The sequence below is a fragment of the Mesoplodon mirus genome, assembly GCF_964341445.2.
Source record: "Mesoplodon mirus genome assembly, chromosome: 18".
Lineage (NCBI taxonomy): Eukaryota > Metazoa > Chordata > Mammalia > Artiodactyla > Ziphiidae > Mesoplodon > Mesoplodon mirus.
Genome location: NC_138994.1, coordinates 6,827,516 through 6,897,197, shown reverse-complemented (window position 1 = coordinate 6,897,197; position 69,682 = coordinate 6,827,516). Strand labels below are relative to the sequence as shown.

The 69,682-nt window shown below is 49.4% G+C and overlaps 4 protein-coding genes across 4 annotated transcripts in view; 3 read left to right on the top strand and 1 right to left on the bottom strand.

Annotated features, from left to right (window-relative positions):
* Nucleotides 1-21,803, top strand: part of MPP3 (MAGUK p55 scaffold protein 3) — a 26,159-nt gene extending 4,356 nt beyond the window's left edge. The window contains exons 6-18 of the mRNA XM_082603431.1: nucleotides 2,391-2,472; nucleotides 4,036-4,121; nucleotides 5,508-5,582; nucleotides 8,619-8,815; nucleotides 10,660-10,724; nucleotides 12,129-12,149; nucleotides 12,710-12,751; nucleotides 13,905-14,069; nucleotides 14,166-14,246; nucleotides 17,246-17,339; nucleotides 17,556-17,664; nucleotides 19,048-19,170; nucleotides 21,206-21,803. Coding sequence (XP_082459557.1) covers nucleotides 2,391-2,472; nucleotides 4,036-4,121; nucleotides 5,508-5,582; nucleotides 8,619-8,815; nucleotides 10,660-10,724; nucleotides 12,129-12,149; nucleotides 12,710-12,751; nucleotides 13,905-14,069; nucleotides 14,166-14,246; nucleotides 17,246-17,339; nucleotides 17,556-17,664; nucleotides 19,048-19,170; nucleotides 21,206-21,382 — 1,317 coding nt within the window. The 3' untranslated portion in view covers nucleotides 21,383-21,803. The remainder of the gene's footprint in view (nucleotides 1-2,390; nucleotides 2,473-4,035; nucleotides 4,122-5,507; nucleotides 5,583-8,618; nucleotides 8,816-10,659; nucleotides 10,725-12,128; nucleotides 12,150-12,709; nucleotides 12,752-13,904; nucleotides 14,070-14,165; nucleotides 14,247-17,245; nucleotides 17,340-17,555; nucleotides 17,665-19,047; nucleotides 19,171-21,205) is intronic.
* Nucleotides 21,804-31,069: 9,266 nt separating this feature from the next.
* On the bottom strand, nucleotides 31,070-33,726 carry CFAP97D1 (CFAP97 domain containing 1; the record flags this gene model as incomplete). Its single annotated transcript, XM_082604148.1, has 5 exons — nucleotides 31,070-31,117; nucleotides 31,608-31,731; nucleotides 32,655-32,773; nucleotides 33,045-33,115; nucleotides 33,603-33,726. The coding sequence occupies 5 exons, from the start codon at nucleotides 33,724-33,726 to the stop codon at nucleotides 31,070-31,072; spliced, it is 486 nt and encodes a 161-aa protein (XP_082460274.1).
* A 206-nt stretch (nucleotides 33,727-33,932) lies between these two features.
* On the top strand, nucleotides 33,933-47,894 carry DUSP3 (dual specificity phosphatase 3). The gene is made up of 5 exons (XM_082603430.1): nucleotides 33,933-33,960; nucleotides 34,171-34,217; nucleotides 35,235-35,397; nucleotides 38,353-38,579; nucleotides 44,182-47,894. Exons 3-5 carry the CDS (start codon nucleotides 35,273-35,275, stop codon nucleotides 44,385-44,387), a joined length of 558 nt encoding a protein of 185 aa, XP_082459556.1. The 5' UTR covers nucleotides 33,933-33,960; nucleotides 34,171-34,217; nucleotides 35,235-35,272; the 3' UTR covers nucleotides 44,388-47,894.
* A 7,157-nt stretch (nucleotides 47,895-55,051) lies between these two features.
* On the top strand, nucleotides 55,052-58,425 carry SOST (sclerostin; the record flags this gene model as incomplete). The annotated part of the gene is made up of 2 exons (XM_082604843.1): nucleotides 55,052-55,283; nucleotides 58,004-58,425. The coding sequence occupies exons 1-2, from the start codon at nucleotides 55,067-55,069 to the stop codon at nucleotides 58,423-58,425; spliced, it is 639 nt and encodes a 212-aa protein (XP_082460969.1). The 5' UTR covers nucleotides 55,052-55,066.
* Nucleotides 58,426-69,682: the final 11,257 nt, after the last annotated feature.

Sequence of the window (69,682 nt, the reverse complement as noted above, 5' to 3'; positions counted from 1 at the left end):
TCACCAAGTGACCTCAGATGAGCCGCTTCCGCAAACGGACCAGGGTTCTCCTCTGCCTCTGTTTTCTTACCTTCAAAATGGGCCAGTCATCCATCCACTCAGCAAACGTATCGTGACCCCCACCCCCCGTGTGCGAGGCTCTGTGTTGGGTGCGGGCAGGATTAAGACTTAGTCCTTGCCCTCTGGGAGTTCGCAGGAGGTAGTGACTGGGGGTTTCCTGGAAGAGGTGATGCCCACGCTGAATTCTAAAAAAAAAAAAAGGAACAGGAGTTTTCCAGAAGGAAGAGGAAGATGAAAGGCATTCCACCATAGAACTGCATGAGCAAAGCCATGGGAAGGTAAACGGGCTGCTATATTCAGGGAACTTGCTGAGTTGAAGGTAGAGTGTGACCGAGGCGAGGCCAGATCAGCGGGAGAGCGGAAAGATCCAGATCACAACACACAGTTGCTTGGCTGGATCCTGAAGGCAGGGGGGAACCATTGAAGGGTTGTAAGTGAGGAACAAAATGGCCAGATTTGCAGTTAGAAGTATCACCCTGGCTACGAAGTAGAAAGTGGCCTGGAGGGTGAGACCAGAAGCGGCGGACCAGTTTGAGGGTAGAAGCCAAATACGTGAGGTTCAGAAACAGGGCTTGACCTCGGTTTGTGGGAAGAGGGAAGAGAAATCCAAGAAATATTTCGGAAATAAAATTAATGTCACTTTGTGCCTGCTCCAATTTGGGCAGGAGTCTGGGGAGGCATCTTGGGTAAGGCCCAGGGGTCCAGCTAGGATGATGGGTGGGCACTGGGACCATTATAAGGAGGAACTTAGGGTCCGTTGTATTCAAGAGACCCGTGTGCCCTCAAGTGGAAATATCCAGGAGGTGAAGGCTTACGTGTGCAGAGATACAGACTTGGTAGCTGCCATTTTCCAGGAGGCGTTACCACCCCGCCCGAGAGGTTGAGACCACCGGGGTAAAGCGTATACCCTGGCCCTTTAATCAACATTTAAAAGGCGTACAGAGGAGGACTCAGCAAAGGAGACGAATTGTCACTGAGAAGCACTGGGAGAGAAGTGTCACAGGGCCCAGGCTAAGAGAGCATTGCAGCGGGAGGGTGAATCAGACAGGAGATGAGAGAGAGAAGACTGAGGGTGGCGAGCTGGCAGCTGGCGGGTCATCGGTGCCTTTGCTGGTGCATTCGAGGCAGGCGGGGAGTGATTCAGAGGGCAGGAAGCAGAGAGAGCAGATGCGCGCTGCCTCTTTGAGAAGCTTGCTCCAAAGGAATGGAGACCGGTGGCTGCTGGATGGGGTTGCCAGCTTTTTAATGATGGGAGAGACTTGATAATATTTTTAGGGCCAGGGGAAGGAGCCAGTGGGGAGGGGGCATTGAGAATGCAGAAGAGGGAGGAAGGGGGTAGAGGGCAGTCTAGCCAGGAGGAGCCCTTCCCCTGAGATGGGGGGAAAGAGGAAAGGATGGATAGAGATGCTGGCAAGTTTGAAAGTCTAGGTGGCAAGAAGCCGCAGGGTTTTTAGCTGCTGGTCTCTCTTTCCAGCAATATTTATCTTATGGACTTTGAATGAAGTTAATAATGAGTGTGCCAGTGGGTTTGCATTTATAGCCAGTAACAAGTGGTTAGCATTTATCGAGCACTTACCGTGTGCTAAGTGCCTTGCGTGCGTTACCTGATGTCAACCTTGCAACAACCCTGTGAGTTCAATGCTTTCCCACACCCCAGACAAAACAGTCGCAGAGAAGATAAGGAGCTTCCTCGCTAAGGGCACGTGCTCTTAGTAAATGGCGGGGCCATCCAGCTCCTGATGGCTGCCCTGCCCCGCCACAGTCCAGTCTGTGTGGTGCACGAAATTGAGGGCTTGCTAGTGCCTTTCTCATCCTAGATATCATCTCTGCCATGCTTCGTGGGCCCCATCCTGGTCCCGAAGCTCTGGCTGGGGCATAATTGGTTCCCCTTGGCAATAACAGAAGGCCTGGCAACCCCGTGCTTGGTTAGAGGCAGGTTGGGAATTTGCTGGCACATATTCTCATTATTAAATGTCTTTGCAAGAGGCCAGGGCTGCGGTACGATAGAGAAAGCGGTGGGTGTGGCATCACAGAAAGCTGGGTGACCTTGAAGTTGCTTTCCTTCTCTGTGCCCCGTCCCTCTTCTCTCAAATGAGATTGTGACAGTATTCTCCTGCTTTCTTTAAACTGTAAAGTGCTGTGCTGCACTAATTTGAGATGTGGGTTTTATTTCATCCTCAGCCTTGGAAAGGTGTCCACCGATCTGCCCCCTGGGGTGGCAGAGGGAGGGATGGGGCGGTGGCGGGGGGAGGCTTTGCTGGGCCCAGAGAGTCGGGCTCTGAGGTTCGGGGCTGCTGCTCAGGAGCCTGCCTGCTCTGTCTCTGATGCAGGGGGCCACCATCCGGCGGGATGAGCACTCAGGGGCTGTCGTGGTGGCCAGGATCATGAGAGGGGGCGCAGCAGACCGGAGCGGTGAGTGGCATCAGTGCCGGCCTAGCTGAGATGATGGCCGTGGTCCCCCAGCCTGCCCCCCTTGGGCCACAGGTCTCCTTTTCCTCTCCTGTCCACTCACCTGTTTGGGATGTGCTTTGCTTTCTGGGAGTGGGGCTGGAATTCTCTTCTCCCTCCTAAGCTCGGTAGAAAATTTAGTTGTTCGGAGATATCTCAGGCATGGAGTACTTTGAGGGGATCAGAAAGGTTTGAGCATTGGCTTAACCTGAGGACTGGGGTAGTTAAGCTTGGGGTAAATCCTAACTGGGGGGGGGCAGGGGCACCCTTCTCTGACACCCCAGTTGCCTTAACAAGCCACAGTTACTGAGGGGAGGGTGTTCATGTCCCAGATGTGTTTAGGTGGAGCACAGGTTAAGAATCACTGGTGTGAAAGAGACTCACAGACTTAGAGAACGAACATGGTTACCAGAGGGGAAGGGTGAGGGGAGGGATAGTTAGGGAGTTTGGGATTGAAATGTACACACGGCTATATTTAAAGTGGATAACCAACAAGGACCTACTGTAGAGCCCAGGGAACTCTACTTAATACTCTGTAATAACCTAAATGGGAAAAGAATTTGAAAAAGAGTAGATACATGTATATGTATAACTGAATCACTTTGCTGTACACCTTAAACTAACACAACATTGTTCATCAACTGTACTACAATATAAAATTAAAAGTTAGGCTTCCCTGGTGGCGCAGTGGTTGAGAGTCCGCCTGCCGATGCAGGGGAAAAAAAAAAAGAATCACTGGTATATGGAGGAACTAAATTGGGAGGCAAATCTCCTGGTATAGGGGAGTGTTGCCCCAGAAGTCTGGGGATCATTGTGGTGGGACCCCGAGACCAGTGCTTCCCAAACATTAACAAGCATGGAAATGCCCTGAGTGTCTTGTTAAAATGCAGATTCGGATTCAGCAAGTCTCAGGTGGGCCCAAGACTCTGTACCTTTTACTGCCTTCTGGGTGCTGCTGCTGCTTCTGGGCCAGTGTCCACCTGAATGGTAAATAGGGCCCGATATGCAAAAAAGCTAGTCATTAAAGCAGAGGCCCACAGACAGGTGTGTCTAACACTCTTGACACAATCTTCCCTGGTGCCCTTAAGTTTTCATGTAAAATTTGAGAAAGACATTTTTGGAGTTAGGTCTGTACATCCAGGAACGTGAAGAGTTAATGCTATTTTTCAAGAAGCAGAGGCTATAGCAGAAAGAACACAGGGTTTCTACAGCAAAGTAACTGCGTCTGCGCACTGGCTCCATTTTTTCTTAGCAGTGTGGCCTTGGGCAAGCTGCATCTCTTTTCTGGATCTCAGCTGCCAGTTTGTAAACCGGGGGTTTCACCGCGTGGTTGTGAGACTGGGATGCCAGGTGAGGCATCTGGCACCCTGTGAGAACTCAGTTCATCCCAGTCCCGTCCACTGTCTTTAAACATCGCGTCTCCCCTGCAGTGGGTTCTGCAGGCAGGTGCCAGCGGTACCCAGAACTCCCTGCTTTGGGGACCTCAGCCCCCTTCCCGTGCTGACGGTCAGCCCCTGTGTCTCCTAGGCCTGGTCCACGTTGGAGACGAGCTCCGGGAAGTGAACGGGATCACGGTCCTGCACAAGCGGCCTGACGAGATTAGCCAGATTCTGGTCTGTGCTGCGCGCATGCTGGGGACGCGGTGGTTCTTCAGAAACCCGGAGCAGGGCGCTTCCTGGAGCCAGGGCTGATCTGGCCCAGTGTCCCTGTTTGCACGGGGAGGCCGCAGGCCAAGTGGCCTCACAGAGTGCCCTGTATGGAGGGTGGGGGACAGGAGGAAAGGAGCGCCCAGACCACCCGCTTCTCTCAGGCCCCCTCTTCAGCACAGCCGTCCTCCCTATCCCCAGCCTTCTTTCCCGAGGACCCGTCTGGAAGACCCTCTCAAAAGGGTCCCCTCTTCCAAAGGGCTGAGGAATATGGAGTCAAAGGCTGTAGCCCAGCAGAGCAAGGGCTTTGGGGTCAATTGGTCCTGGGTTCAAATCTTGCCTGCATCACTTTCCAGCTGTGTAACCTTGAACAAGTCATCAAATCAGTCTGAGTTTCCATTTCCCTTCCTGTCCAGCAGGGATAGGGATGGTTTCTCAACCAGTGCATAGTTATAATTAGAATGTAAATATCCGGAAGAGGATACAGCATTTTACAACTGCAAGGGGATTCGGGGGATCACGTGCTGGGATGGAAACCACCTTCTCGGTCCATTCTGGGGGTTCAAGTCAAAACTGAAATTATAGAAAAAGCCCCCATCGTAGTCCTGTCCTCTTTATCCTCAGGCATCCTGTCCCAACACAACAGTCTTTGCTAACTTCTGATGGTTTGGGGGGCAATTACGGGATGAGATCTGAAGCTCCGAGGCCCGCTGTTTAAGGCCCCTGCTGTAGGGCGTCCTGGTTACAGGCAGACACTTCAGTCTTCCTGCCCCCACTCCCCTTTCCCTTGTTCTGGGCACCGACTTCCTCATGTTCCAGAGTGATGCGGAGCCAGGGATGGCACTGGGTGAGATGTGCTCTCATGGGCTGACAGTGTGCTTCCCGTGGGCCCCCCACATGGGGTGCAGGGCCTCTCTCCAGTAGAGGGGAGGGGAACCCCTGGGAAGGTAGCAGTGGCCTGAGATTGGGGAAGATGCAAGCACAGAAGGGAGTGCTATTTGGGAACTAGCCCCAAATCAGGCAGGAAGGAGGAAAATGAAACTGAACTAGGTTATTAAAATAACCCGAGAGAAAAGAAAGACGGGCAGCCCTTTGGGGCACTAGCGGTCAAGAGGGATGGAGAGCTGTACTTGGCGCATGCATTGCCCTCGGGTTCTCATTTTAAGTCTTCTGTCCTTTTGTCGCATGAAAACGCTTTAGTTAAGTCAGCCGGCTCCCACCATAGAAGGGTGGGTCATAGGGGAGGCAGCACGTCCCCTTTGTTTCGGAACGTGAGTTTCCAGATCTGGGAAGTAAGACGTGACGTCCTGGAGGGTTAGATCTGGTAGGTGATACGGCTGTGTGCTCTTTCAGGCGCAATCCCAGGGGTCCATCACCCTGAAAATTATCCCAGCCACCCAGGAGGAGGACCGCTTGAAGGACAGCAAGGTATGGGGGAGCTGGAGGCGGCGGCGCGCGGGGGTCAGCGGGGGAGGCAGACTCCAGCTCAGCCTTTGAAACAGTCATCCGGGAAGAGATCATCTGTCTGGTCCTCGGAACAAGCGCTCAGTAGAGACCTGTAATTCAGTCACAGAGTGATTTATTTATCTGTACCCGGCCTCTTCTAAACAGGACTTGACGTAGCTTACTAATAAAAGACAAGGTTCTTCTAATTGAAGTCGAAAAGCAGGACCGTGAAGAGAAGATACCAAATGTTATGGCTTCAGGACCAATTAAGTAACTGCCATTTGTTTAATTCCTTGCGGAGCCCACATTTGGTGGGCACCTCCTCTGTGCCCAGGCGCTCAGCCAGATGCTGGAGACCGGGATGATTAGTAGCTTCAAGGATTCCTGGGTCAGAAGGGGAGGCTGGGGAGCCATTCTCTCCTTGCTATGTGATTAAGTGCTTCGGAAAGATTCTGTACAGAGTGAGAGGCCCTTTGGAAGGTGTCATGCAGTAGGGGTGTTGGAAGTGAGGCTTGAGGAAGATGGAGATGAGAGGGAGTTCTCCGGTGAAGAGGAGGTGGAGGAAAGGGCGGGCAGAGGAGTCTGCATAGGCGGGGGCTCACAGATACGGCAGAGAGGAGTGGGGGGGGTCAGTGAGAAAGTGCACGGTGGTGGGGCTCCAGGGGGAGGATGGGGGTGTGTGCTGGGGAGGTGGGTCAGGGCTACCTTCTGAATGGCCTTGAATGCTTTGTTAAGGGTCTTGGCATCATCCCTGCTTAGTTTAGGATCTCAGAAGCCGACTCTGATACACGGATTCGACTACAAATAGTTAATTTGGAGGTGACCCCAGGAAACACCAGTACAGGAGTGGGGAAAGGAAGGCAGCCAGTGCAACAAAGGGTGTGTTCTCAGCAAGTGACCGCAGGGGGCAGCCAGAGCTTAATCCTGCTCCAGAGCTTGGCATCCCTTGTAGATCGTGCCTCCGTCATCCCTCCCAAGAGCTGGGAGATCTGGGGGATCTGTACACCAACTCCCGCCAGGCTGCATCCCGGGGGTTAATTCCCAGCAGTTCCTGCCGGCCAGTTTAGGGGAGAGCAGATCCCAGTGGCTGGAGAAAGCCGTTAGGCAGTCAGCCTGGGGTGCCCTGAAAAAGTAAGGCCCCGGGAGATATGGGGGGCCCCCACAGCCCAAGTTACAACCCCATAGGCGGTGAGAAGCTCTTAAAGGTTTTTTTTTTTTTTTAAGAGGGAAGTGATACAACCACATTTGTGTTTTAGAAAGCTCCCTGGGGCAGTGAGTAGAGGAGGGTGGAGACCGGGGCCAGGGCACCTGGTAGGAGTCTGTTGTGAAAGCCCAGGTGAGAGATTGTCAAGCCCTGAGCTGAAGTGGTGGTAGGGGGGATGGAAGCGGGCATTACTTTTATTTCCCAGGGAATGTGGATCTGCACTTTCTAGCAGCCAAGGCAAAAAGGAGAACATAATGAATTGCAGTAATGAATGTAATTCATCAGAGTATGGAAGGCAGCATGCCAGTTTTTCAAGAAAGCTAATTCCCAGCCCACATGAAAGATGGGACATTACAACATTTGGCACAGAGTAGATGTCAATAACTATTTTGATCAATGGCGGTTAATAGTGGACAATGTATTTGACAGTTTTTTATGGCAAACGAAGAAATCATCTTTATATGACTGTTTCTTATTTGCACCTTCAGTTGAATCACAGGGCACACATAATACCTAATGGAAGTGGTTCTTCCTGGGACAAGCTAATATGGTCTCCATATGCAGCTTTTGCAGGATCTAACTCGATACAGGGAGAGGACTTGGTTTTCCTATAGGACAAAATGGGTAGCCTGTCTCTTAGTCCATCCTTTCTAAATATTTTTCTTTGAGCTAGATGCTTGATCAGGGCTGGCCATTTAAGATTATGCTTTCTTCTGAGTGCCTGGGACCCTGGTAACATCTGTGGCTAAATGAGGGTATCTGTCCTCATAATATATCGCCAGAAATTTCTTACTATTGTCAAACTGCATCTTTTCTGCTTGGCACATAAAGGAATATGATTTGGATTTGTCTTAGGAAACCTTCTGGCCTTTTTTTTTTTTTTTTTTCCTATTTGCTGTTAAAGTTTTTGGGCTGTAATGATCTGGAAACAGAAATAAATAAATCCATGCCACTGAATTATAGAAGAGAACGAAGAAGTGTGACAAAATGCTATGTCTTCCCATCCTCTTCTCTAGAGGGATGACTTCAGGGTAAAGGGGAGAGTTGGGGGTTGGCCAGGTGTGTGACAGATGAGGCAGGATTGAGCTGTCAAAGATGTAGCTGTCAATTACCCACTGAAAAGTGATGATGAGGAATCGGTAACAGTAGTTTCATTGATGTTTGTGTTCTTATCAAAACATCTAGATTACTTATTTACACATGGCTGCTGACATCATTAGGGGCAGTTAGCATATCAGAAATAACATTTGAGTTAGAAATTGTGCTTGACTTTACTTTTTGCTCCCGGGACTAATAGTTGCTTTGTGTAGGCTGAGAGGCTGTTGTAAGGATAGCAGAACAGCTCAGTAAGGAGATGTTTAGGTTGGAAAGGGAAATTCATGGGGCCCAGTTATTCATTTTCTGATTCTTGATGGATTTCCCAACTGAGACATTGAAAATGGTTGAAGAACACTAAGAAAATTGGTGCGGGGGGTTTCTGATTAACTTTCTCTTCTTTTTTTTTAAGCATAAATAAATAAATAAATAAATAAATAAATAAATAGTTATTTGCACCGCATCTTAGTTGCCACGTGCGGGATCTCCGTTGCGGCATGCAGGCTCTAGTTCCCCAACCAGGGATTGAACCTGGGCCCCCTGCATTGGGAGCACGGAGTCTTAACCACTGGACCACCAGGGAAGTCCCAGCTTTCTATTCTTGAGGCTGCTTGTTCTTCGTAATTGTGAATGGTGGTTGTCCTTTGGTTTTCCGTGTGGCATAGACACATCTGTGCTTACACAGCAAAGGGCTGTCTCACTGAGCCCCTCCCCTGCAGGTGTTCATGCGGGCCCTCTTCCACTACAACCCTCGGGAGGACCGGGCCATCCCCTGCCAGGAGGCAGGCCTGCCCTTCCAGCGCAGGCAGGTCCTGGAAGTGGTGAGCCAGGACGACCCCACGTGGTGGCAGGCCAAGAGAATGGGGGACACCAACCTTCGAGCTGGCCTCATCCCCTCCAAGCAGTTCCAGGAAAGGTGGGTCTGGGGTGTGTTGTAAGGGGGTGTGGTTCTGGAGTGGCCAGAGGCATAAGTACATGACAAAGCCCCAAATCTCTGCCAGCACAGCCAGAGGGGCCCGCTGGGTGTCCTTCCCTGGGCTAAGTACCAATTGTGCCTGTGTTGGCTCTTTTTCTCCCATTATCAGTGGTGATGGCTGTTTGAGATTTCAATAAATATTGATTTATGGAAATCTATGTTATTAAATTAATGTATATTTTATAATGCATACTTAGGGCAAGTTGAGAAATGAAATATAAAAATACAGAAGAGGAGGACGAGGAAAAGAAGATTACCCAAAGTCTCACTACTATCTGAAAAACATAATTTATTTCCTTCCTGTGCCTGTTAAGTGAGTGGTGCACATAGAATTCGAGGTCTTGCTTTTTTTTTTTTTTTTTTTTTTTTGGTAGCTTGACATTTTGACATGAGCATTTCCTATATTACTCTAGAATAATATTATTCTGTACTATTAATTAATGGTAATATAATATTTCATCAGGAGATGTACTGTTCATTCACAGGCAGCAACTATGGTTTCTGCCCTGGAGGAGCTTACAGTTTAGCTGAAAAGTCACACATGGTTCAGACGAACACTTTATATAAATGTGATGGGTGTGAGGGAGGAGGACACCGGGCCCCGCCAGGTCCTAGCAGGAGGGTTGGCCCTCATCCGGGCAAGCATGGAAGGCTTCATTGAGGAAGGGTCCTACCTAAGTGACTTTGCTTCCTCCCTGTGGCTGTACTTGGACGCTGTCTCTGATGTTTCACTGCTACAGTCTATGTGCAAATAATTATGTTGCACATAGACTGTTCCTTATATTTCAAATTGTTTCCTTAGGATAGCTTGCCCAAAGTGTAAATCCTGGGTCAGAAGGTGTGGCACTTACACCTGCAAGCCTCTCCTGGGGTTTGTAGCCCTCTTCCATTTTTGGGGTGTGGAATGATGCTGTAGCAACAGACCTCAGGGTTCATCTGTTGCAGTGGCCCTCCTGGTGTGGTCCTCAGGCCAGGTGCATCAGCATTCCCTGGGAACTTGTTAGAATGCCAATCCCTGCCTGGACCCTGCCCCAGACCTGCTGAATCAGAGACTTCAGGGGCAGACTCTGAGCTCTGTGTTCTAACAGATATTCCAGATGATTCTGAGGGGCTGAAGTTTGAGAACTGCTGTTTTATTGCCTCAGGGGAGCCTCAGACCCATCTGCATCTTTGGCTTCACAGGTCTTGGGGGAAGGCTCTTTAGCTGCATTTAAATGTAGAAATCTAGAGACCTCTAGGAGCCCTGGGTGTTTTCTCAGCTCAAAGAGGCCTTGGAGGTTGCTTCTCCACCTAGGGACGCATTGAATAATGTGCCAGGCTGAGCTCTCCGTTGGGCTAGGGTGGGTGGGGAAGGGCATTAAATTCGGGTCACTTTCACCCTCGGCTTCTCCCAGGAGTCGTTCTGCTGTTTTCCAACTTCCTCAGAGATGGGGAGGCCGGGTGAGTTTGGAGAAGGGGCCTCCTTTCCTTGAGAAGCAGCCATGGGAAAGTGACGACCAACTGCTGACCATGGGCGCTGGGCTGTAGCCCTGTGTGTGACCATCTTGGGCCGGAAAAGCTTCTCTCAGAGCAAGAAACTCAGTTTCTTCCGCATGAACCAGTGAGAACCTGTGAAAATGTCCCTCTTCACTGGAACTCAGTATGAAGCAGGAGGCCCTTGGAGTGCCAGGCTATCCCCACCTGTGGGTTCCAGGCCTCGGTTTCCCTGAGTTTTCCAGAAGGTTCCCTATGACTGGTACTCTGGTCCAGCTCATGGGTCTGCCCATCCCCTTGTGTCCCCACAGGCGACTAAGCTACCGGAGAGCCACGGGCACCCTGCCGAGCCCCCAGAGCCTCAAGAAGCCCCCGTGTGAGTAGACTGGCAGGATGGCACTTCAGGGAAGCAGTTCAGGGAGGGGCTGGGGTTAGGGCTCTGGGGCTTCGTGTGGGGAAGAAGCAAGCACTGGGCTGGAGGGGGCACCGAGGGTCCTGTCTGAGCTCTCAGGCCTCCTGAGGGAGGAGGGGATGGGGAGAGGGATGAGGAAGGGAAATGGGGGTAGGTTGCGGAGAGCTATTCCCTGGAGAGGAGTTACTATATTTGGGGCCCATAGATGACACTGTGGGGACATGGTAACACCACTCCCAAAATGTTGTGCAAACTGTGTGTGTGTTGTGTATCTGTGTGTCTGTGTCTGGGAGAGGCTCCACAGCTTTCATTAGATCCCCAAGGGGCTCTCTGACCCTGACAGTTTAAGAGCCACTGATGTTGGAAGGGAATGGAGATGGCTGTGAGCGATCCCGTGCCTCTGAGTCAGCAGTCAAATCTGGCAAATAAAAATAAAGGCTGCCCAGTTAAATTCGAATTTCAGATAAACAATGAATGGGTTTTTGGTATAAGTATATCCCGTGCAATATTTGAGACATACTTATACTAAGGAATTATTTGTTTTCTATCTGATATTCACATTGAACAGAGTGTCTTGTATTTTGTCTAGCAACCCTACTCTGTGCATCACTTACCTTTTAGAAAACGCATTCACCTACCTTATTGCCTTTTAATCCTCACAGCAGCCCTGGGTAGTAGTGGAGTCAGGGCATCCCTTTTGCCAAGATGGTTAAACAGAGGCTCATGAAGTCAAGGGAGTGGGGCTGGGGTCAGGTTTCCAGAGGGCCTGTGATCAGAGCCCCCAGGTTAGAGCCCCGTATGGAGAGGAAGCTTCCCCAGGGTATGGCCTCCCTAGCTGGGGGTCAGGGGGAAGCGGGGGGGCTTGGAACCAAGTGGGGCGCCAGAACAATGCCAGATGGATGGAGCACAGCTGGCCTGCAGCGCTGCGCTGTGCCACTCTGTCGTCTGGCACCTGCATTTGCCCAGGAGAGTCTCAAACCCAAGAGAAGAGAGAGCAGGTCCGGGTTCCGCTGCAGGCGTCCTAGGGCGAGCTGCTCCCTTGGCTGGGTGGCCACTGCCAGCAGCCGCCTTTCCAGACTTGCTCTCAAGTCGGAGGGGCTTCTGAGTAAATTGGCCCCGAGGCTGCTTATGCCAGTGAAGATCTGGCTTGCTTTGGGCCGCTAATGAGACACACACACAGGAGGACTAATTAGAGCAAGTCTTGGTTTAATAATGCACCGCAGCTCAGATCACAGGTTTGTTGGAGGAAAGAAAGGGGACAGATGGAAGGCTCCTGAGGCACCCGAGGCTGCGGCTGCCTCTGGGCCACAGGGCCTCGCGGTTCCCCTCCGCTAACGCTGTTCCATCTGTCTTTTGTGCAAACCGCAGATGATCAGCCTTGTGACAAAGGTAGGCCCAGTATTTGTCGCCTGTGCGCATGGACAGGCCCCTTTTCTGTAGACTGTCTGGGGCTGGAGGGGCTTGTCCTGCCTTCTGCCACCCCGCTCTGGGGTCGCTGTGCCCCTCTGGCTCCTGGCACCCCTCTCCCTGCTCTGCCAGCTAGACCGACCTGCTCCTTGAGGCATGCAGAGCTGATGGGGACGTGGGGCCCGGCCCTCCCCGGACTTTGGCTGGGCTGACCACGTGACCTGGCTGGGTAGCGGTAGGGCAGGGCGAGTGAATCTCCCCTCCTTATTCTCACTGATCCGAACTCAGAGGGGCTGGAACGAGGTCTGCTGGCCCAGAACCCCAGCCAGGCCTGGAAAGGCTGTTTGTGGCCTAAGCATGGAGAACTGGGTGAAACAGAGAAACTTGTTTACCTGGGGTGGCCGGGACATGGCATTTGTCCTGGGCCCCCCGAGACTCCATCCCAGAGGGCTCTGCCTGGCCATCCGGGGCCTGGGTACCTCGGGGCTGGGGCGTGTGTCCAGCATGGCTCACTGGCCTCCCTCTCTCTGTTTGGTCCCCAGAGACCTGTGACTGTGAGGGATATTTCAAAGGACATTATGTGGGTAAGTAATGGGGGCTGTCCCCCCGAGACCCCCTCCCCCGCCCATGCACAGACCACCGTGGGCTCCTGGGTCAGGGAGAGGTGATCCGAGCCCAGGAACCCCTCAAGCGCAGCTGAGTCTGTGGGACCCACATTTTCCTTCAGTCTGTGTCTGCCAGAGGCTGGGCTGAGCCTGCCCAGGCCTGGGGTCCCGCACCCCAACTTTCACCCAGCCACTGGGAGCAGTGCCCTGGCAGGACCCCTACATTAATACTGATTTTATTATTACCATAATCTCAATTGTAGTTTATTCAGTGTTTCTGCCACCCCTATACAGCAATGGAGCCTTTTATCAATCTCCAAAGTACCTTCACTTCTTTTATTTTGGTAAATCTTTTCAAAGACCTTAGAGACAGGCAAAGAGTTTTTAAACTTTTCATTCAGAAGCAATTTCCAACTTACTGAAAAGTTGTGAGAATTGTACAAAGAACTCCCATATACTCTACACGCAGATTCACCGGATGTTAACACTTTGCCATATTAGCTTTATCATTCCCTTTTTCTGCATGTACACATTTAACCCCCTCCCCCCTGAGTCATGTAAGAGTTGTGGACGTCATGTCCCTTCACCCCTAAATAGCTCAGCATGTGTCCCCTAAGGACAAGGACATTTTTCTTATACAACCCAGGGCTATTATCAAATTCTGGAAATTTATTTTTTATTTTATTTATTTTTTAAAAAAATTCCGGTAATTTAACATGCATACAATTCTATTATTTAATATGCTGTTCATATCAAAATTTTGCCAGTAGTCTCAATAATGTCCTTTAGAGCATTTCCCCTGATCCAGGATCCAATCTAGGAGCACCCATTGCCTTTGTAGATTTGGATTCCCTTTCATGGATAAGGGAACTGAGGCGCAGAGGGGTGATGACTTGCCTGAGGTCAGTCACATACCGAGTAAAACAGTAGCCTTGAACCCTAAATTTTGGATGCCAGGTAATCACACTTTTGTCATATTACTGTACATCCTGATCAACCCCTTCCTGTAGCAGGAGGTGGTTGGGAGAGGCCCGTGGGTCTCAGTCCCACCTCCAGGTCTGACCAGGTAGAGAAAGTCTATAGGGAGATACTCAGACAAATGCCGCAGTGTCCCCCTGCCCTTCTCCCCAAGCTGGTCTTCGGAGGAGCTTCCGGCTGGGCCGCAGGGAGAGACTGGGAAGCCCGCAGGAAGGAAAGACATCCACAGTGGCTGAGTCTCCGAAGCTGCCGACCTACGAGGAGGTGACCAGGTACCAGCACCAGCCTGGTGAGCAGCCCCGCCTGGTGGTTCTGATCGGTAGGTGACGTCTCCAGAGAATGGGCTGGTTCCTCCCTGGAGGGGTGGGGAGGGAGCTCAGCAGGGACCTTGCAGCCTTCCCCCTTTGTTTCCCAGGGTCTCTGGGAGCCCGACTGCACGAGCTGAAGCAGAAAGTGGTGGCAGAGAACCCACAGCACTTTGGTGTGGCCGTTCCACGTAAGAGGGCCCGTGTGTGTGTGTGTGTGTGTGCAAGCATGTCTGCACATGAATATTTCTTGGGGACTTGACTCCATGTATCCATCTTCATCCTTACTTTGGGTCTGAAGGACCGCCAGGCACTGCCTGCTATAGGCACATCAGGGGACCTAGGCATGATGGGAAGAGACCCACTCTCAGTGGTCCACTAGGACCCTCTGAGGCAGTAACTGGAGGACCACTTGCCTGGTTCTTGCCTGGGACGAGAGGTGGGTCTAGAGCTCATTGCAGGTAAGGTGACAACTTCAGCCCAACACCAAGGGGCCCCCAGCAGTGGGTGTATTTCAGCCTCCTCTTCCCAATGACTCTGACTCCTATGGCCCCTGCTCTCTGCTTGGGCAAGAGAGTAGGTTGGGGAAGCCAGAGAGCCCGTGAGCAGTGTTGCTCAGGCACTCTGCCTGCAGCTGGATCCAGTCTGGCAGGGTGGCTATGTACACTCCTGAGTCCAGAGGCAGCTGGAGATGCTGAAACCCAGTAGGCAGAGGTCCTGGTTCTGAGTGTGATGAGGAGACTGAAGAGCGCTAGGAGCTCTACCAAGAGCTTTTATGTGCAGTAGCTTGGTCAGCCTTCCCAGTATCCCTGAGAAGAGGATCGTCATCATCCCATACTGCAGAGGAAGACACTGAGGCTCAGAGAGGTTAGGTAACTTGCCCAGTGTCACACAGTTGGTAAGTGGTGGAGCCAAGATTCAAACCCAGGCAACCTGCCCCAGTATCATTCTTTTTTTTTTTTTTTTTTAATTTATTTTTTGGCTGTGTTGGGTCTTCGTTGCTACGCGCCGGCTTTCTCTAGCTGCGGTGAGTGGGGGCTCCTCTTCGTTGCGGTGTGCGGGCTTCTCATTGCGGTGGCTTCTCTTGTTGCGGAGCATGGGCTCTAGGCGTGTGGGCTTCAGTAGTTGTGGAGCACGGGCTTAGTTGCTCCGCGGCGTGTGGGATCTTCCCGAACCAGTGCTCGAACTCGTGTCCTCTGCATTGGCAGGAGGATTGTTAACCACTGAGCCACCAGGGAAGTCCCCACAGTCATATTCTTAGGCCACACAACAGCCTCTCACCTGCTGCTTGCCACTTCCTGTCCTTGGCTGTTCCTTTCTGAGACTCTCAGTCCTCTTCCTCAGAGGGATACAATGTGGGCACCTGATGGCCACTGAGAAGGGATGCTGTGGTGGCAGTAATGGGACCTTTCTGGAGTATTCTGAGGAAGCGCACCTATGTATTCTTTCTTTTGCCGTACCACTCCCCTGGGCCTCAGGGCTCATAGCTCAGTCTATGGGTTATGAGAATTGTCTTCCAGAATCCTACCTGAAGTGGCAGGATGTGGTGGCAGGGTCATGGGGGGTTGGGGAGGCCATTCTGGAAGCACCTGTGATGGACCTGGGAGAACTTCGGGGGGCCCACAGCCTTCTAGGCTGAAAAGATGGACTGAAACAGGATGTGTGGAAGTTGTTCACACATGGATCCTTCAGAAACTTCCAGACCCATCCTCTGGGGGTGGGGTACCTGGATGGCTAGACCTACCTGCTTCCAGACATCCCACAGATAGGTGACTTTCTCCCTGCTATTAGGAACCGGGCGAGTCAGGGAAGGCTTCCCAGCAGCAGTGACTTTTATCTGGGTTTTGAAGAGTAAGTAGGAGTTTTCCAGAAAGAGAAGGAAGAGTTCTCTATACCAAGGGAACAACATGTGCAAAGGGACAAAATATGACCCAGTACAGCAATGGGAGGGACTGGGGAAGTTAGTGTGGGTGATGTCGGGGGAGGTGAGCTGAGTGGGAGGCTGGGTTGGTTAAGAGGGTCTCATATACTCATCTAAGGTGTTTAGAATGTAATCAGTGGGTGAATAAAAGTTTTAAAGCAAGGACATGGTCAGAAAAGGTGACCCTAGCAACTCTGCCAGAGGTTGGACAAAGATGTCACACGGCTCACAGAGCATCCCCTGGGTGGCCCCCAAGGGAGAAAACACTGTCCTGTGAGACCCCTTCTTTTCTTTTGGAATGCTCTGGAAAAAGCTGTGTGTGGCTTCGCATGTGTTTTTGTCCTGTGGAGGATCTGATTTTCCCCAGAGGTGCGTGCCTTGATTCTATTATGGAAATCAGAGGGGAAACACTATGTGTTTAAAAATTGTGTGAGGGGGGCTTCTCTGGTGGTGCAGTGGTTAAGAATCTGCCTGCCAATGCAGGGTACACGGGTTTGAGCCCTGGTCCAGGAAGATCCCACATGCCACGGAGCGACTAAGCCCGTGAACCACAACTACTGAAGCCTGCGCGCCTAGAGCCTGTGCCCTGCAACAAGAGAAGCCACCGCAGTGAGAAGCCCGCGCACCACAACGAAGAGTAGCCCCCGCTCGCCATAACTAGAGAAAGCCCACGCAGCAACGAAGACCCAACACAGCCATAAATAAATTAATTAATTAAAAAAAATTATGTGAGAGCCAGCCTTGCGGAAACATCTAGTCCACAAGGGGACTCTGTCTTCATGCCTTTTCTCCCCAGATGAGAAATAATTGAATAAAAAATTAAAAACATACAGCAGGGTCAACTGAGTTTTTGCCCCCTTGGCTCTCAAAAAGAAAAACAATTAGGAAATAAAACCTAGAGGACTAGGAATTCCTTAGGCGATTCTTTAAAAGCCACAGCATCAGTGAGGCAGTTTGGCAGAGTGGTTAAGGGCATACACTTGGCCTGAGACAGAGAGCGTTCCGACCCGGCTCTCCTCCCAGCCGTGGGGTGCTTGACCTCTGCACCTCTGTTTCCTCACCTGCAAAACCGGAGGCCTCCTTTTGCCCTCCTTTTGCCCACATCACAGAGCTGTGCAAGTCAGTGACGTGCCTGCACACAGGGACCCTCGATGGAGGGAAGTGGGTGGTCTGTACACAGATCAGCGACCAGCTCCGGACAGGAATGAGGGCACAGGCTCTCTGTGCTGTGACATCTCTGCCCAGCTACCCTCCTCCTCTCTTTCACAGACACCACCAGGCCCAGGAAGAGCCATGAGGAGGATGGGGTGGAATATCACTTCGTCTCTAAGCAAGCATTTGAGGCCGACTTGCATCACAACAAGTATGTTTCCTTGATGGACCAGTGGGGCCTCCGTGCAGCTGTGTGTCTTTGCATCTGTCCGGTCTTCCACTTGACCTTCTGGGAGGGCTTCTGGAAAAGTCAGGGGAAGCAGAGGGTGGGAGGAGGAGTGGGGAGTCATGGTGGGCCATTCACCTTCTGTGTTAACTCAGGCAAGCTCAGCAGCTGAAGGCCTTTTCCCCTGTGGTGCTGTTCTAGGTTCCTGGAGCATGGTGAATATAAGGAAAACCTCTATGGAACCAGCCTGGAAGCCATTCAGGTTGTGATGGCCCAAAACAAAGTGTGTTTGGTGGACGTGGAGCCAGATGTGAGTTCCTGGGCCAGTTTGGCATTTCCTGTTCATGGAATTTATAAACTAGGGGGTTGTACATTTTACAGAATATTCGACCTTAGTCCAGGGACTTTTTATTCCAGAGCACTGGAGGTTAATATTTCCTTGGGTCTACCTTTGAGAATCTAATGAAAGCTTTTGTACCCCAAAATGTGCACCTCTGTACACAAAAATGACATGAATTAGAGGGACCCTCTTGGTGGCCCACAGGCCCAAGATAGTAACCTCTGCATGGAGTAAATCACGCAGGAGATGGTGGCACCGACTGGTCCATTATGACCTGACAGTCAGGGACTTAGATGTAAATGCACCAGTTGGAAGCTGGGCCATCCCTTCCCGGACGAGGACAAGTGAAATCAGAGAACCACTCAGAGAACCACTGAGGGAGGTGGTCAGGTGAGCAGTTTGAAAGGGAAAAAGGGCAGACTTGACCCTGTAAAGTGCTTCAGAGACATTTCCAGTCCTGAACACCCCACAGGGGCTTAACCGTCCTTTTAACCTTGTCTTTGAGAAAAATTTGTAAGCCTTGAACTCAATAGGGGCTGAGCTCTGATTTTATGACATAAACTGTAGGCTTTATTTTACAGAAGTTGGCTTGAAACGGATTCCAAAAAGCACCTTATGTCCAGAAAGGAAAACCCTCACTAATTTGGACTTACTGGGAGTGGGTAGTGGAAATTAAAAGTCTGAATTTCAAAAAATTTTTTTGAAAAGGGATTTTATTGGTTTAGAGGGGATGCAAGCTGAACATATAGCAGTTTAATACCAGTGTTTCCAAATACAGGCCCTTACATCGTAAATAAAATGCACTAATTAACAGGATGATTTGCATATTGAAAACCTTCTAAAGTCTTTACAGTTTGCTTCAAGGCATCTCTTAGGCTCTTCATTTGCTTGGCAAACCTTTTCTTCTTTGAATATCATAAGGAGGCCTGTGTGATAGCACAGATTTTGCATCAGTCCAAATGGATGACGTTTGACGAAATAGATACACACATTAAATCCTGCTGGTTCTTCCATCAGGACTAGGCAGGCAGAGCAGGGTATACGAAGGCTAATTAGAGCTTGGCGGAGGGTAGTCAGGGCTAAGAAAAATGGCAACTCTCGGAGCGGAGGCTTTGGAACCTCCGTTCTCGGCAAGTGAGCCTTCAGGGTCCAGCTGAGGCCAGCATCATAGTGAAGGAAGGGAAAATGAGCAGGTGGTCTGCACGGATGAAGGCCACTGTCGTATGACCATATAGTCAGGACCTTTGCCATTGGGGTTATGTGACGAAGCACACCATTACTGAGTATTCAAGAAGTGTGTTTCACAATAAAATATTTTCAAAGTATATAATATTCCTGAACTTTCTTTCTCAGGCACTGCAACAACTGAGGACCTCAGAGTTTAAACCCTACGTTATATTTGTAAAGCCTGCAATTCAGGAAAAGAGGAAGACGCCACCCATGTCCCCAGCTTGTGAGGATGCAGCAGCCCCACTTGTAAGTTTAAAGTGGATCATTTCTCTTCCGAAGGCCTAAAAGGGCCGTTAGCCGCATGTGGGTGCCCATACCTTCTACACAAGACCATCTTTCCATTTTGCCTGTTGGCCAGACTCAGATGGTCGTGTGGTCTGAAGACTCAGGGTGGGGCAGCCAGAAGTGCCTCCCAATTCACACAGGAGTGGCTTTGCCTGGGTTCCCCACCCTGCACTCCCTCACATAAGCACCCCGTTGGAAAGTTAAGGGACTGATATCTATCAGGCACCTGATCTGAGTGTGACCTACCACAAAAATTGGTTGAACTCCTAAGCCAAACCCAAATAATTTTTAATAGAAACACCAACTTCAGATCCAGCAAGCTAATCCAAGATGGAGGCAAGGGGCATCATGGGGGAATCTTTCCTATGTGCTGCTCAGGACTGTGACTCTCTTGCTGAAGCTGCAGGTGGTTGAGTTCCACCTTTACAGGGCAGGAAAAGGGTTTGGGGGACTGACAGCTGCAAAACAAATGTCACACATTTTACTCCATTAGAGATTTACTTGAGTTCTTTCAAGAGACAGATATTTATTAGGAAGATTGAGGGATTTAGGGGCAAAAGAATGTTCCTTCTATAATTTCTTAAATAGATAAATGCTTCCAGGATGAACAATGAGGGTACCTGGAGGAGGGGAAACTCCAGTAGCGGCAGGCAGTCTATAGGATATATGTGTGTAAGGGGGTGGGGGACGTGGGATGGAAGATCCAGGGGCAGCAGTGGGACACTGCAGGGTGCTTTTGAGTAGGAGAGGAGCCCTGCAAGATACCATATAGAATTGGGAAGCTCTGCCCAGTTTAATCTAGGTTTTTCCATCCTGGGGGAAAGAAGTAAGGAGAAGAAGTTATCTAAGCCTTCCCGTAGGTCTCTTCTGTCTGCGGTAGCGTGCAAAAACTGTTTCCTAGACCTTTAGAACATATTTTCTGAAAGTATGGATGCTCTCACTAAAGTAGGAGTCTGGTTTTGATTGGTGACAGAGGGGGGGAGGGAATATTTTGGAATGTGGGTCATTTTAGGGGAAGACAGCTCACCCCCTCCACGGCAGCATAAAAACACTGAGCCCCTAGAAGCAGAGGCAAGAAGGCAGCAGGGGACTGGAAGGAGATAGAAAGGGAGGTGGGTGAATGCCAGCCACGAACTTCACTTGGCAGTTTTACTCAGAGTGGATCCTGCCACTTTCCTTTCTTCCAAAACCCAAGCTAATAGTCAGTGAACTACCTGCTTGAAATTCTACTTACTAGAGGTATTTTTGAATGAAGAAGCAAACAAAACACTGGGTAGGTTGGGTAAAGGAGGGATCATTGGCTGTCTAGACCTTAGGGTTAGGTGTCAGGAAAGCAATCTGATTAAAGAAGCCAGGTATCCTAAGGAAATGGGGGATTGGGTCAGGGTTGTCCCAGCACTTTCTTAAATATCTCTACTTTGTCAACCGTGCTAATGTTTGGCTCTGGTTTGAGGAAACGAAAAGAAGAACTGAGTTCTACCTGATGAATTTAGGAGTCTTCAGAGGGCATTTGAGTTACTTATTCTCCTTCTTTTTCCCCTAGTTGATTCCAGAAATGCTTGCTTTGCTTTTATGGAGTGAATACTATTTTTAGTTCTTTCCTGTAATTATTTAACCAAATTGCCATGCAACACAATAGTACTGCTACTTTGGAAGTACCTTCGGACAGGAAGTGTGATATTGACGTATAGAGACACGCAGACATAGAGTCAGCATCCGCCCAAAGCATGGCTCGCAGTTAACAGGTCCTCAGTAGATATCTTGTGAATGACTAAACAATGATTATGGCTGCCGCCCATGAACTTTCTTGGAAGTTTGACAGGCTAGCATCACTATGCTCTGTTCTTGTGTACCCAGTTGGTTATTCAAGGGCCATAGTCATCCACTCATCACCTAAAAATTAGAAGTTGGAACACTGCCCAAGACAAAGGCTGTGGGTTTCTTATTTGGGGGGAGAACAACGCAGTTGTTCCCTAACTGCCCCTTTTCCTTGCAGGATGAGGAGCAGCAAGAGATGGCCGCCTCTGCTGCCTTCATAGACCAGCATTACGGGCACCTGGTAGATGCTGTGCTGGTGAAGGAGGACCTCCAGAGTGCGTACAGCCAGCTCAGAGTGCTCTTAGAGAGGCTGAGCAAGGAAACTCACTGGGTACCTATTAGTTGGGTCAGGTAACTGTATCCTAGAACATCCAGGTTGGAAGGGACTTGGAAGACCACCTGGTCCAGGCTCCCCCATGTTACCATCAAGGAATCTTGAGTGAGGAGGGCAGAATTTTCCATAAACTCCATCATCAAGAAGAGTCTATGTGGGGAGTCGTTTTTGTCTGTGGCTTTTCACTGCACCCCTTTGGAGCCGAAAATACAAGTCGAAAGGGAGCATATCACAAAATAACACATGTCATTCATTAAAGTATCACAGGCAAGTTGACCCTGATTCTCTGTACCAAAGTTGAGTAGCCACTGTCTTTTGGGGGGTGGTGGTGGTGAATGTATACAGTACCAATTTGCAGAGGTGTTTAAGCTTTATAAACAGAGTGACACTTCATGTATCCAGCTTTGTTGGAAGTTGAGTTGTTTTACCCAAGAGGATTTTCCATGCAATTGAAGTTCCCCTGTCTTCAGGCACTAAAATGTTGATTTTAACATTTTCGATAGTGTGTGTTTGTCTGGTAATGGAAAACGTGGTTCTCTGCCTTCTTAAATAGTGAGCATTCATCAACTTGTTGGGCAGACTAAGGCACGCTTCCCTGTCACCATGATTTACTGTACTCTTCTATGATACAGTGGTGTTTTCAGGGACTCTTGTGGAATGTAAGGCTGCTTGTGCCTTTTCTAAATATTCTCAGACTCTGAAACTTGATGCTTGCTTGCTTTGAGTTATTTTATTCCATCATTTGTCTTTCTTGTTACTGACAGCTCTCCTGGTTCTTATCTGTCCCTACCTTCAGATTATAGGGGCTCCTATCCTGCTACATCATGGGAAACCAGATGATTCCCCCCTGTCATAACTATGCCTAATTCACAATAAATCAGTCCTGACCATCAAAATCAAAGTATATAGACTCTGAGTGTGGGCCTGATGGGTTGTCTCTGAGCAAAAGTGCTTAATGTGGGCTTCCCTGGTGGCGCAGTGGTTGGGAGTCCGCCTGCCGATGCAGGGGACACGGGTTCGTGCCCCAGTCTGGGAAGATCCCACATGCCGCGGAGCGGCTGGGCCCGTGAGCCATGGCCGCTGAGCCTGCACGCCTGGAGCCTGTGCTCCACAACAGGAGTGGCCACAACAGTGAGAGGCCCGGGTACCGCAAAAAAAAAAAAGTGCTTAATGTCACACAGGATTTGTGATATATCTTAGCTTCAGAGAATTGTATTTCTTATTAATAGCCAATGTATATAAATCTTTATTCTGTGCCAGGAGCTATGCTAAGGCCTTTACATACGTGATTTTGACAGATGCACCAAGCCTATGATGTAGGATTCTTTTTTGGCCGCACCACGTGGCTTGTGAGATCTTAGTTTCCTCACCAGGATTGAACCCTCACCACCACAGTGAAAGCACCGAGTCCTAAGTGCTGGACCACCAGGGAATTCCCTGATGTAGGATTCTTATCACCCCTATTATACAAACGAGAAGAACAAGGCTAAAAAGTTTAAATAATGTGTTCAAGTTCACACAGTTTTAAAAAAATGGCAGAGCCATTGTATTTGAGCCCAGGTCTTCGTAATACCAGAGATGGTCATTAATCACTATACTGCCTGTTTCCTTTGTGGTCCCATAATTGAGGCTACCTGTTAAATTATGGACTTAGAAGTGAGGAATGTGTTCCCAGCTAGAATTTACAATAATATGCAGTGTGGTTGCAGCTTCTAAGACTGAAAATAGGCTGCTTACATGTGTAAATTTTCAAGCTCTTTTCCTCATGAGAAAAAGAAGGAGGCCAGGTGAAGCGTGAAGCACCAGGGAGATCTGCTGCCCATTTAGAAATTTCCATTTTTGTCTTCTTACACAAGGATACCTATGCCACATTCTAGCTCATGAACCTGGTAGGTCCACCTAACAGGATCACATTCTTCAGACCTTTCTAGCAAAAGGATGAGGACCTCTTTGCACTTACAAAGTACTGGATTCTTATCAAGTGAAATTAGTCTTGAGCTGTTCCACATAGAACCAGCACAGGGAGGGCAGCTGCCCTTTGAAGTGGAATGGCATATGCCAAGTTGTGTGTATTATTCAGGAGAGCCAGGATCTAAACTCAGCTCTCTGGCAAAAAACACATAAGTTAAAATTACTCCAGAAAAATCACTTAGGGAGGCCGCTTGGTGGAGATCCTCACCAACTCTGAAGTCCCATCTGGGTGGCTTTCCCCCATCGTAGGAGCACAGTGGTTGAATAACAGATGATTTTTTTTTTTTTGTATTTCATACTACAACAGACATTTTCCGCCTCTTAATATTTTTGCACAATTGTCAGATGAAATAGTAATCATTCCCTTCATGTGTATTGTGAAGCAAGGCATTAAAATGTGATGCCTGCTTTATTTCCTGTCAAAATAGCCTTCTCACCCTCTAAGGCAAGCTGTGTTGACAGCTGTTTGGCTGCTACGAAATCTGTGAGTAGAATGGACAGGGCCCCAGAGACAGGTCATTTGTAAAGTGTTTTTTCTGTTCGTAAAAAGAAAAGTCTTATTTTTTTTTTAAAAAAAGCACCTGTTCACAGATATGTATTGGTGGAATGTGTGTAAATTCAATTCCCAGTCCCATTCCAGCCAGTAGCACATATGTTTCTGACCCCCTGGGCAAAATTTTTGCAAAAGTCCATCACTCTGGGTCTCACACCAAGAAATCTTCTTATTTCATACCTCTCAAAATGTACCTTTTTTTCCCCCTTGGGCCCTCAAATGCCAGTAAGCTCTCTGCCTGTGTCTACAACCAGAGAGAATGTGAGCTCTGGAGGGCTTTTCTAGGTCAAGGATGTTAGATGGGTGGGTCACATGTGCTGCCACCAACCATTCTTATACCCGTGGCAGACAGCACTAACTGATCACAGTACTCTCTTGCTGAATGTAGGCACTGCTTTGGATCTTTCAGGGTATAGTATCCAGTCTCAACTGAGCAGAACTGGCAAGTGAGTTATCCTGTTTGCCATCCTTGATCCATAAATTTGTAATCTTCTATACCATCTACTCCACTCCCTGAAGGAAATGGGTTTAAGAAAATTATAACCATCTGTTCTTCACAGGCAATGCTTAGCTATGTTAAACATTAGCCAATTGTGCTTTTACCATTGTATGTTTGAAAACATACGTGCTTTAAGACATGTGACCCATCAAAGTTTTACATCCACTTACTCAGGGTTACATCATTTATGCCACCAATCACAGGATCATGCGTCCAAAAAAGTGAAAACATTTGGTGACTTATTTAATAACTACAGACACAAAACCCATACGCACAAAACCCATTCTTGAAGCATATACTTTAGAACTAATAAGCAGTATTTCTCTAACTGGTGGAGTCGATATGGATTTTTTTTTTCCTGCCCTTTGAATACAGTCTTAAACTGCTTCCTTTAAAAGCCAGGCTTGTGGTTTCAGAACAAGATGATGTAGAATCATTTTTCCCTCCTCCTCAACTCTAAATACAACTTAAAACCTTGGAAATTTATTAAAAAGACAATGATAAAAGGACTCTGAAAGCTGGAAAGAAGATGGTGGATTGATTAGGGAACCTCAGCACTTGAGGAACAACAACGTGGTGACTTTCCTGGGTTTTCTTTTCATCTCCCACACCCGACTGGGCTCTGGAGAGGCCTGCAAACCAGAACCACCAATAGACAGAGTCAGGGAAGAAAAAAGGAAGGAAGGAAAAAAGGGAGGGAGGGAGGAAGGGAGAGAGGAAGGGAGAAAAGCTTGCTTTCTCTGCCAAAGGACAGGGAAGGGGAAGCCTAGTAGAGACCTACTGGGGAGCTCCAGCCCTAGCTCCACACCTGGGTACCAGCAAGTGGCCCAGTTCATTCAGAGCAGGATTGAAGCCCTATGTCTCCCTGCCGTCCACCCAGTGATATTAGGAGACCCAGGCCCAGCAGTGTCTGCCTGCCCCTCTGCAGAAGGTGGTCCAGCAACACTGTGCAGCCCAGGGAAGCACCTTCCTACACTGCAGAAGACACCAGCAGGGATTGAGTGGGAGTCCTGGAAGCACCCAAAGAACAAGCAGACCAGAATAGTATTGCAAAGACTCAGAAAACTATAATGTCATTGGAAATAAAACCCATAAAAGAAGCAGAAACTTACACACTACACCTAAACAGGACTCCTACCTGCTATAATAGAAGATGTAAATAGCATTAAGAGATTCCTAACATAATTACCCAAATATCCAGGATGCAATAGAAAATCACTCATCATATCCCAAACCACGAAAACCCCAATCTAAATAAGAAAAAAAAAATCAACTGATACCAATATGATATGATTCAGATGTTGGAATTTATCTAACAAGGATTTTAAAGCAATTGTAGTAAAAATGTTTCAACAATCAATAACAAATTCTCTTGAAAAAAAAATTTTTAAACAAAATCTTAGCAAAGAAATAGAAGCTATGAAAAATAACCAAGTGGAAATTATAGAAATGAAAAGTTATTGTAAAATTAAAAACTCAGATGAACTCAATAGTAGAGTAGAAATGACAGAAGATCAAATCAGGGTACTTGAGGACAGATCAATAAAATTTACTCAATCTGAACAACAGACTGGGAAAAAAAAACAAAACGAGAGCCTCAAGGACCCATGAGACAATAACAAAAGGGCTAACACTTGTATCATCAGAGTCCCAGAAGGAGAGGAGAAAGTGTGGGACCAAAAAGTACTCAAAGAAATAATAGCTGAAAATTCCCCAAATTTGATGAAAGATATAAATCTACATATTCAAGAAGCTGATAAACTCAAAATAAGATAAGCCCAAAGAAATCCATACCAAGGTACATCATAATTAATCTTCGAAAAACTAAAGACTAAGGAAAAAAAATCTTAAGAACAGGGAGAAACAATGGGGAAGGAACACTAACGCAAGTTCTATTTTAGTATTACTATCAAGGAGACTGTGGAGGCCAGAAAAAGTGACACAACATTTAACAAGTGCTGACAGCAAAGATTTTCAACTTTGAATCCTATATGTGAGGAAACTATCCTTCAGGAACAAAGGGGAAATAAAGACATTCTTAGATGAAGGGAAACTAACAGAATTTGTTGAGACTGACCCTTAAAGAATGGCTAAAGGAAGCTCTCCAAACAAAATGGCAGAAGGCTGGGACTTTCAGAAAGGAAAAAAACAACTGAAAAGGTAAAAATAGAAGTAAACGTAATAGATTGTTCTTCACCTCTTGAGTTTCTTTATCCATATTTTCTGGTTGAAACAAAAGTTATAACCCCATCTGATGTGATGCTCCGTGTATGCAGAGGAAATACATAAGATAATTATATTCTAAAAGTGAGGAGGATAAAGGGACCAATTAAAAGACAGAGATTGGTAGAGTGGATTAAAAAAACTTGACCCAACTATACGTCATCTACAAGTGTACATAGGTAGTCAGAAAGTAACGATGGAAGCTTAAATATTATACAAACAATTTTTTTAAAAACATCATTTTAAAAGGCTATATTATTATCAGATAAAGTAGACTTCAGAGAAAGAAAATTACTAGGGACAAAGAGGGACATTATAAAATGGTAAAAAGGATCACTCCACCAAGTAGGTATAGCAATCCTAAATGTATATGCACCAGAGCTTTAAAATACATGAAGCAGGGACTTCCCTAGTGATGCAGTGATTAAGGATCCGCCTGCCATTTCAGGGGACACAGGTTCAATCCTGGTCTGGGAAGATCCCATATGCCGCGGAGCAACTAAGCCCATGTGCCACAACTACTAAGCCTGCGCTCTAGAGCACGCGAGCCACAACTACTGAAGGCCGTGCACCTAGAGCCCGTGCTCTGCAACAAGAGAAGCCACCACAATGAGAAACCCGTGCACCACAATGAAGAGTAGCACCCGCCTGCCACAACTAGAGAAAGCCCACGCTCAGCAATGAAGACCCAACACAGTCAAAAATAAATAAATAAAAAATAAATTCATTAAAAAAAACAGCTTGAGCACCACTTGCTTTAAAAATAAATAAATAAGATACATGAAGCAAAAACTGATAGAGCTAAAAGTTGAAATAGACAAATCTACAGTTATAATTGGGGAATTCAACACCCTACTCTCAACAATTGATAGAACTAGAACAGAAAGTTATCCAGTGTATAAAAGAACTAAACACCATCAACCAACAGGATCTAATTGACATTATAAAACACTTCCCCCAACAGCATCACAATATACATTCTTTTCAAATGTCCATGAAATATTCACCTAGATAGATCATATTAATAAATTTTAAAAGAATTGGAAATATAGAGTATGTTCTCTGACCATAATGGACTCAACAGGAAAATCTCCAAACATTTAAAAGAATACCTAATATAACCTGAGCAGTTCATGGAAACTTCCTAGAGAATGGACTTGCTTGTATAAATAATGTATAGGTGTTTTCCAGGTAAAGACATACAACTATGGATTTTCCAGCTAGAGGGGACAACAGCTGAATGGGATGAGAAGAAAACATGTCTTCTGTTAGTTGAAAAAGGCAAGGAATGATGAGATATAAGTTTGCAGACATTTGTCATTTTTGTGAAATTCTAGTATCTGAGCCTCATTCTAACTGGGGAGAAATTTCCTATTCTGGTGAGAATGAGAAGCAGAACTCATGTTCAGCATTGGAAAAAGGCAGATACTCATTCTCCCAACCTCCCTTGCAGATAAGGAATGGGCATATATGATCTAAGTTACACAAATCAGATACCCCTTCACTGAGTTGGCATTGGGAGAAGGTGACACAAAATGGCGGGGACAGTGAAGACTTTTCAGAGGCAGCACTAGCGGGTCAGCAAGATGCAGTTGTAGACAGAGCAAGGGCAGCTGTGCTAGCCACAGCGCCACAGACCAGCTCCACAGCAAGACTTGGGGCGTTGTCCCTTGGTGTGCCGCTTGGAGCTGGGTTCTGCAGTTTCCTAGCAAATACTGTTAACTATTTCATATTCTTTCAATAAAAGAGTAGTATTGACTACTTAAAGTCAATTTCTGTTGCTTGAACTAAGAATTCCTGTTGATAGAGGCTTCCAAGACAGGAGGAACAGGATTGAAGGGCGCCGTATTAAGAAGTGTGGCTCATTCTGGAAGGAATGGCAAATCATTGAAGGTATTAAGCTAGAAAGTGATATGGGCATATTTTTGCATTAATAATACCGGTTGTAAATCACAAGCGCCTGAAATGGGGAGTAGCATATACAAAGACTGAGAAGCAGGACTGGTAGATTAAAAATATGCAGGAAGGAGGAAGGGATGAAAGAGAGGGACTAAAGGATGACTGCCAGACTTCTCACCTGGATGTCTAGAAGAATAGTTCCTCAAACTGAGATGAACTGGAACCAGTTTAAAAATGAATTTATATTTGGACATACTGATTTTTGCTTTAAACTTTTTATTTTGAGATAATTGTAGATTGACATGTGTGAAAGAAATAATACAGAGAGATCCTGTGTACCCTTTACCCAGTTTCCCCAGGTGGTAGCACCTTACAAAACTATACACAATATCACAGCCAGGATATTGATATGAGAGAGTCAGGATACAGAACAGTTTCACCATTGATAAATTGAATGTCATCAAAATTAAAATGCTTTGCTCTGTGAAAGATGAAAAGATAAATTACAGAAAAAATATTTTGCAGATCACATATCCAACAAAGGGCCTGGATCTAGAATATGTAAAAAACTCTCAAAATTCAATAAAAAGAAAACAGTCCAATTAGAAAATGGGCAAATGCACCAATATTTTACCAAAGAGGATATACAGATAGCAAGTAAGCATATGAAAGATGTTCAACTTCATTAATTAGAGAAATGCAAGTTTCTCTACTGCACACATGTTATAATGCCTAAAATTAAAAATGATGGTAACATCAAATGCTGCTGAGGATGTGGAAAAACTGGCTCACTCATCCATTGCTGGTGGGAATGTAAGTGGTACAGCCACTCTGGAAATAGCTTTACAGTTTCTTTTAAAATGGACGTATCATACAGCCCCACAAATACACTCTTGGGCATTTATCCCAGAGAAATCAAACTTACTTTCATGCAGAAACTTGTGCACAAAAGTTCACAGCAGCTTTATTCAAAATGGTCAAAAAACTAGAAACTACCCAAATGTCCTGCAGTAGGTGAATGCTACATTCATAAACTGTGGTACATTCCTACCATGGAATACTACTCAGCAATAAAAAGGAATGAATTATTGGTATACACAACCTGGATGAACCTCAAGGGAATTATATGGAGTGAAAAAAGCCAATCTGAAAAGAATGGATACATACTGCATGACCCCATTTATGTAACACTCATGAAACAGCATAATTACAGAGATGGAAAACAGATTAGTGATTGCCAGGGGTTAGGGCTGGAGGAAGAGAGAGGCTGTGACCAAAAGGGGTAGTACAGTAGAGTATTTCCATAATGGTACAGTTAACTGTCTCGAATGTGGTTGTACTTATACAAAACTAGACATGCTAGTTACATAAAACTAGCTATACACCTACATACAAATGAGTGCATGTATAATTGTGAATTTATATATGCTCTATAGAGTGTAGTAATGCCAACTTCCTAGATTGATACTGTACTGTATTTACACAAGATGTTAACATTGGGGGAAGCTGCGTGAAGGGTGCAGGAGGCCCCACCGTACATTTATTTGCAACTGCCTGTAAATCTAATTATTTTAAAATAAAACATTTATTTGTGATAAGAAGATATAAGATCTACTGTCTTTCAAAATAATTAGACCAATTACAGAAGACACGCAGCACTGTCTTGTCATGTGTTCACATGCTTTTGTTTTCCATTTTGACAGAGCTGAACTTGTGGCTGGATCATCACACCCCACCTATTCTTTCCCCCGGGGTGGTGGTGATGGTGTATGTTTTAAAAAGTGGTCTCTTTCTCTCTCTCATTAAAACTTTTCATAGCCCCCCATAAAAATGCTTGTTGCATCTTTCCTTCTGCCTGCCCCATTCTGTCTCCATTTGGGGATGGGACTTAAAGCCTTTGGGTACTTTAAATGTAACTTACTCATTTTATATTCCAAACTTTATTGTAGCATCCTAAGACCGAGCATTCAGCCACTTAGGAGTGTCTTGAAATCCTAAGCAGCTAAGAAATCCTAGGGCCTTCTCTTGTCTTTTCCATGGTGCGTAACCTTGTATTCAGGGAGAGGACAGGGAGAGAAATGGAGAGCCATCAGTTATACAGAACTGTTCTTTGGAAAGCTTGAGTGTCCATCTATCCTTCTCCCCAGGGGCAGCAGCAGAGCAGGGAAACTTAGTCATTACTAATAATATGAAATAATACAAAATGCCAACACAATATTACTTTTGAACAGCGACAGAGATCTGTAATATAAGTTTAGCATAATATTAAAGCCACAAGACCTCCTGTTTATGTCTTATTGAAACAAATCACTTCCCCTTAGACTCATGTAAAGACTCAAAGCTGATGCCAACAGGCAGTCATTTCCTACTTGTATGCAGAGAGGAAACAAAGACAGAGCTCTAGTCCCTGACTGGATATCCAATCAATATTACAGAAGAGCAAAATCCACCCCTTATTTGGGCCCCTCGTTCTCCATCTACACGGTTTTTAAGACTTTGGCATCAACTGTGATCACCGTGTTCTCTAATAAAGAGCAGCCATGTGAAGACATACCTATTCATCTCAGGAGAGAAGACACTTGGTTGTATTTCTGATATAGCGCCTTGAATTCTTGAAGGAAAAGAATCAGAAAGATTTATGTCAATGCCAGGGTGCTGATGCGAAAGTTGAAGTACTAAATCCTATGGATGGCTTAGAAAAGGCTTCCAGACCAAAGCCAGGGAGTGGAAGTTTATAAAAGCACTGCAGATGGCTTTTTTTTTCCTTCTTGAAGAGCCATTCTTAAATGAAGCAAACCAACCACATACTGAATTGTATACCCTCATCCCCTTTGCTTGTCCATTCAGCCTAAATGAATTAAGGGATGAGGGAAGATGCTACCAGATATTCTCTGAAGCTGACACATAATGACTTTGCTACCAAGCTGGTGGATGGTTTGCTCCTGTTGTTAGCTTTGTAGGCTCTGGGTAGTTTTTCTCTCAACGATTGTTGCATTTCTCCTGATTTCACCCTCAGCCGCTTAGGGGTCTCTCCTGAGATTGGCTCTACTCTGAACGCAAACTCTGTGCGTGCACAGGAATATCACAGAGTACCCACGTGCCTGCCAGTCTAACTCCAACGACCTGCGGTCATAGTGGGGTTTGCAATCACCAAGCCTCTTCAGAATGCCCTGGTTCTCCACGGTGATTCTCATTAGCTCCCGGTTCCTTTTTTCTCTGTTTAAGCTGAAAAATACAAAATCCCAAGACGTGTGAAGAATAAAGTTCTCCTCCTGGATGGGAGTGGGGGAGATGAAGTCGTGATGTCATAAATCCAGGCTGCCAAAGTGCAGGGAACCAGCTGTCCCGCCGAGCCCTGAGGCCCTGTACGCCTGTTGAACCAGACCACACTCTGAGAAACGTGCAAAGCCTTTTCAGATTAAGTGGTTCTCAGCCCTGCTGCCTACTAGAAAATTCTACTTTATGGGTCTGGCATGGAGCTTGGGCATTGGCATTTTGCAAAAGTTTTCCAGGCATTATTATGTGAAACCAGGATTGAGAATCTCTGGTTTAGAGAATGAAGGTCTTGCCTACAGATAAATCACAAATGGCTGATGACAAGTTTTGGTTCACCTCACTCCCCTCAGCTTTCAACTCAATTTCAGAATACAAGGATTAGGAAAGACTTCTTGACACTCCCCCCCCCCCAACACACACACACAGACACACACAACACTCTTCTTTCCCTGCATACACTCCTTTGGAGCCCTGATCACACTGCGTAACTTTACATAAATGTCCCCCTTACCTGACACTGGGTTCTTTGGAGTTAGGAAATATACTTCTCATTCCACCTCCATAGTCCTGGTGCTTAGCACATGGTAGTTCAGGAAATATTTGCAGAAGCAATTTTAAGAGTGCTGTAGTCCCAGCTATGGTCACCATTTTACAAAAGTGCTTTCTTGTGACAAACTCTGAATAGGACTCTGAAGAGTCCCTTTAACGCTAGAGAAAGGTCCCTGTTTGGGGTGGTTTACTTTCTCCTTAACTTGGTCTCTTTGCTTATCCCTCAAGATAACTTCCCTTAAGTATTCCTCTGGCACTAAAACCCAACAAGGGTGAAGTCAATTTTGACTTTTGGAAAATGAAATGAAGAGAAAGAACACTACCTCTTAGAGAAATATTCGTTCCAGCAATCCACCTTGGCGGGGCCACGGTGGGCGTTGGCAATTTTCTGACACAGTTGCTTGTTTTCATATTCGATTTTGTCGAATTTCTTTTGTTCACCCTGGTGAGAAACCCCACCCCATCATGGTGACGTCATTGCTACATGATGCTCCACCACACAACGGCTGAGCATCCCCCTCCTCTGGGATTGTGCCAAAGGGGCATATTGGGGGCCACAGTGGAGACTGGGAGAGAAGCTGAGGAATCCAGGGGTGGTGTGTATGGGGAGGAGAAGGATGAAGGAATCTTTGGTGAGGTGGGTATTTAGAAGGCTCTGGGAAACTGGCCCTCTTTAGGACATAGATAACATCAATAATGGCAGGAACAAGTACCTGTAGTTTGCTCAGTTTTAAAATGTGTGGTGTGTGCACCACTGGAGGCTTGGTATCAACAGTAGGCTTCACTAGAGAGGGGGGAAAGAGAGCAATGTTACATCACAGGTGTCCTCTTAGTAGCCTTAGACATTCTAGACAATGGCCCTGATTAAAACATTACAAGTTTGAATTCTGAACTAATCCAGTTCAGGAATTTTGGTTTAGTTGACTTTCCCAAACTGACATCTTTTGGAGAGTTTTGAGCAGACATGAGAGAATGGTGAGGGCTGTGAAAAATAAAATTTACAGACATAAATATCCTTTGAATTTAATCAAAGAAACCTCTCTCCCACCCTCTCCCAGTACGACTAGCCTGGCTACTGGATGCTGAAGTCCTATCCTCTGTCTACCTTACTTTGGCTTTAAAGAGTTTAAATGAGCATATTCATCAAATGAACTCCCTGGTGGAAGATAAATTTGCAAAGCCATGTACTGGTCTGGTTTACTGTCAATATCTCTAAGGTGGGCCCTTTCAGAACCCTAATCGCAGTGTCCAGTTCAAATTGCCCCACGTACCTGTTTGTATTCTATTCTTATGAAATACATAGTGGTCAAAGTCCAGTTTCCTCCTGAATGATGTGCTCTGACTATGATTAGAGACGATTACAGGGTAGGCTAGATAATCCAGGGATTTGTTCATCTTCTCTTCCTAGTCTCACTCCAGAAATGAGGCACCCAGCCTCCTCTGTGAGGTACTTAGCTGTCCCCATGACGGGTTACCATAGTTACCCAGTTATGACATCAGGGACCGGTCCCCCGGAAGAAGGAGGAGCCCCAGAGCATGCCTGGCCGTCCCTGGGCTTCTCTTTTGAGAGCTCACCCAGTCAAGATGAGGGCGGAGGCTCAGAAGCTTTCCCAGCTGTCTGGAATGCAGGTGCCACCAACAGCGTCAGGAAAAGGGGTGGTGTCTGGGAGGGGTGGGAAGGCACGGGGTGGGAGTGGGGAGAAATCCAGCCTTGGTTACACACCTTGGGCTATAAGTTTAGTCTCCATTGCAATGGTTTCCCTGAAGGTGTGAGGCTACAGCTGTTTGCAGAAGTAAAAGACCTTAATGCTAATTTGATCCAATTTCTTCATTTCGCAGATGAGGAAAGTGAAGTCCAGAGCAACAGCCAAACTGCTGTAGAACAAGTTAGTGGCAGAACTGGGCTCAGGATGTGGGTTTCCTGAATTCCCAGGACCACAGGTGCTTTTTGGAGAGGTGGGGGGATCTGCCATTTTCATGGCAATGGAGGAGAACAGAGACGGTCTTTTGCGGGCAGTTGGACCTCAGTAAATGATGAGTTGCTGACATCGTGTGGCTCATAGTGGGCTGGCAGCTGCTCCAGGAAGGGCTGCAAAGGAGCGGGATTCATGTCCACACTAGCACAGGGTGTAGCACCTAGTGGGTGCGCTACACGTTTGCTGATCAAGAGAGGGAGAACGCCTATCCAGTGCTCACTATGTAGAGCTGGGCGCTTTCCTGGCATGTTAATCTTTCAAACAACCCTAGGAGTTAGGTGCTGTTATTACCCTCATTTTTTTCAGTAAACGGGCTCAGAGAGGTTGTCATTGCCCAGGGCCAGAATGCCATGCTTGCTTGCAGAGAGCCCAAGCTTTAAGCACGATGCCAACTCTCACTGAAGGCTGGAAGAAATGTGTCCCCGAGTTGGGCTTCTCAAACTTTAACCTCCGTAGGGATCCCCAGCGGGGCGTATAAAATGCACATTCTCACTCAGCAGGTCTGCGCTGGGGCGGAGATTCTGCATTTCTGACCAGCTCCCGGGTGATGCCAACGCTGCTGGTCCGCAGCAGGCAGAGCTCACAAACGGAACCCGGGTGTCCCTGTAATCCTGAGAAAATTCAGCGACACTAGGGTGTACCCCGGTCAAGAGAAACTTTTATTGCGCCCTGCATTTAGTCCAGTGAAGTTACTGCACTTCCACGCCTTAACGGGGGGTGGAAAGAGGATGCCCCCAAACTCAGGCCCAGAGGTCTGCCCCCGCGTCCGCCTGGCGCCTGGCGGCGCGCAGACTTCCCGGGAGCGGAGCGCGCCTCGCCGCCCGCGCTCCGCCGCTTCCCGTGCCCGGCGGGCCCGCCTCCGGGGCGGGACGGGGCGGGTCCCGGCTCCGGAGCCCCCGCCCAGCTGACCCGGCCGCTCTCCCTTAGCTTGCTGCTACCCCGGCGTGCAGGGCCCGGCCGCCGCCATGTCGGGCCCGTTTGAGCTCTCGGTGCAGGATCTCAACGACCTGCTGTCGGACGGCAGCGGCTGCTACAGCCTCCCGAGCCAGCCCTGCAACGAGGTCACCCCCAGGATCTACGTGGGCAACGCGTGAGTCGCCGCTCCCGAGCCCCGAGACACCCCAACGGCCCCTCCCCGGGGTGCCCCGCCCACCCGAGGGCGGTGGGCGTCGGCGGGCGCGGGTGGGGGGAGCCAGGGCGGGGTCGTTCCTCCGGAAGCCAAGGCGGGGGCTGGCGGGGGCTGGGCGGGGGCTGGGCGGGGGCTGGGCGGGGGCTGGGCGGGGGCTGGAGTCACCGCCCACCCTCGCGCTTAGGGCGGAGGGGCTGAACCCCGCCCCGCCCCAGCTCTGTTCTTCCCTTCGCTGGGTGGCGGAGACCCGGGCGCAGCTCGGGCAGCCCGGAGTCAGGCCCGAAGCCACAGCCCTCTAGGGGCTCGGCCTTGGGCGGTGTCGGGGCTACCATGTTCACTTAACAGGTGGCCCTCTGTCCCCCGGCCGGTCTCCGGCCCGCTCGTCATGTGACAGCTGCCTGGTTCTGCAGTGAGGTCACCGCGGAATGTCTGCCTTCGCTGCCATGGCAACGGGGTGACGTCACAATTCGGGCGTGGAACTTTCCCGGCCGGGCGGGCCCAGATGTGGGAATTGAAATATCGCAAACTAGGGGTCCAGAGACATGGGCCCGGACTTCCTCGCTCCTCCCCCTGCCTTCCAGTTAGGGTTTGATTTATCTAGAATTCTAGAACGATCCAATGATAACCCCCCCCCAAGGACCTGAGCCATCACTTAGAAAAGGCTGCCGACCTTCTCACCACCAGGAAATGCATTTATTATTTATCACTGATTGATTTTCTCATGGTCAAACTACCAGTAAGAATTTCTCAGCAGCAGGAGAAAACCAGTGTTAACCATTCAGAGAGGTGCTGAAATACCAGCCAAAAGCAAAAAAATAGATTCCCACGCCTGTACAGCCGTGGGAGGGTGCAGGTTGGATTTTTTGAGACCCAGTTACCAAGGCCCTAAGCTCCATGGGCCCAGGGACTGCATGTCTAATCCGGTTCTCTCCTTTTACACAGGAAGAAATGATGGCCGAGCACTTTAGGGATTGTGAGGTTAGGGTCAATGTCTTGCTCATGTCTGTATCCCAGGTCCTGGCCTAGGACCTGATGCTTAGTCTGCCAAGGACTGCCACAGAAATGGGGGTCATCACGGAGCTAGGGGGTCTGGAAGGCAGTCTGGGCCTCATGGGGGCTGGTCTCATCCATCCATCGCTCATTCACCACTTGGAGCATCACTGTGTGACAGATGTTGAACAAGTATTCACAGTATTGATGACAATGATAATGGTCAAGTTGTTGAATGTTGACTTAGAGAAGGAAGATGAATGGTAGTGACTCTTCAAAGTTAGCTTTTATTTTAGTGCCTTTTTAATGAGCCACTGCTTTACAATTGTGTGCAGTGTCGTGATAGCTAAAAAAGGGTCCCAGGATCTCAGCCAAAGGCCTCGGTAATTGCCAAGTTCTGAGGATAAGCCCCTCTCCAGCCACCCAAGCAGCAAGTGGCCTTGGCCTTCTCGGAAACCTGCTCTCTTGGGTGGCTTGGCACATTGGGCTGTCACTACTTCCCAAGTGAAAACTAAGGTTGTGAACAAGTAAATCTGCCCTCAAGTAAATCTGCCCTTGACATAGCCAGGGGTGTGGGGGCCTCTCAGCAGGGAGGATGGACTGAGTACCGATCCCCCCCAACCCCCGCAGTTGGGAGCGCCTTAAGAAAATCAGGGCTCCTGATCAGGGCTCACAGGGCAGAGAGGAGCCTGGATGAGCCACGTTTTCTGCCTCCTGAGATTTGCAGTTGATATGGGCATGAGAGGCAGGGTGAGGAGGAAGACAGCAGGGCTCGCGTCAGGAGAAAGGAGGCCTTCTCCCAGCCCTTCTGCGCAGCAGCCCATGTGAGCATATGCACATCCTTCCGCTGTCATGTCGGGCCAGAGCTTAAGCTCTGTCCTTCCTCCCCGGGCTGCTGTGACAGGAAAACAAGATCATGCAGGAGAAGGCGTTCTGTGAAGTATAAACTGCTGTTTGAATTGGGACGTTGTTGTGAGATGAAATAAAGGAGCCCTTTGACTATTCAGATCGAATGTTTTGTAACCCCCAGAGTTCTGTTGAGGCCACTTGCTCCCCAAGTGCTTACTCACCCAAGAGAGCTTCAGAGACGTGGCTAGTGGACTATGGTAGAAAAGATCCCTCTGGGGGATGGGAGGGGGCTGCTGCACTTTAGAATCCAAGGAAGAAGGCTGCCTGGGATGTGCTGATTTCATTCTTCACTGATTCACCACATATTCAGCACCTGCTGTGTGCCAGGTTCCATAGCACGTGCTGGGCATACAGACATGAAGTAGGCGTGGTTCCTCCCTCAAGGAGCTCACAGCCTGGACATCTAAACAAATAAGCACAATCAAGCATTAGGATAGTGGCAATGACCATGGTGTCAGGTTCTGTCTATAGAACAGCTCATTTGACACTCAAAACAACTCCTAACAGTACCTAACAGTAGGTACTGTTATCACCCTCATTTTACAGATAGGGAAACTGAGGCACAGAAAGGTTTAGTGGCTTGTTCAAGGTTGTCTGGCTGGTAAGTGGCCGGGCTGGAATCAGACTCGGGCAGTCTGGCTCCAGAGCCCATTTTTAGCCCCGTGGTGATACCACCACCACAGTATAGGGAGCACAATGCTGAATGGAGGGGAGATTGGAAATACTGCCAAGGGTGGTGAGAAATGAGAGGGTACATTTCCATGAAGATGGTGGAGAAGGGCATTCCAGGCAGAGGGAACAGCACGGGCATGAAAATGCCCAGACTATTCGGGGCGGGTCATTAGATCTGGCTGGAGTGAGGGCAGAGGGTCATAAGCTGGGGCTGGAGAAGTAGTCAGGGGCCGGAGCATGGAGGGTCCTTGCTGGGCCAAGAGGCTTAGGGTCTTCTCCATCTTTCTCCCCCGAGGGCTGCCAGGTGGTCAGTTGATCACCCCCCTGCTTCTGTCTCCTGTCCAGGTCTGTGGCTCAAGACATCCCCAAGCTGCAGAAACTGGGCATCACCCATGTCCTGAATGCGGCTGAGGGCAGGTCCTTCATGCACGTCAATACCAGTGCCAACTTCTACAAGGACTCTGGCATCACCTACCTGGGCATCAGGGCCAATGACACACAGGAGTTCAACCTCAGCGCCTACTTTGAAAAGGCGGCAGACTTCATCGACCAGGCCCTGGCTCAGAAGAACGGTAAGGGACCTGCCACCCAGGAAACTATGGGAGGCACCTTGGACTGGACTTTCTCTAGAAAACAGGCCCACGACAGGGCTCTTCTTGGAAAATCTGTGGTTTCCTGTCTCTTGTGTTGAATGACTGAGAGCTTCGGGTCTCTCTCTGCTTACCTGGCTGCCCATCAGGTGGCTTCACATTACACAAGATGTACAAACCCATCACACAGCGGCAGCCCCGGGGTCCTTGTGTTTCATCTGACCTTGGCTGAGAGTCAGTTGCCAGCCCCTCCCCCCATTCAGATAGCTGCAATAATGAAGATCTATTATTTTCCGTGATAAGAAATCCTGAGGCGAAGGGGCTCCAGGGCTTGTTGATTCAGCAGCTCTGTGGTGGCTTCAGGACTCTTCTGCCACCCTTAGTGTTGGGGACTCCCCTGATGGTCCCAAGATGGCTGAGGCAGATCTGGTTACCACCTCCCAACAGGACAAAGTGCAGCAAAAGATGAGGCAGCCCTCTCTTCCTCATGTTCCTCTCTTTTCTTAAGAGAAAGTGAAACATTCCCTAGAAACCCCCCAGTGGAGCCCCTCTCACATCTCACTGGCTACAGCTGGGTCACATGAATACCTGGCGGGGGGGGGGCAGTCATGATCGGCTTAGGCCCAAAGTCAGCAAACTTTGGCCCAGTTTTTAAATGCTTCCTGCAACTCCCAAATATAAGGTAAGACTGAAGCAGAACTGCTGAGGTGCTGGCAGTCGGGCGAGGCGTGCCAGAGAGAAATCCTAGAAGGCCAGAGGGTAGACAGCAGCTGAGCAGGCTGGGCCGCTTGCCCTTTCTGCTTTTAGCTTGTTTCTCTCAGCAACTGCCTTTACCTTCCCGCCGCTTCCTCCAGCCTCTTCCTCCCCACCCCAAACCTTCCCAGGGGGAGTGACCTCCACTGAGGTGTCATCAGCCCTGTTCTCCTGATTCTAGCCTGTCTCTGCTACCCTGATGCTTCTTGTCCCAGCAGCCTCCCCACTGGAATGACTTCCAGGGAACAGAGTTTACTAGCCGCTGGTTAGCACACGTTTGGGGCCCAGAAGAGAAGTTTTATTGTCTGGGGAATCTGCAGACTTTATCATCAGGCCCTTCGTGGTCCTCCACTGCCTTGTACACCTTACCCACCTCCTCTGCGGCTGCTCTGAGCTCCTGTATAGACGAGAACGAGGGGCCCAGTTAAGGGGATGGATTTCGCTCTTCCTGTGTATTGACTGGTCATCCATTCAGAGAACTTAGAGCCCTCTGATGGTTTCCTCTTTCCATACAACTAGGAACATACCCTGACTTTGTGTGACCTCCTGCCTTAGCCCGCGTGGGTTGGGTCATTAGTCTGGAAGGCTCTCTCTGCCTCTCCCTGCCCTGTCCTCTGGCAGACCCCACCTCGTGCTTGAGTACTGGGCATAGTGTCCTCTCTTCCATGAAGCCTGCCCTCAGGCTGGGTCTGCTGTGTCCCTTGTCTGCTCTCCCTAGCACCTGACGTAGATCAGGCACATAGCAGGCACACTGGATTACTGAACCAGTGACAAAAAGGAATTCCAAGGGTTCTAATGCCCAGTGTAAATGCTTCCAGGATTGACTGGCCAAGTGAGTCAACAGAAATGCGCTGGCCCCCAACACTGTGCCGGGCTCGGGGGAGCTGGGGTCCCGTCACTTTGGAGAGGGGAGAGGAGGGGAGAGGCCAGGGGCACTCAGAGAAGGAAGCAGTCACTTCCATCTGGGAAGATCAAGGGAGGCTTCGTGGAGGAGGTGGCATCTGGGCGGGGCCTGGAAGGATGGGCTTTGAACCCTCCCCTTCCGCACTGGCTCTATGAGCCCTGGGCATGCTGAGTCCGTTCCTGGTTCCAGGTGGTGAGGCAGCTGCTCTGCAGAGGGTCCCGTTGCCAGGGCGGGGGCAGGGAAAGCCCCACTCTGAATACTTTGGGTCCACTGGCCAGAGAGTGAATGGGCAGGAAAGTGGAGGACTCCCCGTTCCAGCTCATCAGCATTGGGAAAATAGGGTTATGTTTGGGGGATAGGGTAATGGGAACGGAAGACACTCTGTTTGATTCTGGGCCAGCAGATTTCCTTCAGAATAATGCCCGTGTAGAGGTGTTGGTGGGTATTCATTCACTCAACTGGTCAGCAAATATTTATTGAGCACCTACTGTATGCTGGAGATTGTAGGGCATCTAAAATCAGCACCCCACAGTCCTTACCCTTAAGGAACTCACACTCTGGCAGAGGAGGGTCCGTCTTTGTGTGGCTGACACTAACACAGAGCCAGGCTGCTGTAGAAGAGGATGTACCAGGTGCCAGCAGAGGACTCGTAGTGTTGGCTAATATTTATTATTGAATGTTCCCATCCGCCAGGCACAAGCCTAAGTCTTTTTTTTTTTTTAATTAATTTATTTCGCTGTGTTGGGTCTTCATTGCTGCGCACGGGCTTTCTCTAGTTGTGGCGAGCGGGGGCTACTCTTCGTTGCGGTGCGCGAGCTTCTCATTGCGGTGGCTTCTCGTTGTGGAGCATGGGCTCTAGGTGCGCAGGCTTCAGTAGCTGTGGCACGCGGACTCAGTAGTTGTGGCTCGTGGGCTCTAGAGCACAGGCTCAGTAGTTATGGTGCACGGGCTTATTTGCTCCGCGGCATGTGGGATCTTCCCGGACCAGGGATCGAACCCGTATCCCCTGCATTGGCAGGCGGATTCTTAACCACTGCGCCATCAGGGAAGCCCATAGCCTACGGGTTTTACGTGTTGCTTCCTTTAATCTTCCAACCACCTTGTGCCATGAGTACTATTAACACAGACAAGGAAACTGAGGCACAGTGGGCTTAGGTGGGTCATAGAGTAATAACCAGTGTATTGGCCAGGGTGCTCCAGAGAAACAGAACCAATAGAATATAGCTATTATTTATTTCAGAGAATTGGTTCACGTAATCATAGGGGCTGGCAAATCTGAAATCTGTCAGGCAGACCGGCAGCTGGAAACTCGGGCAGGACTTCTGGAGGTAGAATTCCTTCTCCAGGAAGCCTCAGTTTTTTGTTCTTAAGATCTTTAACTGATTGGATGAGGCCCACCCACCTTATCAAGGGCGATCTCCTTTATTTAAAGTCAACTGATGGGAGATATTCATTACATCTACAAAATCTCTTCGAGACTAGTGTTTCACCAAGCAAGTGGGCATCATAGACAAGCCAAGTTGACAAGGTTAACCATCACAACCAGCAAGTTAAAATTTAAACCCAGATTCACATGACTTCAAAGATTTGGGTTCTAAGTCCCGATGCTGACAAAGGAAAGACTTGAGCTGGGGTCTTAAGGTATGAGCAGGAGTTTGCCAAGTAGCCAAGAGGGAGAGGATGTTCCAGGTAGACGGAACAACATGTGCAAAGGCACAGAGGTGAGAAAAAGCCTGGAAAGGTGTCGGGGCCATGGGCGGTTAGCCTGGTAAGTCACACCTTGGGGACTAGGCTCCCCGGCTAATGGTGGCAGCTCACGTTTATATTTTAGAAAGCTCCCTCCAGCTGGAGTGTGGGGTGGTGGTGGTGAAGATAGAGCGAGAGCTCAGTGTGGAGGTGAGGGGGCAGAGGTGGGAGGTGACAAGGACCTGAACTGAGCACTGTGTGAGGAGGGGGTGGGGATAAGAGAAGCCGAGGCTTGTAGCTCAGGCTACACGAACCTTGTTGACAGTGTCTCTGACCTCTCCTGACCATCCCTTCTTCCTTCCTTCACCCAATGCTGGGGATGCAGCAGGGAGCAAAACAGATGGACATCCCTGCCCTCGTGGAGCTTATGTTTTGGGGGAAGATGACAAAAAACAAGTGAAAAAGATATGTGGCCCGTCAGGGGGTGGGGGGACCAAAGCAGGGAGAAGGGGATGAAGGAGTATGGGGAGTGGGCTTGTGTTGCCAGCCGGCTGGAGGGAGGGAGGGGAGGGAGGAGGGGATTACGGCAGTGGTGGGGGGAGGGGCAGATTTAGTAGAGCCTCGTGGGACATTTGGGGGACCACGAGAGGGTGTTTTTGTGTGTGTGTTTTTGTTTGTTTGTTTGTTTGTTTTGCGGTACACGGGCCTCTCACTGTTGTGGCCTCTCCCGTTGCGGAGCACAGGCTCCGGACGCGCAGGCTCAGCGGCCATGGCTCACGGGCCCAGCCGCTCCGCGGCATGTGGGATCCTCCCAGACCGGGGCACGAACCCGTGTCCCCTGCATCGGCAGGCGGACTCTCAACCACTGCGCCGCCAGGGAAGCCCTGTTTGTGTGCTTGTTTTGATTTCTTGTGTTTTTATTTGACACGCACGTACCTTTTATTTTTTAAATGGCTTTGTTGCGGCATAATTGACATTCAGTAAACTACACATAGTTGAGTTTGGTAAGTTTTGACATATGTATACCTCTGTGAAGCCATGACCACAACCAAGCTCATGAGCTTATCCATCACCCCGCAGATTTCCCTCATGTCCCTTTGTGACCTCTCCCTTCCACCCCTCTCTTCCCTCTGTTCCTAAGCAACCACTGATCTGCTTTCTATCATTAGACATTAGTGTACATTTTGTAGACTTTCATATAAATGAAGTTGCACGGTATGTCCGCATTTTTGGTCTGGCCTCTTTCACTCAGCAGAGTTATTTTGAGTTTCTTCCGCACTGTTGCACGTATCAGGAATGCCCTTTTAACGCTGAGTAGTCTTCTGTTGGATGGACATACCACAGTTTGTTTATCCATTTACCTGTTGATGGACACTTGGGTGGTCGTCATATTTTGCTTTTGCTTGAAATAGAAGATTCACGTAGAGAAGTACCCATATCACAGTGTATCAGTGCTCTGGACACACCCATGTACCAGCCCCCAGATCAAGAAACAAAGCATGACCAGCACCCCAGAAACCCCCCTAGGTATTCCCTCCCAGCGTCACATCTCCCACCTCGCATACCAGTATCCAGACTTCTAACAGCATAGTTCAGTTTTGCTGGCTCTTTTTTGTTGTTGTTAAAGTTTTGTTTTTGTTCTTGGCCACAGTTTGTGGCACGCGGGATCTTAGTTCCCCTGCAGTGGCAGCGCGGAGTCCTAACCACTGGACCACCAGGGGAGTCCCCTGGCTCTTCTGCCCTATGGGATCATACATATCCTGTTTGTGTGTTTCCTCCATGTTGTATCTGGGAAGTTGGAGATTGCTCATACTTAGTATTTCTCTACTCTGCCGTTGACGGGCCTTTGGGAGTTTCCAAAGGGGCTTGGGGCTACTGTGAACAGTGCTGCCTGCAGTCTTTTAGCAGATGTGTGCGTGCATTCCTGCCAGCCATGGGTCTGGGATGGAACTGCCAGGCCCTGGGGAACGCACGTGTTCAGCTTGAGTAGATCCTGCCACATGGCTTTCCGAAGCTGTGTGCCCGTTTACACCCCGTCCCCGAGCCACAGATCAAAGTCCTAGCTGCTCCACATCCTCACTAATGCTGTGTGTTTTGTATTTATCTTTTTCATCTTAGTCATTCTGGTGGGCACACAGCGGCCTCGCGTTATAATTTTCATTTGTATTTCCTGGACGGGTTTTGACCGGAGTCGAGGTGTGACGGGACGGCCCCAGCTCACTGTGTCCCCATCTTTCACAGGCCAAGTGCTCGTCCACTGCCGCGAGGGTTACAGCCGCTCCCCGACTCTCGTCATCGCGTATCTCATGATGCGTCAGAAGATGGATGTCAAGTCTGCCCTGAGCATCGTCCGGCAGAACCGTGAGATCGGCCCCAACGATGGTTTCCTGGCCCAGCTCTGCCAGCTCAATGACAGACTAGTCAAGGAGGGGAAATTGAAACTCTAGGGCGCCCTCACTGCCTCTTCTCTAGAGGTCGGATGGAGGGAGGCGCCCTGGTTGTGGCGTCCCAAGCTGCCATGTTTAGGAAACACAGTGTACCCTGCTCCCAGCATCACCAGGCACTTGCCCACAAGTCTGTCCCAACACAGCCCTGGGCCACTTTCCCCCTGGGGAGCATATAAAGAAGCTTGTTGAGGAGGGCATTCCTGCTCCCTGGTGCCTACAATTTATGATGTCCTCACCCTGAGGAGGGGGCGCAGAGGGGGCGCAGGCCTGTGACGGGCGTGCTTCTCCTGGATGACCCAGGGCAAGAGGTGTGTGGAAGTGTAAGGCCTGAGATGCTCACAGGGGCCCCTCCCCGCCTCCCCACCCTTCACCCCTGGGCCCTCTCCTGAGTGGGGACCCCAGCCCTGTAAAGGAACTATGCAAACGTGGGCCCCTCTCCCCCCACCGTGTCTGTCTCCCCTGTCCCCACACCCTGCTCGTAGGCAGAGGCACGTCGTGAGGTCTGAAGTTGACTCAGTGTCAGTTGTCCGTGGGTGGAAATTCCCATGAAGAGACTGCATTTTAATGATTTCCTTAGGATTAAAGATACCGAAACAAAGAAGCCTTTGAGTGGGCAAATACATGCCCCTGGAGGACTCTCCTAAATTAATTGTTTGAAAAATGTGACTCCTTGGAAGGCTTGAGTTCAGAATCCACCTGTTTGGGGTACCCGGCTCTCAGAGGTCACTTGGTTGGTTAGAAGAGCGCTGTCTTGGGCAGGGTTTTATTTTTCTTTTTTAGAAAACAGGGTGTTGAAGTCCAGCCTATTTAAAAACCCCACCATTGGGAGAATTACAAGGGTTTTGTCCTGAATTATAGTGTTGGCGAGCCCAAGCCACTCGTGCTCACTGCTTTTTGTCTCGGTTACTATTCCAAGAACAGGAGGAGGAAGTTGGCCAATTATAGCACGTGCGTGCACGTGCACACGTGTGCATATCTGTGTGTGTGTGTGTGTGAGAGAGAGAGAGAGAGAGAGAGAGCAACACAGCCAGTGGCTGGACAAGCAAGGGGATGAACGGGCCCAGGCTCACATCCTGCCCACTCACAGGTAGTTCTTACAGCTTTCTGTTGCCAGAAAAGGTCCAGGAGCCTCGGCAGCAAAAGTGACTCAACCAGGCAGAAAGGAAACATGGCGGAATGTCCAAATGGAGCCTGTACTGGTGGTAGAACAAACAAAAAGAAACAGCCTTTGTAAGGACTTTTTTAGGATGACGTCGGAACGCACAAGCACTCACACACATGTGCGTGTGCGCACATTTGTCAGAATATGGGAGTTTTGTTTTGAACCCAGTCTTGTTAGCACTTGACCTGATTGTCATCAGGGCGAGCGATGCAGTGCTGTCATCTTCAGGTTCCCTAATGGCAGAGAGGTGGTCCTCAGCTCTGCCCCTGGCGCTTAGCACATAGATGTCTGATAAAAGTTTGTGGAATTAAACTTTTTTTTTTTTTGAGCACCAAATATATGCAGGGTGTTGTTCTGGTGGGTGTATCAAGCTCCCAGAAGCCTGACTTGGTGGTAGGATCACTTGCAAGAATCTGCAAAGGAGTCTTACCTGAAAGGAAATATCAGGGACTTTTGTTGAATATTTAAAATTCAGTTTTAAGTTTCAATTCAGGCAGCGTTATTACTGTATGGAGGTGGGGAATGTGCCTTTTCCAGAGTTGACCAGAAGCTTCCAGCTAGGTTGAGGAGAAGCAGGTGTGGCTCGGGCTTCACACCCAGGTGTAATGGTCTCTGTCTTGGCAGAAGCAGCACCTCTGCAGCCTGGATGTCCCCTTTGCTTTGTGACCTCAGCAGCCCCGAACAAACTAGAATCTGTCTTCTTTTTCAGCTACGAGGCTGCCCCAATAGACCCACCTAAGTGAAACGGCCACCCTCTCCCCTATGTCCCTCACAGTGCTCAGATAACTCTCGCACTTAATCTGTCTTGATCCTCACAATAACCTATTAACTTGGTAGGGCTTATTCATGTATTGTTACCTTTCAGGAAAGGAACTGGGGTTCAGAGTGAGTTAGGGGTGTAGTGCTCAGGGCTGCCCAGCTCTAAGGCAGAGCTGAGGCGAGATTTCAGGTTGGCTGCTCTCTGAAGCTGAATTCTTTCTCTCATACTACACTCCTCAAGAAATGAGCCCCTGGGCATGTCCGTGACCCAGCTTGTGTGCACAAGAGCCAGTTAGCTTTGTGGCCAGAGGACAGCTATTCGAGCTGTGGTGCTGGGGGCGGCGGGACTCTGCTCTAGGACAAGGAAGTAAAAAGCGTGGGTCCCCAACCGGGTTAGAATGTGTGGCTCTTCTTCTAGGAAACATGTAGCATCCCTAAGTCAGAGCTTTCTGCTCCACTTCCGGAAGAGGCCCAGGAGCTGGGGCGGGGGTCCCCCTCCCACGCCCAGGCAGTGGTCCCTGCACAGGACAGCCACAGCTACTTAGGCCAGCTGACCAGGATCTCTTGAAGGACCCTTTGTTAGGGGTATGTTGGAGAAAAGGCCATGGGGAGAATTAATGCCTTCACTTTGGGGCTACTTTTTGGCTGATAACTTGGGTTTTCTTGATAGTCTTTGGTCCCAGCAACGCTGTATTGACTTCGCGAGATGTAGCTCCTCAAAATCAAATTCTATTGTTTGAGCCAACACATGCCCAGCTGTGAGTGGAAAGCTGTTTCTGGGTAGCTTTCCGCCCTGGGAAGTGATGGGATAGGAACTCAGGGCGCCTCTTACACCCTCCTCTGACCTGATCTCTGTCTTTGACTAGCAAGCCCCCATCCAGGCCAGATGAGAGCACCAAACAGTTTTCTTCTAGATCCTAAAGCAGTACACCTTTCTCAGGCTGGTCTGTTTCCCTGCCACTCTGAGTGAGCTGGAGAGCAGAGATCACCATCTGTCAAGCAAGGGGACTCAACTTGAAGACCTCTAAGGTCCCTTTTGGCTCTGACACCCTAGGGTTCTTTAAGAATCCGCATTGATATTGACTGCCATCTGGAAATTATAGGGTGTGTAACCATATGATGACCAGCAGGTGGCGTTGTGTTCCACCTGTGGTGATGGACGCTTGGAAAAGGAATGTTGGTGCCTTTTGTGTCACAAGTTAATGATAAGATGCTAATGTTTTAATCGAAATAAGCACTGATCTTAAAATGTGAATATATTAGCTTTTCTCGCAGGAAATTTTCTGTCATAAAACCTGCACAAAAATCACTGAAGAGCCAACAATGATGGTCCTTCCAAGTCAAGATTTTATCCTGATTGGAAAGAGAGGCCATCTCCGGTTGGGAGAGCAGATTGTTTGGAAACTTTACTTACCTCCTGTCAGCTTTTAGGGCAATTTGATTGTGAAAGTGTGAATTTTCTGGACAGAAAAGGGGAAGGTATTAAATTGGTTTAAAAACAAGTAACTTTAATGTCTGTTCTATCACAAATCAGTGTTAAAACACTAAAACTGTAACCAAAATAAATGTCTTACATTACAAAGAAATGGTCTTTTTTGTCTTTCTTATCATAGTTGATTGTCTTTTATACTTTTATGCTTAGCTTTTGTTTGCTTTTTCTAACGTTTTAAAGTAATCATCTAAAAATTAGCCCTCCTGATTAGTTACAGGTTCCATGATGATTACATTCATTCAGTAAATATTTATTGAACATCTCTCCAGTACCAGAAATTTCCTGTGTTAGGAATAATCTTTAAAAATAATTTAATTAAAAAAATTTCAGCTTTATTGTGGTGTAATTGACTGGAATATATTTTTTAAATTAATTAATTAATTAATTAATTATTTTTGGCTGCGTTGGGTCTTCGTTGCTGCGCGCTGGCTTTCTCTAGTTGCGGTGAGCGGGGGCTACTCTTCGTTGCAGTGTGAGGGCTTCTCACTGCAGTGGTTTCTCTTGTTGTGGAGCACGGGCTCTAAGCAAGCGGGCTTCAGTAGTTGAGGCACATGGACTCGGTAGTTGTGGCGTACGGGCTTAGTTGCACCACGGCATGTGGGATCTTCCTGGACCAGGGCTCGAATCCATGTCCCCTGCATTGGCAGGCAGATTCTTAACCACTGCGCTACCAGGGAAGTCCTGATTGGAATCTTCTTGATTAGAGTAGTCCACTGCAAATGAGGGAGGTAAGATTTATGTTCCTAAGAAAGCAGGGGACAGGGGTGACAGTCTCAAGGTGGCCTCACATGAAGATGACTGGGTGGCATTTTAGGATTTGAGTCATCCTGCAAGCAGGCAGTCCCCAACATCCCCTCCCTCCAGATGTCTTATAAATTCCTCCCGTAGCAGTAAGCTCCTTTATGATAAGCATTGCCTTTTTTTTCCTCTGAATAAAAAACTTAGAGAAAATTGAGTGCCTTTTCTCCAGACAGAAAGAGCCTGGGCAGAAAAAGAGCCTCTCTGGTCTCCAGCTCCCCATCTGCAGCAGGAGGCAATTAGACTAGCTCAGCATTTGTCAAGCTTCTTTGGCAACATAATCTTTATATTTTCACACAAAATCTTAAGGCAGGGCACTGATATATAAAACTGGTAACATGTTTTTTTAAGTGTAAGTTACACTTAAAAAACATTTTAATTAAAAAGGCAATACTGTCTATATACACAGTAATAAATTCAAACAATACAAAGGCTTAGAACAAAAAGTGTGTCTCCCACCCCAAACCTTCAATGCCTCTACCCCAGAGGAAGCCACTACTAAGTATGTCCCTCTAGAAAAGTGCTGTTCATGTGTAAGTGCACACATATGGATACTTGTGTGTATGTAGAGATAGCCTTTTCCCCATAAGTGGAGAATGTTTGGCACTTCGCTGTTTTTGCTTAACAATATTTTGTACCCTCTTGTTTCTTATAGTCCCATTCATTTTGCCAGCTACCTAGCATCCATTGTGTATGGACGTACTGTGATTTCTGTATACTCTTATTTTAAGGGTGCAGTCTGCTTTAATGAGCATCAAATATACAATGAGACTCATGAATGGTAATCACAGTATTTGATCTGCTTTGCATGCAGTTAATTTCTGTCATCTGCTGGGGTGGTACAGTGTCAAGCACATTCTGATACTCAGAGCTAACTAAGGAGGGATGTCCTGTGCTCCCTTGTGTAATTTCATGGGCGTGGACATGCCCAAGCCTAATTTTCAAAATGACAGTCTCTGAGCTATGGCCTTCTGAATTGATGACCCATTTATAAGAAGTTCAGATGCACGGAAAATCCATTTCTGAAGTCTACACCAAAATGAGTTAATTTGGAGGAAACAACATGAGTGGGTCATCTCCAGTTCATTCAAAGCAGATGCCTAGGGCTTCCCTGGTGGCGCAGTGGTTGAGAGTCCACCTGCCAATGCAGGGGACACGGGTTTGTGCCCCGGTCCGGGAAGATCCCACATGCCACGGAGCGGCTGGGCCCGTGAGCCATGGCCGCTGAGCCTGCGTGTCCGGAGCCTGTGCTCCGCAACGGGAGAGGCCACAACAGTGAGAGGCCCGCGTACCGCAAAAACAAACAAACAAACAAAAACTGCAGCTAATAAGAGTCCTCAGTTTCCATGAATTAGAGACCAGGAGCTTGGGAACCAAGTAGAGCGTGAAACTAACTTACCTTTGAGGTCCCTTTCAGATCAAACATTCTACAATCCCGAGGAGTCAGACGAGCATTAAGAACTTACCTTCCAAATCTGGCCTGTCCTTCAGAGTCTGGTCCAAATGCCACATCTTCCCAGAACCACCCCAGGGGGAAGAGACTGTTCTCTTCTCTAAAGGCCCATAACACTTTATCCTGTTTAAAGAATGTATCTGAAGATTTCCTAGTGGCACCAATCACTTTCTACCTGGCATTAGAGTTATTTGGGTGAAGAATTTATTCCTTCCCTGGTACCAGAGCTCCTTGGTGGGGAGCGTGTATGAATTCATCATGCCTGATAGGAGGCCTTGCTTCATTAAATGTTTGACAAGTGGACTTATAAACAGGCAGCTTGGTAGAAACAAAACCCAGTAAGTCATCACATAGAAAAACAGCCTTGCTAGAAATTTAGGTGCAACTACTAAAGTATTAAATTCAATATGGTCGGGGGGGAACTTCCCTGGTGGCGCAGTGGTTAAGAATCTGCTGGCCAATGCAGGGGACACGGGTTCGGGCCCTGGTCCAGGAAGATCCCACATGCCTCTGAGCAACTAAGCCTGTGTGCCACAACTACTGAGCCTGCGCTCTAGAGCCTGTGAGCCACAACTACTGAGCCCACGTGCCACAACTACTGAAGCCTGCGTGCCTAGAGCCCGTGCTCCACAATAAGAGAAGCCACCGCAATGAGGAGCCCGCACACCACAACGAAGAGTAGCCCCTGCTCACCACAACTAGAGAAAGACCGTGTGCAGCAACGAACACCCAACGCAGCCATAAGTAAATAAATAAATAAATTTATTTTTAAAAAAATTCAATAGGGGGACTTCCCTGGTGCCACAGTGGATAGGACTCCATGCTCCCAGTGCAGGGGGCCTGGGTTCGATCACTGGTCGGGGAACTGGATCCCACATGCAGGCTGCAACTAAGAGTTCGCATGCCATAACTAAGGAGCTGGCGAGCTGCAACTAAGGAGCCCTGGAGCCACAATTAAGGAGCCTGCCTGCAGCAACTAAGACCCGGTGCAACCAAATAAATAAATGTTTTTTAAAAATAAATAAATAAATAAATTCAGTTTAAGGGACTTCCCTGGCGGTCCAGTGGTTAAGACTCCACACTTCCACTGCAGAGTGCCTGGGTTTGATCCCTGGTCGGGGAACTAAGATCCTGCATGTCACGTGGTATGGCCAAATATGTAAATAAATTCAATTTAAAAAAAAATTAACAGCCCAAACCCAGGGTTGGCAGCCTTGTGGAGAAACATGCTGTTATGGATTGAACAGTGTTCCTCCAAAATTCATATGTTGAATCCAAGGACTTCAGAATGTGACCTTATTTGGAAGTAGGGTCGTTGCAGATGTAATTAGTTGAGATGAGGTCATGAGTGTGGGCGCTAATCCAATACGACTGATGTCCTCATAAGAATGCGGAATTAGGGCTTCCCTGGTGGCACAGTGGTTGAGAGTCCGCCTGCTGATGCAGGGGACACGGGTTCGTGCCCCGGTCTGGGAAGATCCCACATGCTGCGGAGCGGCTGGGCCCGTGAGCCATGGCCGCTGAGCCTGCGCGTCCGTAGCCTGTGCTCCGCAACGGGAGAGGCCACAACAGTGAGAGGCCCGCGTGCCGCAAAAAAGAAGGAAAAAAGGAAGGCGGAATTAGGACACAGATGTGCACACAGGGAGGATGCCATGTGAAGATGAAGGTAGAGATCGGGGCAAAGCTTCTGCAAACCGAGGAATGCCAAAGATTGCCAGCAAGCCCCTAGAAGCTAGGGGAGTGGCACAGAACAGACTCTTCCTCGCAGCCCTCAGAAGGATCCAACCCTGCCAACACTTTGATCTCAGACTTCAGCCTCCAGAAACTACGAGACAATACATTTCTGTTGTTTAAGCTACCCAATCTGTGGTACTTTGTTTCAGCAGCCCTAGCAAACTAAGGCACATGCCCACTTGTATGTGGCTCATGGGCCTGGGGACTGTTTATCCTCTCAGACCCAGAATTCACTTCTGAAATAACCCTACAGTTAAAATAAAATACTTTGTGGAATACTACTCAGCAATAAAAAGGAAAAAATTGCTGACACATGCAACAACTCAGATGAATCTCCAGGGAATGATGCTGAGTGAAAAAAGCCAGTCCTAAAAGGTTACATCATGACTGATTCCATTTATATAACATATTTATTTGAAGTGACAGAATTGTAGAAATAGAGACCAGATTAGTGGTACCATAGGTTAGGAGTGAAGGGGAAGGGTATGCTTATAAAAGGGCAATGGGGGGGATCTTTGTAGTCAGAGTTGTTTTTGTCTTGACTGTGATGGTGTTTACTTGAACCAACACGTGATAAAGTTGCATAGAAACACACACACACATGTACAAATAACACTGGGGAAATCTGAATAAGACTGGTGGATTGTATCAATGTTAGTATCCTGGTTCTTGCAAGACGTTACCATTGAGAGACACTGGGCAAAGGGAACAGGGAATTTTCTCTGTATTAATTCTTACAAGTGCATGTGAATTTACAATGACCCCAAAATATAAAGCTTAATTCAAAAAAATGACTTTGTCCAAGGATGTTCATAGCATCGCATCCCTACCGAGGATAGAGGAGCATCGGAAATAACCTAAACTACCCACAACAGAAGTCAGCTAAAGCCCTGAGGGTTTAACTCTGGGGAGTGTTGTCTAGCTCTGAACAATGACAAGTTTGTGGACTGAATCAATATAAAACTGAATTAGTGTTAAGTGAAAAAGCAGATGGCATCACAGCAGGTTCTCTCTGAGCCATTTTGTGAAAAGCGTGGCTATACCTTGGCAGAGAGTTAATTCAAAAGGATGGAGATAATTTAGAAGTTCAAGTCCACTGGATCCTTCTTTTCGTTCTCCTCCTCCTTCTCCTTCTTCTTCTCTCTACCTCTCGCTCTCTCTTTAAACATTACTTCAGTTTCAAATAAAATGACAACAATAAAATGAAATGAAATCCTGAGCTTTGCCATCCTCTGATCGTTGGCTTCTCCTTCCGGCTCCAGCAGGTGGCAGAAGTATTCCAAGGACGGTCCCCACGGTCTCCGTTTCCTGTGGCTGAGCGGCAGATCCCAACAGCAGGTGGGGCTCCAGCATCAGTCCCGCCAGCTCAAGGAATCCAGACATCAGAAGTGCCCTCTCCGAAATCCAGGGCAAAAAGGCAGTTGTCCGGCCACAATAGGGTTAACGGTCCACATTCCAGGGCAAGGGAAAAGGAGGCTGGAGGGTCACAGACAAAGGGAGAGGGTTCCGAGGGCCCCCTTCTCACAACATCACCAGCTCTGTAGGGAGAGATAGATCACCCGCAACAATGGCCACAGCTGTTTTCGTCTGCCCTGAAGGAAACTGACTTAGGAAGCAGGTATCAGAGAGGGCCCTTCCTGCAGGGGCTTCTGTCTGGCTTGTAAAACTGTCAGAGCAGCTGCATTCATGTGTCGAGTGATGGATGATGGAAAGGAGGGACAGAAAGCTGCAGATGGACACGGCGACTTACAAGTCGAGGCAGGTGGCAGAGGCTTTGCAGAGGCTCTGCAGGTGGGGCGCACTGATTCATTGCCCACTGAAAATACCAAGGGACCTGGGCCACAGCCCGCTTCCCAGCCTCCTTCAGGGCCAGGAGTGCGTGCACCTCCTCAAACAATCTGTCTGCAGTGAAAGCTTCCGCTGGCCCTCTTTCCTTGTCCTGCATCTCAGGTGTGAACATTCCTCCCCCAGCCCCTCCTTCTTCTCTGGGGCCAAGGTAGCAATTCCTTTTGGGTTCTCTGTGGCTAGCTGGACCTGGGATGGCTTCACAGGATGCGCCCGTGCTATGCACCAATAAGGTTTTCCATCTAGGACTCAGAGCTGGTTTTGAAAATGTAATGGGCTGGGAGGCAAGAAAAAAAAATCAGCACTGCGAATGGTGGCTTTCACTTTTGCCAAGAAAAGGGGTTTGGTGCTCTCCACTCCTACCCACAGCCTGGCCCAGGAAATAACCGCCTTTGGCCCATCAGCCTGCCAAGAAGTGCCTGTCACCAAGCACAGGATCCCCGAGGAGCATGAGCTGAGGTTTCCTCCTTGTCTCCATCACCAGAGCCTGCTGACTTCTCATCCTGGCCTTGAAACCGGAATCCCTGCCCCCTCAGCCAAGTGGAAGCCCTAGCTGTGATCCTCCAGTTTTCCCTCTTGCCTTCCAGAGGGATGACAAGTGGGGCTTTCTTGGTCAGGATAATTGATGCTGAGCTGCATGGGGTTGGGACCAATGAGATTTCTTAAAAAGTAGCCTTTTGGGCTTCCCTGGTGGCGCAGTGGTTGAGAGTCTGCCTGCCGATGCAGGGGACACGTGTTCGTGCCCCGGTCCGGGAAGATCCCACATGCCGCGGAGCGGCTGGGCCCGTGAGCCATGGCCACTGAGCCTGCGCGTCCGGAGCCTGTGCTCCGCAACGGGAGAGGCCACAGCAGTGAGAGGCCCGCGTACGGCAAAAAAAAAAAAAAGTAGCCTTCTGCCTCTGGCTGGGTCTGTGAGGGCCAAAGAGACACCCCTAGGGCCGTTTTATTTTGCTGGGGTGACAAATGAACTTGGCCTGAGAAATGGGATCGGCTGGGCTAAGACCTATGGAGGACTCAGAGCTGCTGTTTTCTTTGTTAAGTTGGTCCAAAGTTTGTTTGGAGGAAGCCCGAGGGACCCAGGGAGGTAGAGATGAGGAGCTGGAGCTCATCTTGATATCTGAAAACGCAGCCGCCTGCACGTGGCAGGCTCTGAGAGCAGGCTTGCCTCACACGCCCCCTCACTGTGGGTCACCTGGGAGCACCAGCAGCAATTTGGGAGATTTCTGAGCTCAAGGAGGAGTCTTTGGGGAGGGCTTGCTCGGAGCACACCCCCTTCCCTCCCCCTGGGCTGAGGGAAGCATGGGACCAGCCCTGCCCCAGCCTGTCCTCATTGGCTGGCATGAGGCAGAGGGGGCTTTAAAAAGGCAAACGTGTCTGAGCTGGGGACCGGAGCCTGTGCAGCTGGAAGGTCGGGTGCACCCCCTCCAGCTGGCACCATGCAGCTCTCTCTTGCCCTGTGTCTCGTCTGCCTGCTGGTACACGCAGCCTTCCGCGTGGTGGAGGGCCAGGGGTGGCAGGCCTTCAAGAATGATGCCACGGAAATCATCCCCGAGCTGGGCGAGTACCCCGAGCCTCCGCCAGAGCTGAACAACAAGACCATGAACCGGGCAGAAAACGGAGGGAGGCCTCCCCACCACCCCTTTGAGACCAAAGGTACGGGATGGAGGAGAGCCTTTTTAGCATAAGGGTCCTGGGAGGGTTCTCTTTGGGGAGGTTTTGAAGACTGGGGTAGACTGTCCGCCACTGCCAGCACCAGTGGAGGAACCATCTTGCCTGTAGGCAGGGTAAGGATGGCACGCCAGCGTAGCCCTGGAATTCAAGTGCAAGGGCATGGGGCTGGTAGGGGGCTGGCAGCGAGAGCCCAGAGCAGGAAGGAGGCTGAGGTGGAGAGGGACAGCCTCAGGGGCTCAGAAAGGAGATTTCAAAGAATCCCCTCCTGAGAAGAGAGGAGCAGGGTCCAGCTGCTGACACCACTGGGGAGGAAATAAGGCAAGGGGGCCTCACATCTATGAGCACCTGCTGGATGCAGATACTACATGGGCTGTGCCTGAACCATACCCTGGGGAGCTCCCAAGTGGAAGGTGAAGAAACGGAGGCTTCAGAGAACAAGTAGCTTGTTAGTGAGTAGAGACCTGAGATTTGAAGCCAGTTTGATCCAATTACAAGACAGCCTTGGTGGGGGACTGTGTGTGTGTGGGTGCATCGGAGGCCGAAAGCCAGAGCCCATCCCTGCAAAGCAGTGGGAAAGGGACATCAAAGAGGCACCCCTTCAGCTCCCACCACCCATGGTCTACCCAGTGAGCTGGCACTTGAGGGAATGGGAGCTGCAGGCACAGTTTTAGCTTCTGACCTGGGTGGTAACTGGGTCCAGGCCCTGGAGGGGAGGCAGCCATCCTCTGTGCAGGGTGTGGACACAGGTGGCACCAGCTGTCCTGAATCCCCACCCCAGACCCTGACCTGCCTCCTTCCTGGGAGGGACCCTGACCCTAGCGGAAAGGCAGTGGCCCCAGTGGAGGGCACACCTGGCTTCCTGGTCAGGTCTGCACATAGAAGCCTGGGGGGCGGTGTGCACAGCTGGCTCTGCAGCTGGCAGGAAAGGCTGGGGGCGGGGCCTGGAGTGACGCTTCAGAGTGAGGCCCTCTGGCTATGGTCCAGGTGGGAGAGGAGTCCACTGCCCAGGCCCCTGCATCCCATCCTTCCCTGCCTCACAACCAGCTGGGAGTGGGGGTCTGCAAAGGGCACCCCCCGAGGAGGCATCTCCCCTGCTCCTGCCCAGGGACGGCCAACTAAGCTCAAGCAGTGGACTGTAGGGGACCCAAGCACAAGACGTCCTCCCTGGGCTCCCATGAGAGCTACAGGCCCGGAGGAAGCCACGTGCTCAAAACAAAGTTGCCCTTTGCAGAGGAAGTGCCTAACCTAGGGGTACTATTCTTGGAAAGCCCCAAAGCCTCCTTCCCTGGGCAAACAGGCCACGCCCACACACCACCCCTAGGGCCTGGGAGCAGAGGTGAGGATGCCAAACCAACCCAGAAGCCAGGAGGCAGCCATGGGAGAGAGGGAACCCTGACATCTCCCCTGCTGTGCTTGTTCTCACGAGGGGGGGGGCGGGGGCGGGGGCGGGGGGTTGGCCTTCTTTGCCTCCTCTCTGGTTTTGGACTTAGGACTATTTTTCATCCCTTGGTGTCACATTGGAACTGTCCCTATGAGACCCTTGGGGATGGACAAGTGCTCACATGAGGACAAGCTGTTTAAAAAAGCTCCCACCCATCTAAGCCCACACTAGGAGACATGATCAAGGTGTCTTCGGGGACAAAGCCAGGCCTTAGAGCCCAAATTTTCTCTGCCCAGGGAGCAAGCCTGTGCCACCACTGGGTGTCCATCAAATGTCACAGAAGAGACTCGCCCAGCACGGTGCCTGGTACACAGCACGTGCTTAATAAATGTTTGTGGCAGCCAAAGCTGTAGATTTTCAGTCAGGGCTTGGTCTCCCTCTGGTAGGGAAGTAACCATAGTAAAAATAGTAAAAAGCAGGCCTTTGTCCCCCACCCAGCATCCCTCGGTGCTCGGGCACACAGCTTCCACCCTTGTGGGAGCTGAGAAGCTCTGGGACCCCAGAGGAGCAGTCAGGAGACCGGCTCTGCTTATCTGGAAAGAGCTTTTCCCTCTCTGGACCTCAGTGTCCACAGTGATAATGAGGGGGCTGGACAGGCTGCCATTGGCTCCTTTCAAGTCTAACGACTTCAGTCTCCTCTCCACCTCCCCTTCCATCCCTCTTCTCAGTAGCTGCCCTGATTTATTATCTTCAATTAACCCCTACTCCTTTTTCCATCCCCCGACCCCCAGTCTCCCCTCCCAACCGGCTGGAAAAGGAATTTGGGAGAAGCCAGAGCCATTCAGAGAATGTGGCTAATACCTACCCTACTGAGGCCAGGGGCCCTGTGGCACAGATGTAACTTAAGTCTGGCAAAGAGGGCCCCCTTGGAGAGGAATAATAATAACATAATAACAGTCAACACTTCCAGCTCTTAGTATGTTCCAGGCAGTGTCCTCTGCATTATAGATGTAATGGATTAGCTCACTGAATCTTCAAGACAACCTATTTTACAGATAGGAAGCACAGAGAGGTTAAGTAACTAGTCCAAGGTCACACAGTCATGGAGCTGATATTTGAACTGAAGCAATCACTTGGCTCCAAAGTTTTAGGGGGAGAGGGTGGATCGGGGATCTTTTCCCCAACTCCAGAGTACCTGGGCCCTTCCCGTAATAGATCCCCAGAGGCAAAAGCGTCGGGGGAGAGGCAGGTTTGGAAGAGGCGGAGTGGTTTGGAGGGAGGCGGGACGGATGGTCGCCCTCACGCGCGCTTCTCTCCGCAGACGCTTCCGAGTACAGCTGCCGCGAGCTGCACTTCACCCGCTACGTGACGGACGGGCAGTGCCGCAGCGCCAAGCCGGTCACCGAGCTAGTGTGCTCGGGCCAGTGCGGCCCGGCGCGCCTGCTGCCCAACGCCATCGGCCGCGGCAAGTGGTGGCGCCCGAGCGGGCCCGACTTCCGCTGCATCCCCGACCGCTACCGCGCGCAGCGGGTGCAGCTGCTGTGTCCCGGCGGCGCGGCACCGCGCGCGCGCAAGGTGCGCCTGGTGGCCTCGTGCAAATGCAAGCGCCTCACCCGCTTCCACAACCAGTCTGAGCTCAAGGACTTCGGGCCCGAGGCCGCCCGGCCACAGAAGGGCCGGAAGCCGCGGCCCCGCGCCCGGGGCGCCAAAGCCAACCGGGCGGAGCTGGAGAACGCCTATTAGAGCCCGCCCTCCGCGCCGCGCCCCCAGCGGGCGCCCCCGACCCAGGCGCCCCAGGTTTCCGCCCCTTGCGCGCCCGGTTTGATTGTTTGTGTTTCACTTTAAATACCTGCAACCCAGGGCCGGGGGCTGAAACCTTCCCGGCTGCAGGCCCTGGGGATCCGGGTGTCAGCAAAGCCCCCCACCCCGCTCCCCCCACCCAGCCTGCCAAGGGGGTCCCCAGGGGCAGGGGAGGGAGCTGAGAGTCACAGACACTGAGCCACGCAACCCCGCCCTCCGGGCCGCCTACCTTTGCTGGTCCCACTTCAGAGGAGGCAGAAAAGGAAGCATTTCACTGCCCTGGAGTTTTAAGGGAGCAGTGGAGAAAAGTCCAGGGACTGGTTAAGAAAGTTCGATAAGATTCCCCTTCCCCCCACCTCTCTGCCTGGCAAGTTGTGCCCAGAACACATGACTGGGGTCCGTAGATAGGGTTTCTAGTCCTGGCTCTGCCACTAACGTGCCGGGTGACCTCGGATTATTACACTCTTCTCTTTCTGGACCTTGATTTCCCCTTTGTAAAATGGAAGTGGGGGTGGGATTAACATCTGGAGGAATTAACATCTGGAGGAATCTACTGTCATATAATTCCAAGGACTCGGGTGCCCTTTGAATGGGCTGAGGAGAGAGCGTTTGGATTGAATCACTGACGTGGTCGCTTCCAGAATTCGGAGTTGTAATCCTCTGATCTGACAGCCAAAGATGGAAAGCAAGCAGGAAAAAGAAAAGAGTCTATTTATGGCTGACAAGCTCGTGGAAGAAGCTGTGGTGTGTCCCAGCCTGGCCTTCCAGATGTTTGGCTACCTCCACCCCTCCATCTCAAAAGACGCAGAAACAACACCATCAACTGGGGTAGAGAGGAAGGTCCCAAGGGTGGTGGGAGGCACAGAAATCACCCCCTATTCCCAAAGAGCAACAACCCCCCGCCACCATGGCCATATTTTAACATCACCCTCTGCAGAGGAGCTCAAGGTCCCAGCACCCTGGGCTTCCGGGCCCAAGAGAGCAGCCACCACCCATTCAAAGGCCAGCGGGTCCCTTCCAAGGCACTTCCTCCTGCCTACTACTCATGGACACATTTCTGTCTGGAAAAGAGCTTCTTACTGCTGTTATGTGTGATGGCATAGCTTACATTAAAATAATATTATTGGGGAAAAAATTACAAGTGCTGTATATATGCTGAGAAGCCGCAAAGCTTAATGCTGCCATCCAAAACTCTTTTGGAAAATCATTTCCAGACACCACTCACTTTCTGTGCAGTTTTTAATTGCTAAAAAAAAAAAAATTTTTTTTTAAACAGAAGCACAAGCCATGTGAAAGCCTGCCCAGCTGATCGTTTCTGCAATCTTTTCATGTGGAATTTGTCCACAAGAATGAAAGTAGCAGTTTAAAAAAAAATTAAGTTACATATTTATTTTCTCACTTAAGTTATTTATGCATAAGTTTTTCTTGTAGAGAATGACAACGTTAATATTGCTTTATGAAATATCAGTCTGTTCTTTCAGAATCCAGAAGCATTGTTAATAAAGACAATGAATTGTTACGGAAAGGATGTGGTCTTGTTTTGTCAACCACACGTGGTCATTTCTGTCAACGTTAACATCCTTCTCTTGGTCACTAGAGCTTAAACCTGGGAGGCACCTTTGATTGTGTTACGGTGGCCCTTGTGGCAATTATGTCCTTCCTTTGAAAGGTCATGTTCATCCCTTCCTTTCCAAACCGAGACCTCATCCCTTCACCTCGGCCATTGTATTGACCTCAGCCTGGTCTCCCTTTAGCAGCTTGCCCTTCACACTGTCTTCCAAAAACACTGTTGTCATCGCGTCCTACCCCTGCTCAAAAATTCCTCAATAGCTCCTCCTTGCCCAGGATCAAGTTCAGGCTTCTCACTCTGACATGGAAGTCGGCTTGATTCCCATCCCCCATTCTCCCAAGCTCCCTTAATTACTCCCAAGTGGCCACAGACTGTCCTGCTCCTTGCCCGCCCGGCTTACCGCCCTTGCTTACCACCCCCAACAACTCCTGCTCTTTCTCTGGGGTGCATGTTCTTTGTCACCTCTACCGTGAACCTCCCAGAGATAATCCAATCCCCGATGATCCCTCTCTCCTCAGATGTCCAGCCCCTTTGTCTGTGCCACTCCTTTGGTTTCTGATTCTGTGTCTTCCATTGGACAGTCACTCATGGGCCACCTGTTTCACCTGGCGGAGCTGTGCTTAGTACTGGGATAGACACAAAGCCAAGTACATGTTAGGACCTGCTCACAGGAGCTCAGTCAAGCTTTTTCCCAAATGTGAATTTTATGCCTCCCCAAGGAGCATGTAAACCCTTCACAAGCAGGGACAATGTCTTGTACTTCTCTCAAACCTCTTGCCTCACCTAACAGTTCTGGAGGCTAGCTGCGAATCAGGAAATATTCTTCCATTGCCATAAGGTGGGATGCTCAATTGCAAAACTTTGAATTAAGTCCAGCCCATCTTGGGGTAACCCCACCCCCAAAGTAAGCTGAGGTCCTCCCCCTAACTTTTCCCTTTAACTCCCAATGAGCCCTCCTAAATTCATGATCATCATCAAGTCTTTGATGGGTGTCAGTGGGTGTTGCCGCTTCCAGGCCCCAAGGAGACCTCAGTGAGACCCTACAAGGAATCCAAGCATCGTCAGGAGTGTCCCAGGGCCCAGAACACGAGAGCAGGTAGGAAATGGATACATCGTCCAGCCCCCAGAGGCAGAGTGGCACAGGTGGGTGGGACACGGGCTCTGGAGCCAGGTTTGTGTTTGAATCTGAGCCGTGGGCTCAGTTCCCCTCCCTGACACTCACTCGAGCTGCTCAGAGCCTGGTTGGTGGGCACATGGGCAAATAATCAGGTCACATTGTCTGTACAAAGTGTTACAAGGACCAAGGATGGCAGTAATTTTACTCTGTGGTGGGTGGGGATGAGGGATAAAGCTTAGGGAGGGTTTCACGGAGGTGGGTGCTACTTAGCGGTTCGCCAGGTGGAGAAGGGAGCAGGGACATTCTAGGTAGAGGGCACGGCCCAAGCCAAGGCACCGAGGCTGAAGGTTCGTGGGCAGAGGAGACTCAATTCCTTGACGTGTACCGAGTCCTCGTCGTGTGTAAGGCAGCGTGGGGGAACCGAGGATTCAAACCAATGCCCCAACCCCGAGATACACCTAGGGTCTGCTTCCGGGACCCGGAGATCCAGGAGGGATGAGCCCAGGCTACACTCCCATTACCACGAGGGGAAAAAAACCCAAATCTAAATTGTAGGTCGGGCTGGGAGTTATTTATGGAAAGTTATATTCTACCTACATGGGGTCTCTGAGCCTGGCGCCGATCTGAAACGGAACAGACAACAGGCTCAGCTGGGAGGGGCAGGGTTGTGCTGCAGGAGCATATGCTCTGGGGGTGCAGCCAGACATGAGGCTTGTATTAATAGTCTGAGAGTCAGACAGACAGAGGGACAGGAGGAAATAGGTCTCTCTGTCTCTGTCTCTGTCTCTCTCTCTCTCTCTTTCTCACACACACACACACACACACACACACACACACACACACACTCCAAGGGGCTCCACCTAGATTGCAAGTACAAACCAGACCACCTTTGCCCAAGGAGGTAGAGTGAAAGAAACTCAAAGAAGCCAAACGGCAACCAAACGTCCCCATTTTCCTTGAAGCAGGCAGGACTTGGGCAATTGGGGAGGGTGGAGAGCCTGCAAAAGCTACCTGCCTGTGAGCCGAGCTCGGAAACACAGCAGCTGGAGGCTGGTGCCATATCCCACACCCCTCGTACCTGATCCCAGACGCAGGCCTGCCCTAATTCCTGATCACTGATTCTAGCTCTGGGTCCTGCAGTCATTCCTGCCCTCCCCTCCCCCACCCATTCCTGGAGTGCATCCTCTGTCTTCTCCCTTGTGCAAGGGCAGGCAGAGGCTCAGATCTGGCAGCTTTGACCAATAGCTGAAGTTCCTTTTGTGGCCAGAGGGGCAGGAGGCAGGGGGACTGTCGCCCTTAATTAATGCAATCACGCACCTGGTTTGTCCAGGACATCTATTGGCGCAGCGTAATTATTAACAACTCCCACTTTTACTCTCAAAAATGTCCTGGTAAGGGCTTCCCTGGTGGCGCAGGGGTTGAGAGTCTGCCTGCCGATGTAGGGGACACGGGTTCATGCCCCGGTCCGGGAAGATCCCACATGCCACGGAGCAGCTGGGCCCGTGAGCCGTGGCCCCTGAGCCTGCGCGTCCGGAGCCTGTGCTCCACAAAGGGAGAGGCTGCAACAGTGAGAGGCCCACGTACCGCAAAAAAAAAAAAAAAAAAAAAAAAGTCCTGGTTTGGGCAATAAACTATATGGTTCCCTTGCTGTTAAAAGATGCAACTTTCTTTGGACTGGCTGGAGCCCAGTTACCCATTTCCAAATGCTGGTCCTCTGCCTGGGATGCTCCTTGCGTGCAGGAACTCTTGTCTGTTGCTGCTCCCCAGGGCACCCCAAGTTCCCAGCATGCAGTAGGCGACTTATATGCATTGTGGTCGCATAGTTGTTGTTCAGTTTATTTAGGATTTCTTCCCTCGTGAGATCAGGTGGGTGGAATAGACTGGGATGTACGGATGATGGTGAGAGGGGGGAGGGGAAGATCTGACTTCTGTGCAAAGAAGCTGTTTCCCCGGATCGTTTTTCTCATTAGGTTTCTGAGGATAAGACACAGCTTCTACCCTCAAGCCATTTATAATCTTGCTGAGGGTCAAATGGAAAATGAGGGCACTAGGTATAACAGTGGAGTATGTGACCATTTGTCACCAGAGTGATAGAGTCAGGGGAGGGTGGGAGCTTGAGGGAACAAGGCAGCAATGGGGTCCGCCTGAGCTTTGAAGGCTGCCAGGACTCAGAGGGGCAGAGAGGAGAGGCCACAGAAAGAAAGGGAGCAAGGGGGACCCATATCGGGTGGGGTGGGGTGATGCCAGCATGGGACCTGGCATGCAGCGGCTCTCTCTATGATTATTACAGAAGGAAGCAGAAGCCAGGAAGGAGAGAAGGGTGGGGTGGGGGTAGATACTGTCAATCACGGCAGGAGAGAGGGGGCATCAACTGGCAAGGAGGGAAGGGCTGAGTCCCCGTAAGGGTGGCATTGACTCCCGTGAGGAAGACAAGGAGCTGGGTCGCAGGTGCCGAAGGGTGCCCCAAACGATGTTCTGTTCTCCACCAGCCTTGCAGGGCTGCTTGGGAGACTAAGTCCTGTCTTTCTTACAACCTCCTTCGGCCCTAGTTCCCAGTTTCCCTCCAATCACCTGGGCTGTCTGAGCTTGGGTCCTGCCCACCAAGAAGACCAGAGCTGACAGTGGGCAGCTGCAGGTAGGAGATGGGTACCCATGAAGGAGAGTGGGAAAGGGAGATGGACAAAGAAGAACCCAGACCACAAACCTCACTTGCTTGACAATTTCCTGAGGTCTCATCCTGCCAGCAGTTTGAAGGCGGAGGCAGGAGAAGAAGTAGGAGAAAGGAGAAGACGGACATGGAAAGGAGAAGAGGAAAATCATTCATGCATTCCACTGAAACTGACCGAGAGCCGGCTGCAGGCCAGGCACCGCCCTAGGCTCCAGGCATGTGGTCGCCCTCATGGAGCCTCTCGAAGCTCACGGTCTAGTGCTGGCAGGGGGATGGCTGTTGGATAACAAGGAAATGCATAGTATAATGCACAGGAGTGAAAAGTTCTGTAAGGAAAAATAAAGCAGGTGAGCAGATAGAGAGCCATGGAGGTGGCTACGCCAGGCCTCTCTGAGGAGGTGGTATTTGAGATGAAACCTAAATTCAGGGAGGGTGTGAGCCACACAAGGACAGGGAATGTGTGTGCCTGGAGGGGGAACGACAAGTGCAAAGGCCCTGAAGGTAAGGAGGGGGTGGAGAAGCGACACCACTAATTGCCTTGGGTGGCTTTCAGGCGTCTCTGTGCCAAGGCTGCTAACCCCTGATCTGGAAGCCAGCGTGGTAATTATAATTATAGTGGGGAGAGGTGTGCATGCACGCGCGTGTGTGTGTGTAAAAGAGAGAGTCTCTCTTTGTTCTTCTGTTTCTGTATGTTAAAGACCAAGTGGTCCCCGGGAAAGAATAATTTGCATATTATTAATTATGCAGCTACACTTGCCTTTATTCTTTTTTTTAAGTTTTATTTCATTATATAGCAGGTTCTTATTAATTCTCTATTTTATACATATTAGTGTATATATGTCAATCCCAATCTCCCAATTCACCCCACCATCACCGCCCCCCTCCGCCCTTTCCCCCCTTGGACTCCATACGTTTGATCTCTGCACTTGTGTCTCTATTTCTGCCTTGCAAACTGGTTCATCTGTACCATTTTTCTAGATGCCGCATATAACGCATGCCTTTGTCCTTAAAGCACAGGATAGGTTTGCTTAAATAAGGTCATGGGCATCGGGCAGGTGTCTTCTTTCTAGGACACACATATGTTATGAAATTCATATATAATAGCAGAAAAGTCTGCAGTTTTCCTTTAGTGGATGCCCACAAAATCCAGCCTGGGACGGAAGCAAGGATTAGCTCGGCTTGGGAAAATGCAAACATGGATGTGTTGATTGTTTTTTCCTGCCGTGGCTCTAGCCTGGACATATACATATATGTAGAAGTATACATGTTTATTATGAGACCCTGGATCAAGGGATGGAGATCTGAAGGGTAAGCAGGAGTCTAGAAATGAATTTCTCCTGGAAAGATTCATGCTTACTTCTCGGAACTGGATAAGAACGTTCCCATCAAGGAGAACACTCATGTGACAGCGTCCACTGCAAACCCCCTCCTAGAAGACTGGCTTTCTGTCTGCTCTTTGGTTTTTGCACATGTGGTCACACGTGGGTGCATGCGTGCACGTGTGCACACACACCATCGTTACTCTGAACATATAATGTCAAACGTTCCCAGGTATTCTACAAGCCTCCTGTTTCTGCCCCTTTGTTAGCAGGTGTCCAAGGACAGTACTGGCATCTGGGGACTGAGAACGATGCTGAGATCCAGAAGTCACATCAGATCACAATCGTGGCCAGTTATGGACAAGACAGAGCCCCTTGTCTTCCAGGGACACCAGACAAGAGGCCAGGATTGCACCACAGCTCTGCCCAGAGGACAAAAGCCACCCAAGAAGGTGGGTATGTGTTGCCCTCGGGGGCCCCCCAAGATCTGCCTCCTCCATCCAGGAGAAGCTGTGTGGAGACAAAGAGGCCAGCTTGGGGTCCCTTCTCTCAATCTCCCTCCTTCCATCTTCTACACCACTACCAGATGGACCTTTCTCTGTTTTTTAAAAGACAAAGTTCAAATTAAAAAAAAAACAACTTTGCTCCATTATTTCTTTTATATATAAAAACAAATAGAACATTATAGACAAAGTTCTCTGTATTTCTCCCCTTCCCCATGCCTTTCTCTCACTCTCCAGAAGCAACAATCCATGTTTCTGTGCTTTTCTACATATATTATATGTAACAATATACAGATGTGTGGTTTTAAATTTTACATGCATTTTATCATACTATACATGTTCTGAAACTCACATTTTTTTTTTTTACTCAGAATTATGTTTTTAAGATCTAGCCGTGTTGGATCATTTTTAACTACTGAACTCTATAACATTTTGTCACTATGTCACTATTTGCTTATCTACATTTTCCTATGGATAAGCAAATAGTGGACCTTTATTTTGTTTCCAGAGTTTTCACAAGCAATGTTATAAGGAAGTTGCCTGCATTGTTTTCCTATATAACAGAGTTTGTTCAAGACAGAAAGAAGTGAGTGTTCTAATATAAAAATTTAATCATGTTGCTTCCTTGCTCAAAATTCCTCCATGGCTCCCTATTACCTAAAGGATAAACTCTAAACTCCTTAGCCTCTGGTTTCTGCCTACCTCTCCAGTCAGACATTAGACCACTGGCCTCCTTAACACTTTATTCCCTGCAATATTATATTTCTTTTAATTTCCAAAAAGTCCAGATAGTTTTAAACCTCTGTGCTCTCACACATGCTGTTAAGTCTGCCTAGGACACGCTCCTTCTACTTCTCTGATCTGGAAAGTTTTCTTCATCTTCAAGTCTCAAATGCTGCCTCCTCTGTGGGGGCAGACCACTGTGCCATCATGTACATACTGCATCACAGGGCATCACATGGGCTGAACTTGGCTACCTCCCCTACCAATTGTGAGCCTAGGGAGGGCAGAGTCCCAGCCTTTGCACATTTGTAACCCCAGTGCCTTTGCACAGGCTTGGTCAGAGTCAGTGCTTAATAATTGTTTATTGAATTAATGGATGTTTGGACAGTAGGGCGTGATTTGAGCAGCAATGAAAACTCCATCTTCCTTCTAGCTCAGCAGCAGGCAAGACTCTGGGACTAACTTTCCAAATGCATTTCTTTCATTCAAGTCCTTCTATAGCTTTGCAGTGTTGTTGGGGGCAGTGGGGCCCCTCCCAAGAAAACCAAGTCTGTGGTTGTTTACCCAGGACATTATCACGCGTGCAAATTACAGATACCTCTATCACTTGGCCAACAATTTGGTGTTGTGGTGTGAGGTTATTTCTATGTCTGAAGAAAACAGCTCAGCTCTGACTAAAGAAATAAATGATATCATTTTTCGTTCAGGCAACCAGATTCCTTGGTACAAAAGGCTCCCTGGGGAGAAGCGCCGGGACAGCGTGGCTCCTCTGAGGCTATTTACATCTGTCAGCTTCTCTAATCTCTGGCCTTCCTTCCTTTGCCTGTTTCCTTCCCTTCACACAGAGGTCGGTGTTGAGCCCCGTCCTTGCAAGGAGGCTACTGGAGCCACCGTTCTCACGTATGCTCTGGGGGTGGGTGCGGGTGAGGTTTTAGTCTAGTGGCATTTGGGTTCCCCACCCCCCCTTCTCTTTTTTCTTAGAAACCAGCCTCAATTTAAGATAATGACTCTCTTTGCTGGCTGGTGATCGCTATTTGTAGGTACTTATTTTTCCCTGGTCAATTTGGCTAAGAGAAGTTGGATCTAAAAGGGAGCATTTTCTAAAAATGTTGCTGGACAGTTTGTAGGGCACCAAGGGCGTCTTCTGGATCATCTTTACCATGAGAGCCTGGGTGCCCTTGTCTTAAAAGGAGCGTTGAAGATGGAAACAGACTCCCAAGGCTTTTATGACCAACAGGGTCAGGATGGCTCTTTAAAATGTCACTGAAACCTGGGGTAACAAAGGCCCTGAGAAGTCATTTGGTCTGGACTTAGCGGAAGTATTCCAATTACTGCACAGCCAGTCCCCACCTCCTCTCCAGCCCTGTCTGCTGTCGGTGTCCCTCACCCCTAACCGGTCCTGGCTCCCCCCTCCACCCACGCTGCTCTCTGAGTTCCTCGAAAGCACCGGTTTGTAGCTTATGGCAATGCTGTTCCCTCCACCTGGAACGCTCTTCCTGAATTCTCTGCCCTCCAATCTCAGCTCAAATGTCACCTGCTCCAAGGCCTTCCCTGACCTCCCCATCTGAAACAGGACTCCACGGTTCTCTTTCCCAACCCTTGTCACAATTTGTCATTTTGCATTAGTGTCACGTCGTGTCTGCTTCTGCTGCCTAATCGTAAGTTCTATTAGGCAGGGGCTGAGCTGGCCTCCTCTCCACCCCGTGCCCTGTGCTGAGACCCAGGAGCCTGGCACACAGCAGGGCTCAGGAAATGCTTGTAAATGACTGAACTGGGAAGGAGCAAGGGGGCCACCAGCCCACGCCCTCTACTATTGATGTTAATAGGACCATTGCAGGTGTCATTTAAATACTGGATCACAAACACAGCCGAGCTTTGGTCAGCTCACACAGCCCTCCTCCTGGAGAGGGGATAAGAGACTCCAGACCTGGAAAAATGTTTTGAGCTTTTCTATTTCTCATCCTTTGTTTCTTTAGCACAAGAAGCTTTCCTTCCCTTAATCACTGTTTTGCCCTGTCACCCCCCACCCTGCCCCTCCCCAGTACTCACACCTTCATCAGAGACTTCATTTTGCTAACAATACCGTTTGTAGAATCCATTTCATGTTCTCCTGGTCCTGTCGTGCTGTCTGGGGAGACCCAGGCGCACCTCTGAAGTCAGAGTGGGGCTCATCCACTCCGAAGCTTCTGTTTGGCTGACCAGCTGGGTGCCTCCAGCCGGGCTGCAGCCAGACACCTGGGATTCTCGATGACTCCCCCATCCCCTCATTCCCTACATCCAACCCACTGACCACCATGTATGTGATTTCTACCTTCTTCTATCTGCCCAATGTCCCTTGAATCCATTCATTTCTCTCCAGTGCCACCCGCTGGTTCAGCCACCCTCTCCCCTGTCCCTGCCTCCAAGGTTCTCTGGGCCTCTGGACTTAACCTCCTCCAAGCCAACCTTCCCAAAGGAGTGGAATCGGATCCTGCCCCTCCTCTGCTTAGCACTGTGGCCTCAGGATGGTGAGCCTTCACCTCGACCGGGCCCTGGGCCAGACCTGATCAGACCTCCCAGTTCCAGCTCCTTCTCTTCCCAGTGCCTGGCAAACTCCCAGGTGCCTCGCCGGGCATCTCTCGCTTCCCCCAAGACCCACGCTCTCTCACACCTCCAGCCTTTATGCGGCTGGTCCCTCACTTAAAAGCCTTTCCTGCATCACCTGCTACTCTTGTCTCAGCTCACATCACTTCTCCCACTGAGCTTCCCGGCCTGGGCTAGGACCCTCCCCTGTATTCTCATGGCAGATCATACCTTCCCTTCTTTTGCTCTTGGCATGGTGCTGTTTCATCATCAATTTACAGTCTATTTTCTCTGTTAGACTGAAAGCTCCATCAGGACAGGGGCTGGCTGTCCTGCTCAGGGCTGCAGAGAAGACCCTGGTTTGAAAATTCTGTAACATGGATGTGCAGGAGCAGCCAAACTTGAAGGATATACATTGACCTAACTTTGCCTCAGCAAAGGAGCCCAGCCAGGAGGAGCTGATCTCCCAGGATTGGAGTTTGGAGACCCGTGGGAAAGGAGGAGCCCCAGGCATCCTGTGGTCTGATCTTGTCTTCAAGAAGGCATAACTGTGTTCCAGAATGACAAACCATGGGGCAGCCCTCTGAGACTTCTAGACGGAAGTCTGGACACACCTCCTTCTCCTGGCAGGTGGCCTGAAAGAGGGCACAGCTCTCCTAACATCTGAGTGTGAGAGCGCCTGCTCCTCTCCAGCCCTGGAGGTTAAGGGGTCTACCAGATGCACTGGGGAGGCGGGGT

Coding starts and splice junctions, on each gene's coding strand:
- DUSP3 (XM_082603430.1), top strand. CDS start 35,273: ATGTCGGGCCCGTTTGAGCTCTCGGTGCAGGATCTCAACGACCTGCTG. Junction 35,398..38,352: donor AGGATCTACGTGGGCAACGC/GTGAGTCGCCGC, acceptor TCTCCTGTCCAG/GTCTGTGGCTCAAGACATCC. Junction 38,580..44,181: donor GGCCCTGGCTCAGAAGAACG/GTAAGGGACCTG, acceptor CATCTTTCACAG/GCCAAGTGCTCGTCCACTGC.